The sequence below is a fragment of the Diospyros lotus genome, chromosome 8 (assembly GCF_014633365.1).
Source record: "Diospyros lotus cultivar Yz01 chromosome 8, ASM1463336v1, whole genome shotgun sequence".
Classification (NCBI taxonomy): Eukaryota; Viridiplantae; Streptophyta; class Magnoliopsida; order Ericales; family Ebenaceae; genus Diospyros; species Diospyros lotus.
Window position 1 is genome coordinate 21635164 of NC_068345.1, and position 72089 is coordinate 21707252.

The 72089-nt window shown below is 38.3% G+C and overlaps 1 protein-coding gene across 3 annotated transcripts; it reads right to left on the reverse strand.

The window, feature by feature from the left end:
• Nucleotides 1-15062: 15062 nt before the first annotated feature.
• Nucleotides 15063-57590, reverse strand: LOC127808054 (uncharacterized). Of its 3 annotated transcripts, XM_052346385.1 has the most exons (6): nucleotides 57433-57588; nucleotides 57041-57321; nucleotides 56539-56948; nucleotides 55895-56090; nucleotides 16638-16769; nucleotides 15063-15622 (listed from the first exon to the last, which is right to left on the reverse strand). In XM_052346385.1, the coding sequence occupies exons 3-6, from the start codon at nucleotides 56853-56855 to the stop codon at nucleotides 15500-15502; spliced, it is 768 nt and encodes a 255-aa protein (XP_052202345.1). In that variant the 5' UTR covers nucleotides 56856-56948; nucleotides 57041-57321; nucleotides 57433-57588; the 3' UTR covers nucleotides 15063-15499. The 3 variants fall into 3 exon arrangements, with proteins under 3 accessions (XP_052202345.1, XP_052202346.1, XP_052202344.1); XM_052346386.1 differs by having other exon boundaries at nucleotides 55910-56090; nucleotides 57041-57590; XM_052346384.1 differs by having other exon boundaries at nucleotides 57041-57589.
• Between the last annotated feature and the right edge of the window lie 14499 nt (nucleotides 57591-72089).

Here is a 72089-nt window from a genome sequence, read left to right on the forward strand (position 1 = left end):
AAATCAGAACCATTGGGTTCTCTGAACAATGAGGAGTCACAATCTGATAATACCTCACCCACACCTGAAATGAAACCTTTGCCAAGTGAGTTAAAATATGCATTTCTAGGTGATGAGAACACACTCCCCGTAGTCATCTCTTCAAGTTTGACATCCCAACAGGAAATTCAACTGATAAACATTCTGAGAGCTCATAAAAAAGCCTTAGGTTGGACCATCTCAGACTTGCATGGAATTAGTCCTTTGACTTGCACTCATAGGATATTTCTAGAGGAGGATGCTAAACCTGTTAGGCAAATGCAGAGGAGACTCAATCCTAACATGAAAGAGGTGGTTAGGAAAGAAGTGCTAAAGTTGCTGGATGCGGGTATTATATACCCCATCTCTGATTCAAAGTGGGTCAACCCCACTCAAGTGGTCCCAAAAAGGTCTGGAGTCACAGTGGTGAGAAATGAAAAGAATGAGTTGATCCCTACTCGCATCCAAACTGGATGGAGAGTGTGCATTGATTACAGAAAACTCAATGCAATGACTAGAAAAGACCATTTTCCATTGCCATTCTTGGACCAAGTCCTTGAAAGAATAGCTGGACAAGCATTCTATTGTTTCCTTGATGGTTATTCAGGATATAACCAGATTGACATTGCCCTAGAGGACCAGGAAAAGACCACTTTCACATGTCCATTTGGGACATTTGCCTATAGACGTATGTCTTTTGGACTATGCAATGCCCCTGCCACCTTCCAAAGGTGTGTGATGAGTATTTTTAGTGAGATGACAAAACACATTGTGGAGGTTTTTATGGATGATTTCTCTGTTTATGGAGCTAGTTTTGAGGCATGTTTAGAGAATTTAGAGAGAGTTCTAGCTCGTTGTGAAGAAACCCACCTTGTGCTTAACTGGGAAAAATGTCATTTCATGGTCAAACAAGGTATAGTCCTAGGGCATATTGTCTCTGCTAAGGGAATGGAGGTAGACAAATCCAAAGTTGAAGCCATCCAAAAATTACCAGTCCTTAAGAGTGTTAAGGACATCAGGTCTTTCCTTGGGCATGCTGGGTTCTATAGAAGATTCATAGCATCTTTTAGCAGCATAGCCCGGCCTCTGTGTAATTTGCTCTCCCAGGATGTCCCATTTGAGTGGACATCATCTTGTCAAACCTCTTTTGAGAGGTTAAGAAATGCTCTCATCTCAGCCCCCATTATTCAACCACCAGATTGGTCATTGCCCTTTGAACTCATGTGTGATGCAAGTGATTATGCTGTAGGAGAAGTCCTAGGGCAAAGAAAAGATAAAAAACCTTATGTCATCTACTATGCCAGTAAAACCCTCAATGAAGCCCAAAAGAATTACACAACAACTGAGAAGGAACTATTGGCAGTAGTTTTTGCATTAGAGAAGTTCAGATCATATCTGGTGGGGTCATTGGTCATTGTTTTCACTGACCATGCTGCTTTGAAATACTTGCTCACCAAACAAGATGCCAAACCGCGTCTTATTAGGTGGATTTTGTTACTCCAAGAATTCAACATAGAAATCAAAGATAAAAAGGGAGTAGAAAATGTGGTGGCAGACCATTTGTCTAGACTTCCATGCCAAGACCTTAATCTAGACAAGGAACCAATCAAGGACACCTTTCCAGATGAACAACTCTTCCTTATCAATGATACCTCAACCTCTGTTACACCATGGTATGCAGATCTGGCCAACTATCTAGCCACCGGTCTAATTCCAAATCATTGGACCAAGCTAGATAAACAAAAATTCTTTAGGAAGGTTAGGACTTATTTCTAGGATGACCCTTACTTGTTTAAGTATTGTGCTGACCAAATTTTAAGAAGGTGCATCCCCGAGCATGAGCAACAGAGTGTTTTGAATTTTTGTCATACTCTTGCTTGTGGAGGTCATTTCTCCACAAGAAAAACATTGGCCAAGATCTTACAAAGTGGATTCTTTTGGCCTACCATGTTTAGAGATGTGCATCAGTTCTGTAGTTCATGTGATAGATGCCAAAGGCTAGGAAGCCTAACCAAGAGGAATATGATGCCCTTGCAACCCATTCAGGTGTTAGAAATTTTTGATTGTTGGGGAATAGACTTCATGGGACCATTTGTTAATTCAGGTGGACACGAGTACATCTTATTAGCTGTTGACTATGTGTCCAAGTCGGTAGAAGCAATCCCAACAAGAACAAACGATTATCGGGTTGTAATGAAGTTTTTGAAAGAAAATATTTTTAGTAGGTTTGGAATGCCTAGGGCCATCATAAGTGATGGAGGTTCTCATTTCTGCAACAAACCAGTGGCTGAATTAATGAGAAAATATGGAGTAGTCCACAAGGTTGCAACCCCATATCACCCTCAAACCAATGGCCAAGCTGAATTGGCCAATAGGGAGATAAAAAGGATTTTAGAGAAAACAGTCAATTCTAATCGCAAGGATTGGTCCTTGAGGTTGATTGATGCACTTTGGGCTTATAGAACTGCTTACAAGACCATTCTAGGCATGTCTCCCTACAGGTTGGTATATGGCAAACCATGTCATTTGCCAGTTGAAATAGAGCACAAAGCCTACTGGGCCATTAGGAAGATTAATGAGGAATCAACAGAAGTGAGCCTTAATAGGAAATTGCAACTTAATGAACTTGAAGAACTTAGGGATGAGGCATTTGAAAATGCCAAATTGTCTAAGTTGCATATGAAAAAGTTGCATGACCAACACATCAACAGAAAAATTTTTCATGTTGGTCAGCAGGTGCTTCTCTACAACTCAAGGCTTCATTTGTTCCCAAGGAAGTTGAGATCAAAATGGACAGGACCCTATACAATCAAAACCATATCAGAATATGGGGCAATAGAAATTGAAATCAAAGAATCTGGACAATGTTTTAAAGTGAATGGTTAAAGGCTAAAACCATATCTAGGCATAGTTGAGAAAGATCTTGTTGAAGGAAATGAAGAGATGGTGGAGTTGGGTGATCCACCATCAGTGGTTGAGTGACCTTTAGGAACACATTCGTCTGAGAATCTGACGTTAAAAGACCACCTTTCCATTTAGGTTAAATGGATGTTTCTAGATTTGAAAAAAAAAATATATATATATATAATAATAAAAAAAAAGTATATAAAAATTTGTTTCTTTTCTGCATTACTTAAATAGTGTTTCTCTGTGTGCAGTCTAAATAAAAATTTTTGCATATGAGTTCATGCATTGAAGATCGCCAGGTATGCCTATCTTCTATCATTTTATTGCCGACTGAGGACAATGCGCAATTTAAGTTGGGGGGTAAGGTGTACTTAGGCATTTATTGGTGTTTGAATTTAATCTATTGTGCAAATAATTTGTTTGACTCGATAATAATGCTTTGTGTGGTATATATGATTTTATTAAGCACCTAAAAAAAATTTAACTAACCCAAAAATTAAAATAAATAAATAAATAAATAAAAATAAAAATAAAAACTAAAAAATATATATATATTTCAAAAAAAAAACAAAAAAACAAAATATATATATATATATAAAAACTGAATTGAGAGAGACAGAATTGGCGCTGGTGGCGGCCATTTTTCTCGGGCAGTGCAATCACACTGTCCTATAAAGGAAGAGGCGCACTGCCAAATGTTGAAAAATGAGGCACCGAGCATTGAAAAAAAGAGACGCGCCTAACCCTACAATTATGGCGTGCCTCGAGCCAAGTATAGAATAGTGACACCCATTGCTCTATAAGAGACTCCATATCTGTATGAGCCAAACCACACTTCTGCAAGCAAGCTCAGTTTCCTCTCCTTCATGTTGTTCTTCGATCAGGTATTTTCGTTCATTTTGTAAGATTTATAGTTTCTACTTTTCTCTTATTATAGTTGTCTTTTGATTTAAAAAAAAAAATGGAACTTCGACTATCAAAAATCCGCAAGTACTATCCATCTCTCCCAATGAATGATTTGAAACAAATTTATATTGGTAGGTGTGAAAGACTTAGGATATTGATGCGTAATAACATCCCTGAAGATATTCGTTGGCTGATCGAAGCAAAAGTTTGATTAGCTGGCGATACTTCACCTAGTTTTAAGCACTTCCCGAGCTTAGGGAAGAGTAGTTTTACGAAGAAACGAAGAGCTAAAAGAGTGAATGGTTATCACAAGTGTGCTCGTTGGACCTGTAACACTCGATGCAAATCTGTGGGGTTTACGTCCATAAATCGAGAAGATAAAATTAGTTTCATAAAGGATGGACTGAGTAAGGAGTCATTGGATGATATCCGATTGACTCTTGAGACGCATCCATGTGGAATAGTGCAAAGAGAACTTCTTGCTTTATGGACCCAGTTCATAAGTGACCACCAACGCTATAGTCTTGGGAATCTGACTAAAAACGACCATGTTTTCCAATCTATAAGAAAATTGGATGGGAAGCTTATCCTCGCTTCATAGAAAGTGTTTAAGTCGTTTCTGGACGTAAAACCAGAGGAAGATGTGAGCCACAATCACAACTACTTGTACATACGCATGATTTTTGTTTGTATTTATTTCTTGTTGAATTGTTGTATAGCTACTTTTGATTGCCAAACCTCTTTCTAGGGCATACAAAAGAAACAAACATGGAAGGCCAGTTAGTTCGTCGAATCAAAACCATATGTGTACTTTGTGGCTCTCAACTTGGGAGTGATATTTGTTATGCACTTGCAGCAAGCGAACTAGGCCAAAAATTAGGAGAGAAAAAGATTAATTTGGTATATGGAGGGGGAAGTCGTGGGTTGAATGGTTATGTTTCACAAGCTGCACTTTTTGGAAAATCATATGTGGTAGGTGTAATGCCAATCCCTTTGGCTGAACCACGTATTTCTGGGATTACACGCGGTCAACTTGTAGAAACGACTTCTATGTCTGAGCGCATGGCTTGTAAGATTTATCAATCAGACGCTTTCATCGTTTTACCAAGAGGTTTTGGTACATTTGAAGAAATCTTCTGTATAATCTCTTGGGCCAAGAGCAATCTGCATACCAAACCCATTGTACTTTTAAATGTTAACCATTTTTTCGATGGGTTGCTCTCTTTTATTGATCAGGCTGTGGACCAACAGTTCATTTCTCCTTCAGCAAGAAAGATTCTTATTTCTGCATCCACCATCGAGGAGCTGCTAGAGAAATTACATACTTATGTTCCACAGCACGATCCTTATGAGCCTCGGATAGATTGGTCTAAGGCAATCAAAAACAAGCGGCAAAAAGGTTCGATTAATTTAGAATTATCCCTGTAAGGCAAGTCTATGATAAGATGGCTGAGTAAGGAGTACTTTTTGTACTCTTGAGACGCATCTCCTATGACTTGTACAAAATTTATTTTCTTGTGTTCTTAAAAATATATATATATATAAAAAAAAAAACTGTGGAATGTTGTTAAGCGAGTCTATGATAAGATGGCTGAGTAAGGAGTACTTTGTACTCTTGAGACGCATTTTGTTTATCTTATGACTTGTATGAAATTTTTATTTTGGTGTGAAAATATAAATATATATATATATGGTATGCTCATTTGTTTGTTTGAGTTTTAGCAGTTCACAGTAAATCTATGGACTTATGGAGTTACAGGTATTCCTAACAACCCTATTTTATTACTGTAATTCAAGTTGAGGGGAGTAAGGTATGTTTATGAATTATCTGGTCTATGTTTAACTATGAATTTGCAATTGCATGCTTGTAGTTTTGTGTGAATTAAAAAAAAAAAAGAAAAAAAGAAAAAAAAAAAAAGAATGTGTGTGCTTTAAATAATGCTATCCCTAAAGCTTTGAAATTATACACTGATAGCCAGTTGAATTTGCAATATGAATCATGAATACATTAATTTCTTATTTGAAAATGTATATGTATGGAATTAGAATAGATGATTTGAATGCATCGGGTGTTCAATAATTAGAAATTGGTTTATCGGTCATAAAGTCAAAGGCAATGGTAATTAGCTGATTAGCACACTGCATGATCCATCAACAGAAGTAGAGACTATTACCCAAGTGAGTGTTTGAGCCTAATAATCGTTACTTCTGAGTGAAATAACACTTACTCTAAATATGCTTTATTGTTTATCTCATCTTTTCAATAGCTTCAAAACATCAATTTGCTTTGAATGTCTAGTATGATAGCGGATGAATTTGGCTGGTTTCAAACTCTGAATTAGTTGATTGAGTAACATTGTTTTGTAGAAATATGATAGGGGGATCAATTACTTTCAATTTGGGCCTATTAACCTTTTTTTTCTTTCTTTACATTAGCCTAACTTGCTAGCCCATTTGAGCTGTTCTTAGCACAATTTATTTCCTTACCTTCGTCTAAACCTGTAACCATATAAAGTTTGTCCAACCTGGTGTGTTTCTAGGAATTAGTCTATCTCAGTATTTTCATATTAAAAAAAAAAAAGAAAAGGGGAAGTTCTCTTAGTTATTCAACATAAGTGTTTCAAAACAAATGCTGAAGAAAACATTATATCCAGTTTGAGATTAAAAAAAAAAAAAACCTAACACACCATTTGCACACTTACCATTTTCTTTGACAACCCGTATTAACCTCATAGCCCCATTACAACCCAGTTTGGTCCCTCTTGATGCTATAAATCATGTGATCTCAGGATTCGAGTTCGGAGCAAGGAATTCTATTTAAATTCAAAAGTTATTTATCTATGGCATTATTCCAGTCATGAAGCTATGTTAATTTCCCTGTTCTTTCATGAAAATACGTTCTTTGTATTTGGGATGACACCGAGTTTGAACTTGTTATACATTTACTCTTATAACGGTGCACCCCCTTGTGTGTACACCTGAGGAATCGTTTTATTAGAGGGAAAATCCACAATAAGGCTTAAAGTCAAAACTTCGAGGGAGTAAATCTGTGTATTGATCATCCTGATTGCCATTCCTAAGATTGTATGACCTTTAACCATAAATCTAATTTTGAATGTTCGACTTATTTTGAATGTTCAACTCTACGCATTTTGGTTTCGAATTTGAAATTTTTATATTCATGCAAGTATTGCGATTAGATCATGGCTGGTGTATAATCAAATTGCTAAGGGACTAGCAATATTCAAGTTGGGTGGTGTGATAAGGGTCAATATTTCCTATATCCTAATGAATTATATCCCTATTTTGGCTTTATAATTATGCTTAAAATAAATAATTATTTGCAGGATGAAGCAAGGAAGCTGTCTTCTACAATTAATTAGGGGAATAAATCGAAGACGTTGGATTACCATTATTATTGCTCAAAATCATGGGCCAACTATGGAGTCTAGAGGATGTTTCAAGTGCATTTAGCTCAACAATCAAATAGAATCCAACATAAGAAAGGCCCAAGCCCAAGCTCAAGCCCAACACAAGGAAGGCCCAAGCCCAAGCTCAAGCCCAACATAAAGAAGGCCCAAGCCCAAAAATATGAAAAGCCCAAGTCCCACAAATAGGATGACATCATCGCTTACATCATGGGATAGGATAACATCATCGCTTACATCATGGTTGAGATGACATCATCGCTTACATCATGGGTTAGGATGACATCATCGCTTACATCATGGGTTGGAATGACATCATTGCTTACATCATCAATTAGATATTTTGTATTATTAAATTATATAATTAAGTGGTTTCCATTACATCTTTTAGCCTATAAATAGAGCACTTAGGTGCACTTGTAAGGGAGGATTATTCTTGAATGAAATTTTAGTTGTTTTAATTGCTCTTGTTCTCTCTTATTTTCTCTTGCAAATCTTACTTCTTCTCTTTCTTATTTAAATTCTTATGTCATTTACTGTTACTTTATTATCCACCGCCTAAATGGTCGGTTAATTTCTGCCCTTAAATTCTTGCAATTTCAATTATTATCTTTCAATTATATACTGCCTATATGGTCGGTCAAAATAGTCTTTCAATTATTGTCTTTAAATTATATACCGCCTATATGGTCGGTTAAAAAAAGTGTCTTTTAAATACTGTCTTTTAATTCCTGTCATTTAAATTCCTGCCAATTAACTTTTAAATGGAAATGAGTAGCTAATCCTAATCTTGGGTTAAGGCGAGGACAGTGGCCAATGTTCTTGAATCTCAAAGATAAGCCAAACCTCAATGAATGCAAGATTTATCTGAGTTAAACTCGAGTTGAGTGTGTAAATGATTTTGTGAGTTTGGATTGGGTCATCATCCTAACTTAGAACTCTCATGCCATGTATGAGAGTTGCTAGAATTGGAGATGAGATATACCCAAGCTCAGACGATCAAATCATAGTCTGTAGTATAATACAATTTACAGTGACATCTTAACCTAGAACCATCGTATCATGTATGAGGGTTGCTTAGCTGAGACTCATTCGTATCTTGAATTATAACTCTCAAATGATCCTCTGTTTATTTCAGATTAATGTTGCTGTTTAAATTACTATAAGAGATTTATTAGGCAATGGTTCTGAACTCGCCTCAACCCAAGACCTTTTTAATATTCCAAAAAAAAACCTTTTCACAATCAAGAAAACTTAGCTCTCTTTGGATAAATCAACCCGAATGACCCATTCTTTTGTTAAATAAACCTCCCAATGAATCGACCCGAACTTGTCCGAAATTTATATTTGTGCTACAACTACACTCACACACTGGTGAGTTTAATCCTCCTCACCATTTCAACACTGAACATCCAAACTAATTAAGGCTATTTAAATTGTAGGGTGAGGAGTGCAGCCATCTACCTAGTATCAATTCTCTGTACTCAAGATTTTAATCGACTAAGATTTACTTGTTAATTTAGTATCCTTTTTAGTCGTGTAACATAGTTGTTAATCGAGTAATATTCTAAGGCAATATATGTACTCAAAAAATTAATCAACTAAGATTGGTTCTTTAATCGAGTAACATCTTGCTCAGTCAAGTAACATATTTCTAAATCAAGTAATTATCATTGAATACAAATATACTCAAGGAATTAATTGACTAAGAGTTATTATTTAATAAGGTAACATCTTATTTTAGTTGAGTAATTCAATTCCTTAATTGAGTAATAATTCGTGGACATAATGGTACTTAAAGTTTTAATTAACTAAGAGAATTTTTTAATCAAGTAAAGAAGTTCTTTAGTCGAGTATCATAAATCATATAATCAAGTAATATATTGAAGCAACAAGGTAGTTAAAAAGTTAATCAACTAAGAAATGTCTAAAGAAAATTGTTAGCATAAGAGTGAGGTGAATTAAGCAAACCTAAAAATTAAGAATTTAAACTTGCAAAAAGTAAAGAATTGAAAGAATACATTACACAGCTTTTATAGTGGTTCAATCCCACTACCTACGTCCACTACTTTGGTTCCTCACTAATATTTTTTCAACCAACTTACTATGTAGTTGTTAATGGGATCAACTATAACCTCTTTTACACAGCTTTTCAAAGGATCAACTAAAACCTTTACAAATGACTTTTCTGGGATCAAGTACAACCACAAATAACTAACAAGAAGCTAAGGTTTAAAACACTTAAGGTGTGTTTGATTGCATTACCTAGAATTTAATTCTAGGTAATATTGCCTAGAAAACAAAAACCATCTCACCCCCTTAGAAAATGAATTATATGGAAAGAAGCTTTAAATAGTTGTACCATACATATTTTTCCATGAAAAAATTAAGAGTGTTTGATTGTTTTCCATAGAAAATGTATAATAATTACATATTTTCCATAGAAAATGTGTGCAATCAAACACACTCTTAAAGAAGCTTACAATGAGGCTCACAAAAATGAAAAGGCTTTCTAAAATTCAGAGATTGAAAGGATAAGAAATTAACACTCACTCTCTATTTTTACACTAAGTAGAAGATGTATACAGTGAATTCTCTTTTGAACTCAAGAATGGCTTAGAGAATGTTCAAGTTGGCTTGTATGAGTGTCTAATTGTATTCTCGTCCATCTCTTGGCTATTATTGAGCGATAGAAAGGACCGGAACAATTTACCCCAATTGGATTACACGAACTTCCCAAAGGGTCACCCATCTTTGAGCTTCCCCAGCTTAAACACGCTTAACCCGGGAGTTCTTTGCCTATATTCATCCCAAAAAGGATCCGGCTGGTATTGTTTCATTCCTTACTTATCCTCGATATATACCTACCCTTCTCTGGGCTCTTGGATATTACAGTTAGATAACGTAAGATTTCAAGGATATATTTTTTTTTCCAACATAAACTCAACATAAATTGTTCCTCGACAATCCCGTTACACCTTCTCAGCATACCAAAGTAAGAATCAATAAGTTAAGATAGGTAAATCATCATAAATGCGAAAACTAGATTATAACCTCAAATGGTACATAACCGAACTCATCTTATTCATAACATGAAAAGTCGTACTTATCGTTTAACATGACATCATCAAAATACACATCATAATTGAAAGACAGGCTACAAACTATCTACTAATCGCCGTCAATCCTTGGCAATTCCTTTCCCCTTAAGGCCACTGCCTTCACTTGGTACGTTTGAATATTCTAGGGACAAATTCCAAATAAGATGTTGAATCATCTAACTAAGAGTTTAAAAATCTTTTCATGAATGTATGCAATATATGAAACAAAATCGACATAACCCGACAAGCCCCAGCCTAAGAGAATCCCACACAGCGCTTAACCCAACCTTGGGGAAAGAGCAATCTCTCTAAGGACAACATCACCACACTAACACATTGGCAGAGCACAGTCCTAACTTAAGAGGGGCAAAGTCAACGCATCTCCCCGACACCTCGAGAACAATCATTACCACTCCTAGCCCAGGAAGGTCAACATCAACGCAAGAACCCGGCTCACCACAATCACGTCAGGGATTACGTTCCCACTCAAAAGTATTCCGAAAACATTACCCATTCCCAACCCATATCCCACATGGACAACCAGTCGCCCTAATATAACTTCCATGGCCAGACAGCTCGACACAAAACCCTAGACGGCCATCCCGGCATGCACACCTGCACGAGATACCCTTATACGTTATTCCGACGGCACCCTTGGGGAATTACGATTACAATATCCGAACAACATCCCAGGCTGACATCCCATATGAACAACACAAACACATGACAATGCCACATACCACAACTTGATGCATCATATAAAATAATATTTCATGTACAAAATTTATAGCACAAAATTCAATGCACATGCATAAAATATTTTGGGACGAACCTCCCACATGAACACAACCATAACAGATTCAACCATTCACATGCAACAAAACCCTTTTGCATGAAATCAAATCAAGTTTAGGTAGAATCAAAACAAGTATTTAGGATAGAACTACTCACCTTGAATGAAACTCAAAACACCTCAAATCTTGTGCCTAACCTCAATTTTCATGCAACTCCTCAAGTTTTTTAACCAAACCACCCCCCTTACACGCCCTCACACACTGCCCAAGTGCTCTACGCGTGTGATGCCTCGCGTATGCTTTAAAAGCCCCCTATCCACTAAACCCGAAGCACTCTCATCTAACACGAATTTATCACAACTTTAATGAGAAAACCCTTGGCCATGAACACCCTATTTATAGGCTTTAAAACTTGGCCACCAAGTAAGTCACAATATATTACAATATTTCTTAATTATTTCAAATCTTTTCCAAATTATTCAAGATATTCCAATCATTTCAAATCTTCTCCAATCATTTCAAATTTTCTAAAATATTCTCTAATCATTTCAAATCTTCTAAAATTTTCTACAATCATTCTTATCCTAATCAAATCTTTATTCCAATCAAATCAAATCTTATCAAATCTTATCCTTAAAGTCATCACGGGGCTTCATTTTTATCCTTAAGATTTGATTGAAATCTCCAATCAAATCAAATCAAATCTTTATCCCAATCAAATCTTATCCTTAAAGTTATCATGAGACTTCATTTATATCTTTAAAATTATGCTTCATCTTTATTTCTAAAGTCATCATGAAATTTCATCATTATCTTTAAAGTCATCATGGGGCTTCATCTTATCTCTAAAGTTATTATGGGATTTTATCCTTAATCTCCCAATGCCCCTAGGAAAAAAGGTTTCAAGAATTACACTTTGGCCCAAACTTTTTAGGTAATTGCACTTATGCCCCTGGAGAAATGATTAATTACGCTAATACCCCTGGTTTTTAGGTAAATTGTACTTTTCCCCGAACTTTAATATTTATGATTTCGCCCTTATTTCAGAAACCCCCCTTTTATCTCAAGACTTTCATAATCCTTTAAAATGTCCTCTTTCCTCAAATATTTGAATCTAAGATCAAATTTCTTTTGACATGTAAAATTGTCTCTCGAAATGCTTATCAATACTGTATCGTTTTTCTTTGACACCTAGGGTCTGAGACACTGCCTGCAGTCGATCCGATCACTCAAGACCGTGATAGTGTACCCTATAGCCCTAATCTTTCAAAAATTTCACTTACACCCTACGTGGAATTACATTTATAACTTCAAGAATTTCCTAAGTGTTACAATTTATATGTTTATTTTGATAAATTTTTAAATGAATTTTGTATCTATACTTTATTTTTGTACTTACTTTCACTTTAAATGGAATTAATTAAGACCCGTTAGAAATCCATTTAAAGCTGAGTTAAGTTGATTTTTTTTCTTTTTTTCCTATCAAAAGGGAAAGCAAGGAAATGGACATAGAGGGAGGTGGATGGTGTGGTTGATCACCTGTGTATATACACACTACTCAATGCCCGTGCTATGGATGTAGGGATGGACACAATCAGATTAATCCCAACAAAATTTGTAACTGCACGTTACAATTGAGTGAAATGGACACACATTAATATAATTTCGGTTTAGAAAATAGTAAAATCAATTGAGAGGATCAAGATAGATAGATAGATAGATAGATATAGAAACGATCAGTACGTGTGTGTGGGTCACACACACGAGTCATGAAGAGAACACGAAAAAGCTAGATCTCTGTGGATTTTGATGGTCCTCTTCAAGTGATATGTATAGTGACAGCTAATCTGCTGCTGACGACGAGCATGTATAGTACGTAGTAGGAAGAATCCATCCATGCCATGATGCTATTGAAGTGATGGATGCTATTGCTGGCTGGCTAACTAGCTAGCTGCTCAAGATACATACATTTTCGTAATTGGAATGATGGGTACACAGATCTATACATCTCTGCATATATATATATACATTAATATATCCGAGAGAGAGAGGGCTTAAGTCTTGTGCTTTGTTAATTTTTGCTTCATTCGTAACCTGGCATATGAATTAAGGAGGCACATAGAGGAAGTGTATTTGAAAAATAAAAAAGGGGAAAGAAAGTGAGAAACCTCGACTGATTTCATTCTGAGTGTCCAAAGGTACGGTGGGAAAATGACATCCCCATAGCTGATTGCTCCATCAAAGGAGAAAGAGATATATGCCTTCCCTTTGCTCGTCATTATCATCATCATCAGATCAAACTCATTATTACCTTCATACATACATACATACATACATACATGTATGTAACCCCTAAGGCATGCAGCCACGCACAAACGCTTATTTTAAAGCTGTGGTGGAGGTGAAAAATTCAGTTGATATTATTATGAGACAAACTCATCGATGCCCCCAAGCTTCCCCAATCCCCACCAATGGGGGTGGGGGGCCACCGAATTCCAGCTGGAAGGGATTTAAAAAAGAAACAAAAATCAGAGAAAAAAGAGATCGAATTATTGGGGGCAGTGTTGGTGTGTGTGTGTGTTTGATACAACTCAAACTGGGGAATCCCCATGTATTCTCATCTGATGGGCCTCGAAATTGAAATTGGAATTTGAATGGATTTTGACAGCTCTTCCAGCCTCCACTTTCAACTGCTCACAGAGTCAAAATTGTAGGCTCATCGAACCTTCAATCATTTTATTCCCCTCCAATCACATTTCACTGTTTCTGATTTTTGTTCCTTTTTTTTATTATTTATTTATTCTCAAAGTACATGATCCTAATAACAATAGTTGTTTTCCTTAACGTGAGTTGAGTTGAGTTGAGTTGTACGATAAATAATAAATTAGTTTCTCTTTCTTATCTTAGTTGGGATCAATTACATCAATAATAATTACTTAATTTTATATTCTGTTATTGGTCATTAGACTTTTAAATATTACATGTTAATTATTAATATTTCAAAACTGTTACTGCTTAATTACTAAATTTTAAAATATTACATATTAGTCATTAATATTTCAAAATCATTTCTCACCTGTCACTCGTTAATCACTGAATTTTAAATTAACGAGTGATAATAAGAAATAATTTTAAAATATTAATGATTAACAGATAATATTTTAAAATTCAGTAACTAAATAATAACATATTTAAAATATCAATGACTAATAGATAATATTTTAAAATTTAATGACTAAATAATAATAGAAAATAAAAGTTAAGTAATTATTGATGTATTTAATCCTCTCAAAATGTGTGCAATAGCAAGTAACTTAGCTCTTCTTCTTTTTTTGCTTTTTTGTTTTTTATTGTGGCACTAAGTCGTCCATTTGATATGGTAGTGACACTACTAAATTATAAACATGCCTGTCTTTGCTTTTTGCAAATTAAGAGCAAGAGGATTGGGGTTAAACAATTGGCAAGAACACAAAATTAGGGTTTTGTCTTGATGCATGTAAAGGAAATTAGGGGTCAAATTGGATGGTCAGGCCAACAGTTCAGACGCCCATGTTATGAAAAAATCCAAAAATGAAGTATTATTACTTTTCTAGAGGGACCAACACAGAGAAAGAAATAAAGAAAGAAAAAAAAAAAAAAGAAAGAGTAGATGCTTTAACAACTCATCTTGCATCGACTTTGACGACAGTCACAACATGCAGCTGATAGAAACGTTTGCCGCTTCCACGAAGCGAAGCTTTATTTGTTAAACTTCAGTAATAATAATAATTATAAATCAAACATAATTTTGAAACGAATTCAATCCCAGCATTAGCAATGATCTCAGACAGCAGATGCCACTGGCCTTTTCATAAAAAGGAGACAACAATCACAATCACAATCACAATCACGTGCCTTAATAAACAGCATAAACAAATCTTAAAACCAATTAACTGAATCATTAGGAGCCATCATATCCATCATTTCAGATACATGTATATACATACATATATATATATATATATAAAGCTAATTCAATCACTCCAGTTGTTCTCCAAAGTTTGAAATCACAACATTATTGGACCAGCTGGAGATAATAATAGCGACAACAAATTTATTTTGACTATCATCTTGACAAGTACAGGAATCTTAGAATCAATGTGAAAATCTCAGCATTTCCAAGTAGTAAAGCTGGGGAACTGAAATACCATGCAGATCCACCAACTGAGCATTTATAAAACCCTCTAATTTCACCCACCAAAACTCAATCACTGTACTGAGCAAAAAATAAAATAATTGCCCTAAAGAATGGTGGTACCATTACTTTTGATTCTATGAATTTTAGTTTATGTGATAAAAGAGAACTTTAGATCCTTTGGCTGTAAGTGTTATCAGGAACAGGGAGTTCTGGTCCATATACCACACGACACCGGTCATGAAATGATCCGACAAGTCGAGAGACTACCTCCCTGAAAAACATGGATGCCATCTGTCAAAACAACACGAAGGCAGAATATGTTAAAAGCTTCCATCCATACTGCATTGCAAAGCAGCAAACTCCAGTTCTAAAACTGAAGCTGGAAACATAAGTTGCATTAAGTAACAAACAGGTAAGCATTAAGCTAAAAGACATACGAGGAAATATATGCTTCATTAATTTCTGGATCTAAAGTTGGAATAAAACGATAAATTTCCAGCAAAGAAGAGAAAGATCCGAAGGTAAATTAATTGGATATGTTCAGCATTCTCTCCTAAGCTCTTACCATCATTTTGCAGGCACATGCCACACAACCAAACAATGCAAATCACAGAATAACTTGGTATGTATGTTATTGGAAGTTCACTCATTAAGTAAACCACAAAGGATCTTCCTTTTCTCTTAAAAACTGCAGTCATCTCTTGAATTTGGCTAGTAAAATGGAGGAACCAGATGAACGAATGCAAAAGGGCATAGGGATGGTCATTTTTGTACACCAGGAGGCTGTTTCCACAGAAAAAAAGGCAGTGAAGATAGAATTATGAGAGCAGAATTTAGAATACTGTGAATCAGTAAGAAGAGAGCCACAGCAATTGAACTTTTAGGGAGGTATGATGCAATGGTTTTGGGGTGTCTTAACAGTGGTGCAAACCAAGCTGATACATTGTTATTGCAATTTAGTGATTCCTTCCATTGAAAAAATTCAAGGAACGCCACTTTTCAGCAAGGCTCCAAGAATTGATTTCCCTTCAACTCCATAATTAAGTTGTCATTACAGCTAGATATAGATAGCATCAAAAGTAAAATGAGGACGGATTGAGCTTCTTCACATATACACCATATAATGAATAAAAAAAAAAGGCCCCCAATAACTTGCTTCCTAAGCACACTAGCAACAACCAAATGGGATCATACATGACATGGTTCAAATTTTATAAGCTATCCTCTTCTTAAGCTACATGCGATAAAGTGCAGTTCTGAAGTTCTCGGACTAGATAATACAATCAAATATGCCAAAGATCATTACCTGCCGATAGAGTGGAGACTGGAATTTAAAGTCCACCAAGAAATAAAGGTTGCAAGTCCCTGGATTAGGCCCCGGATTGAATTCCCAAATGTTTATTAGATGATCAAAAAGATTACTTTCAGAAACAGATGTCTGGAATAAAAATAGAAAACAAGATAGATATATCAGGAGCAGTATTAGCAAACTCTAGATGTTAATCTCAAAAAATTATACTAATAAACCAATGCAAATAACAAGCACAACATGAAAAGACCTATTTATCTGTCACATAGATTAAATCAGGACTGTAGGAAATGGAGACTTGATAGACCCCAAAACAAAAGCACAAAAGTTGCATGAACAAGAAGAAGAATTAATTTAATGTATTGAACATTCATGTAACAACCTTGTATACTGAGATACAGGCTTGGTACGTTGTTGTATTGAACATATACAGGCTCTGACAAAGGTGCACAACAATCGCATTTTGCAAAATAACTACTAAAGAAGGTTGTCTCCCCATTCCAAGTTTTCCTGGAATATCAGCTTAGTGAAAACATCAGAAAAAGGTACGCTTCTTCCCAGAACTTAATACCTATTCAAATATTGGATATTGATATCTAACTGGCTCTTTTATGCTTCATAACAACAGTATGGCATTCTAATTAAACATATCAGTTATAGATTTTAGAATATAGGCAATGGAATCTAGAAATTATTTAAAATCACACATTAGGAAGCCTGGGAATACTTTCAAATTCCTTTTTTTTTAATAGAGAAACCTACAAAGAGGTGGTGAAACCAATACAAGAGGAAAAATAAAAGGGAAAAAACCCACCCTTGAGCAACATAAATGCGTCCCAATTGCGAAAGGCTCCCTACTTTGGAAGGGCCAAGGAAGGCCATACTTAATACAGCCTGCCTTTTTTTTTTTTTCCCCTTTCTCTCTCTCTTGGAGGAAGGCTGTAGTAAGTATGACCTTCAAGTCACAAAGGAGAAACCTTACCTCTACTACTAAAGCTCACCCTAACACAGGCTCAACACCTAAAGAAAAAAGAAAAGAATCGGAGAAGAAACAAGAATCTCCATATACAAGGGGAAAAAAAGCCAGGGAGTGAGAATTGTTCTTCACACAATAACTAAGACTTTCTACACCAACAAAAGTTCCATAATTCCTTTCGCAGCAAGTATGCCATATGGAACAAAAAGGAAGCCACATCCAAAAAAAATATATGCCCATGCAACATAAGTGCAGATCAGAATTTATCCTATAAATTAAAACTTAAAAGAATGTCATTAAGATCATTTCTTGACATAACTAGCAATTATCTATTTCTCATATCTCTATCCATTGAGGTTATCTCGAATCAATTGTTTAAAACAAATAAAAATTACTGAAGATATTACCAAAGCAAGATGGTTAAAATCAGTGTTCTAAAAGGCGTTAGGCACTAGTCGGGCGCCAGGCTGGGGCCTAGCACCTAGGGCGCCTAGGTGGAACCTAGGCGGAGCCTAGGAAAACTGCTATTTTTTTTTTTGTTTTTTAAACTTTGTGATGTAATTTGATATTATTTTCAATTAAATCAAAGTTGAAAAGCATTAATAATGCAACATAAACCAATAATACAACGATAATGGAATGACAAGTGAAATATAGAATTAAGCATGAGCAAACAAATTGTTATAGCCAAATATCAATAGTGGATAAACAACATTTTAATTTAGTCATACAATCAATACTATAAGCAAGTGGATTTCTTGGAAATATTATAGAATATATATAATTAATAATAAAAACTAAATATAAATCTAATAATTATATATAAATAGAAAATAAAAATAAAATAAAATAAAATAAAACAAAAATCAGAAACCGAAACGCAGCAAATGCCCCAATAACCACACACAGAGAGAGAGAGAGAGAGGTTACGACGAAGTGAAGCTTGTCGCGGCAGAGATGGAGCTCGACGGCGAGGACCTGGGGGGGGCGCCAGCGACGACGACGCTGAGGCAACGAGGACGCGACGAATAAGAGGCGGTGACGATGAAGCTTGGCAGCGAGTATGGAGCTAGACGCAGCGACAGCGGTGAGCTACTGGCAGGCGATGAAGCTTGGCGGCGTTGAGGTGAGAAGAGAGTGAGGGGGAGACACTGAGAGGTTCGATTTAATGATTTAGCAAAAAAAACCTTAAAAATGACTGATATTTAAAGCCAACGAATTGGGAGCCTAGGCGCCCAAGCCGGCCGATTACTCGGCCCGACGCCTAGGAGGCTCGACTAGGGCAATTTCGGGGCGGCCAACGGCCGCTTAGGCCAATTTTTAGAACACTGGTTAAAATGGATAAGCATTTCCAATGTTTTATGCAACCATAAAATCCCTTTAAAGCTAAAAGTAAAGTCTTATTGGACAGGTATAAAATCACCTTTCTTATTGTTAGTTTTATAGTGTTGTACATAGTTATTTGCTTTCTTAAGTTGTAGAGCTGTATATATATACCTAACACATGAATAAAATATTCTACAGTTTCATCTTTTCCTCAAAACATGGTATAAGAGCCACTAATGCTACAAAACCCTAAGCCTAATCCTTAGTCAATCACTGTTACCACCATCCACTACCGGTCCCTAACTCTAATCCTTATTTATTATTTAGTTGCCGCCACTGCCACTGCCGCTGCTGCTGCCATCCACTACCAATCACACATCTTTCTACACCCAGTCATGCACAACACTTCTCTCTCTCCGCTGCCATCAGTCCCTGTTAGAAAACAAGAAGATTCCTTCCTAATATTGTTTGTATCGTGTATTATGCTGACTGATTGTCTTTTCTGATTGTATTTTATTGTATTTTACAGTTGTAAGTGTTTCCTTTCATGTACATATTTCCTAAGCTAGTTTAAGAAACAATCTAATTAGGAATCTTCCTAATTAGATTTAGGGAACTGCCTAATTAGGAATCTTCCTAATTGGATGTTTATTCTTTTTTTCAACATTGTATCAGAGCCTTAGGTTCTATCCTTGAAATAAGGTCTACCTCAGTCGATTGTAGCCGAAACCTTCTTTGATCCAATCTTCTTTCATAAACTTGAGTCATGACCGAGACCATAGAATCTGATAGCACCATAGAATCTGATAGCACCGATGATGTCCCTTCCTCAGGCAATTCCAGTAGTTGTGTGATTACCGGTGTTGAATTACAAAATATCCAAGCAACCTACCAGTTAAATGGAAAACATTACCTCAAGTGGCCCCAACTAATTAGGATGTCCTAGAAAGGCAAGAGAAAGTTGAGCCACTTGCTTGGAACCAAGCCTAAGGAGAGTGATCCTGCATACGCTTCTTGGGATGAGGAGGACTCACTGGTAATGTCTTGGCTCTAGATCTCAATGATTCCAAAAATCAGTAACATGGTGATGTTTCTTACCATAGCTAAGGAGATTCAAGAAGTTGTGAAGATTGTTGGAGGAAGCTAATGTCACAGCTGGTCCATGACAATGGTCGACCTTCTAATTCTGATTGAATTAGAAGGCTTAAGAACAGAACAAGAACAGAGGGATAGAAGGAGACGAAGACATTAGAGAAAGAGAGAAGAGAGAGTTTGTGAAAGAGAGAGATTTTGAATTCAATTCATTGATACCTCTCCAAGATAGCCTTAGAGAGAATATATACTTAGCCGTGGCAAGATAGGTCCGCTGTAGCAGATCCTACTCCCTCATTCGTTGCAACCAACCTTTTTGTCTTTTCCTAGCCACTACACGTGGGACCTAGAGGCTAACTAATTCCCAACAGAAAATGACAGCAAGAAAGCTAACAATTACAGCAGAAAAAGAAATAACCAAAAGTTACAACAATAGGAAATTAAAGATAGGTAAATGGGATTCCTCTCGTGGCAGCTAAGGAGTCTCAGTTAGCAGTCTCATGCAGATAAGGAGTCCAAATAGAAAAGATAAATTTTAAAGTTATCCTAATTATTGTTGGATTAGATCTGTAAAATAGATAACAACGGGTTGTATTCTACTTCTATAAAATAGGAAAATTGTTAGGAGAAAAATCAGGAGTTTTTATAGCAGATTTTTTAGGAGAAGTTTTAGGATTTTTGTGTGTATATATTTTCCCTAATTCTTCTACCTAGTTTCTTCATGGTATCAGAGCTAAGTTTTTGTGCCACCCAATAGCTAGAGTTCTATATCAAAAAGGACTCTTAGGCTCACGCAATGGCTGAGATTCCAACAGCAAACGAGACCTCAACCACCAATTCTCTTCTGATTCCAATTACTCCTCTTGATAGTCATTCACTTCAGATTACTCTACACAAGCTAAATGAACCAATTTTCGAGAGTGGTCACAATCAATCATGCTGGTAGTTCGAGGGAAAGGTAAAACAGGCTATCTAACTGGAGATATTGCAAAACCGAGCAACGAGTCAGCAACTTATGGAATATGGGAAGCTAAGAAAGCTATGGTTATCGCTTGGCTGGTAAACTCTATGGAACCCAAGATTGGAAGAACTTATTCTACGAAACAACTAGTAAGATTTGGAAGGCTATCGAGGAGATTTACTCAAATCTTGAAAACACAGCCCAAAGTTTTCAAGTCCACACTATCATGTCCTCGAGTACTCTATAGTGATAGCAAATCACCTATTAGCATTGTAAACAACCATGTGCAGCACGAACGAATGAAGCATGTCAGAATCAACAGGCATTTCGTCAAGCAAGAGATGGAAGAAAGAGACAAAAGACTCACTTATGTCTCTACAGAAGATTAAGAAGCAGATATCCTAACTAAAGCCATGCAAAAATAAGGTTTTGAAGCTCTTAGAGGCAAGTTGGGAATGATTGACGTCTATTCCTTAGCTTGAGAGAGAGTGTTGGAGGAAACTAAGGAGTCTCGGTTAGCAGTCTCGTGGAGATAAGGAGTCAGATAAATCTTGAAGTTATCCTAATTATTGTTGGATTAGATCTGTAAAATAGATAACAAAGGGTTATATTCTACGCCTATGAAATAGGAGAATTGTTAGGAGAAAAATCAAGAGTTTTTGTAGCAGATTTTTTAGGAGAAGTTTTAGGATTTTTGTGTATATATATTGTCCAGATCAATGAAATTAGTGTGTAATGTTTTCCCTAATTCTTCTAGCTAGTTTCTTCAAACATCACCTATTCTAAGGTAAATGATGTTGCTCAAATCTATGAAATTAAGACTAAGGTAGCAGCCGCTAAACAAGAGACTCAGTCTATAACCGAGTACGCAAACTTACTACAAATCTTGTGGCAAGAATTAGATCACTATCAGTGTATCCAAATGAAGTGAAGTGAAGCCATCCAAAAGAGGTTTGTGGAGAGGGAGAGAACCTGTAGGACTCAATGTAGAGTATGATGCAATTAGGGTCCAAATCCTTGGCAAGAGGTGATTTGCCTTCTTTAAATGAGGCAATATCAATAGTGCGTGCAGAGGAAGGCAAAAGGGGGGTAATGTTGGAGACAAATCCTATGGAGAGTTCAGACCTGTTAATTTTGAAAGGCCTTGGCCAGAAGAGATTAGCAAGAGAAGAGAGGAAGGCTTCAGACTCAGCTAAAACCACAAACAAGGATAATCTGTGGTCCACGAACTGCAAGAAGCTCAAACACACTATTAACAAATGCTGGAAGCTTCATGGTAAACCAGGTAAAGAAGGACAACCAAAAGGACAGGCCTATGCAATCAATAGCCAATAGAGTACAGAAGGAAAAGCTCCAGATCAGGCTGATTCAATGGAGCTAAATAAGGAGCAAATAGAGAAATCAAGGAGTTTGCTAGGAACTCTTGAAAAGGGGCTAGGGGCAGGTACTTCTAACTTGGCATTCACAGGTATTACTTCCACTTTATTTAATTTACATGCTTCAGATTTAGCCTTAGAAAATACTTGGATCCTTGACTTCAGGGCTACAGACAATATGACCCCTTCCTCTACCAAATTTTTGTCCTACAAACCATGCCCTAATACAAGGAAAATTGTGTTGGCCAATAGATCCTTAACAACCGAAGCTGGTTAAGGGGATATACTCATTAACAGCCATCTAACCCTAAGAGATGTCCTACATGTCCCTAAACTTTTCACTAATCTAGTTTCCATTCAAAAATTAACCCATGATGCTAACTATCTTGCCATCTTCTATCCTTCCTTTTATGAATTTCAAAAAAATGACTCGAGGAAGATGATTGGGCATGCTAGGGTAAAGGATGGTCTCTATCACCTTGAAGATCTTAGTGGATAGATTGAAAAAAGACAGTTGTTCCCTATATCACTTTTAGTTAAACCTAATAAGGATGTACTTTGACTTCATCATTTTTGTCTAGAACACCCATCTTTTAAAGTTCCTCAGTTTATGTTTCCCTCTTTGTTCAAGAGATTAGATGCTAGGGACTTCCAATGTGATGTGAGTGAACTTACCAAACATAAAAGGGTTTCATTCCTTCCATAGTTATCAAAGGCGCGCCTAGGCGCGCGCCTAGGCGCGAGGCGCCTTAAGGCGCCAGTTTGGCGCCTCGCCTTGGCCAAGGCGAGGCGGTTTTGGCGAGGCTCTCGCCTTGCGCGCCTAGGCGCTGGGGCGTGAGGCGCGCCTAGGCGTGCCTCATGAAACTGAGGTTTTCTACTTAAATCTTGCAGCCCAATCGCGCTTGCCTCTCCTCCCGACTGCATCCAGCCGCGCTTGCCTCTCCTCTCCAGCTCGCTGCTCGCTCCTCACTCCTCCCGACTATAGCATCTACCGTGCTTGCCTCTCCTCCCAACTCGCTGCTCGCTGGCCCTCGCTGCTCGCTCGCCCTCCCTGCTCACTCGCCCTCGCCCGATCTTCCATTCTTCCTCTTCCTCTCTAGCCCTAGCCGCGCGGCTGCGCCTGCCTCCTCTCTTCCTCTTCTCTCCAGCTCGCCCTCGCCCGATCTTCTTCTTCCTCTCCTCTCCAGCTGCGACCCCCTCCTCTCTTTCTCTCCAGCCCCAGCCCGATCCTCCTCTTCCTCTCTGCCGCGCCTGCCTCCTCTCTTCCTCTCCTCTCCAGCTCGCTGCTTGCTCGATCTTCCTCTCCAGTCTCCAGCCGCACCCTTTCTTCTATTCTCCTCTACTGAGTCTGCCCACGCCACGGTCTTCTCCTCTCTTCCTCGCCTCTTCTCATATGCTCTTGAGCTCTTCAAGTTGAAGCTGCTAAGGCCCTAAAGCTGCCGCCGCTGCTGCCCACATCTTCTCCTATATTCATAATTTCATATTGTAAGTTCTTTAGTTGTATTTTATTTGTTTATTTCTTGCATTTTTGCTTAATTTATTTTGCTGGCAGCTGGTTGCTGAAATTTGCTTTTAAGTCTTTATAATTTATTTCTATAATTAGGAGAATTTTGATGAAATTGGAACTGTGTTGCAACAGCCCAATAAATGTCGTCAACCACTTCCAAAACGGACCCGGCATGGAATTATTTTAAAGCTGATCCTAATGATAGAAATACCACCACATGTAAATTTTGTCGTAAAGTAACAAAAGGTGGTATATTTCGGGCGAAACAACATCTTGTGGGCGGTTTTAGGAATACTAAAGCTTGTCCAAAATGTCCTCCATCAGTAAAAGAAGAGATTGGAGAGTACATGCAAAAGATGAAAAATAACAGGGATGAGCTAAATATAGCATCGTTAGATGATGATATTCAATTTGGTGAAGGGTATGATGATGATGATGATGAGCCGCTGCCTCAAAGTAGAAAAAGACCCAATGTATCTACCGGAAGTGGAAGCAGTACTGGTAGTATTGGTAGTGTTAAAGGGCCAACACAAAAGGGTCCACTTGATGTTTTTTTTAAAGACCCAGAAGTTAATGTGTTGAAAAGCAAGGGCAAAGGAAAGCAAACAAGGTTGGGTGAGCATGATTTTGCAAAAAAAAAGTTAAGAGCTCGAGTTTGTAGAAGCTTTGCACGATGGATGTATGATGCAGGCATTCCATTCAATGCAGTGACATATGACAGTTTTAAAGTATTTATAGAAGTAGTTGGTCAGTATGGTCCGGGTGTGAAGCCGCCTAGTTACCATGAAGTCAGGGTTCCTCTTCTCAAACAAGAGGTGGAAGTCACTCGTGAAATGATGAAAGATCATGAAGAGGCGTGGGCCAAATATGGATGTTCCATTTTGTCAGATGGCTGGAAAGACAAGAGGGAAAGGACATTGATTAACTTTTTAGTCAATTCTCCTAAAGGAAGTATGTTCTTGGAGTCTGTTGATGGTTCTAGCTATTCAAAGACTGGGAAAAAGATGTTTCAATTATTAAGTAAATGTGTGGAAAAGATTGGAGTAAGAAATGTGGTGCAAGTGGTCACCGATAGTGCTTCAAACAATGTTTTAGCAGGTATGAAATTTATTTTTGTAATTTGTATTATGTTTATAAATAGAACAATTTGAATATTCATTAGATATTTATTATTTACTAATATCTTGTTAATTTCACTCTAAATAATAACAGGAAGATTTTTGGAGGCAAAATATCCTACGTTGTTTTGGACACCATGTGCAGCGCACTGTTTGGATTTAATGTTGGAAGATATTTTCAAGTTGCCTAATATGAAGAAGACATTTGAGAGAGCTGTTATGGTGAATAGCTATATCTATACTCGTTCGGGTCTAGTAAACATGCTTAGAAGGTTTACTGACAAGAAAGAGTTGTTGAGGCCTGCAAAAACACGGTTTGCAACTGCCTTTATCACTTTGGGTAGGATGCATAGTCTGAAAAGCAACCTTAGAAGGATGTTTACCTCCGAGGAGTGGATGACAAGCAAGTGGGTAAAAGAAGCGGGGGCTAAAAAGGTTGTAGAAGTGATTTTGATGCCTTCATTTTGGAACAATGTTGTATTTGCTTTAAAGGTGGCTGGTCCATTGGTGCGTGTATTGCGCTTAGTGGATGGTGAGAAGAAACCTACTATGGGATACATATATGAGGCCATGGATAGGGCCAAAGAAGCGATTGCTAACTCTTTTAATGGGGATGAAAAGAAGTATGCACCCATTTTTCAGATTATTGATAATCGATGGGATGTTCAGCTTCATCGCCCCTTGCACGCAGCTGGTTGGTACTTGAACCCAGAATATTTCTACAAGGCTGAACATATAGATCCAGAGATCATGAATGGCTTATATGAATGCATTAGAAAGTTAAATCCAGATATAAAGGTTCAAGACCAAATTGATGCTGAGCTTTCGATGTATAACAATGCAGATGGGTTCTTTGGAAACTATATGGCTATTAGAAAGAGAGCTGAGAAATCACCAGGTACATATATATATTACATTATATATATAATCATTCTAGATAATAGATAATAACTAACCCATGAATTTTATTGGACAGCTGAATAGTGGGCTTCATATGGAATGTCAACACCCACATTGCAAAAATTTGCAATTAAAATTCTTAGCTTGACTTGTAGTTCATCTGGGTGTGAACGTAATTGAAGTGTGTTTGAAAATGTAAGTGCATTGTACATATACACTTACAATTTTTATTAGTAGTTGGTTTATTTCATGTAACTTATTCTTAGTATGTTTTTGCATAAATTGTTGCAGCTTCATACTAAACGGAGAAACAAGCTTGATCAACTTCGTTTAAACGACTTGGTGTTTGTGAAATACAATAGAGCATTGAGGCGTCGATATCAAATGCGTGATACCATTGACCCTATCATATTGACTGACATTGATGAAAGCAATGAATGGTTGACTGGAAAACTTGATGAGGAGAATGATAAAGATGATGAAACTGTTTTTCCAGATGACATTGGGGATGGGTTGACATGGAGTAATGTTGCTGCGGCTGCAGGAGTTGGAGAGCCTAGTTATCAATTTAGAACTAAACAAACTCGATCACAAATGGGATCAACTTCGGCTTCGACTTCAAAGCGGCGAGTAACTCAAGAGATTGAAGAGGAGGAAAGTGAGGCAGGGATCGAAGATGATGAAGACTTGGAAGAGGGAGAAGAATTGAGAGATGAAGAAGAAGATGAAGGGGTGATTGAAGGGGATGATGAAGATATTGACCTTGATGTTGATGATCTCCTTGATGATGATTGATTAAAAAACTTTTTTATATTGATTGTGGACTTGTAATGTTTATGTGTTTGTTTAGAACTTTGCATTATAATTGGTACTTGGTAAAGTTTAAGACTTTAAGTTTGAACTTTGATGATGTTTCTAGTTTAGAATTTGCATGATGAATGAATTAACTTTGATGTTGTTAGTTTATAGAATTTGAAGATAATGAATCATGAATGATATGAATGTGTTATTATTGATAATTTGATAGTTGTTTATGATTTTACAAGATTTTGAGTTTTTTTCCTAAAAGGTGCGCCTCGCTTCGCAAAGGCGCGCCTTGCCTCGTGCGCCTCGCGCCTCAGGCTCCAGGACCTTTTGCGCCTCGCTGCGCCTCGCGCCTTTCAGAACTATGATTCCTTCTTAATAATAATAGAAGTTCACTTCCTTTTGATCTAATTCATAGAGACATTTGAGGTCCCTCTCCAGTTCCTAATCTATTAGGAGCTAGGTGGTTTGTGTTGTTTGTTGATGACTATACACGTGTGGTTTGACTTTATCTTTAAAAGACTAAATCAAAAGTGTGCACCATATTTCCCAATTTTTGCATCATGATTAAAACTCAGTTTGGAGCTAAAATTAAAAGGGTCAAGACAAATAATACTAAAGATTTTTTTAATCAAACTTTATCCAATTTTCTTCCAATATAAGGGTATGATCCATGAATCTTCTTGTGTCTACATCCCTCAGCAAAATGGGGTAGCTAAGAGGAAAAAATGGCATTGCTAGTTGTTTCAAAGGCTTTGCTTTTTCACAATAATGTTCCAAAACATTATTAGAGAGAAGCTGCCTTGACAGTAATTTATCTCATTAACAGACCACCCTCTAGAAGTCTTGGCTCCAACAATCCTATGAAATTTATCTTTATGTCATGGCTTATGTCATTAGGAATAGCTTATGTCATGACCCATTAAGCTTTAGTATATAGAGGTGTACAATCTATTGTTGAGTGAGGAATTTATTTCCTTCAACTACGGTTTCTCTCTCTCAAGTTCTTTGATTCAACATGGTATTACAACCTACACTAAGCAAACCATAGTTGCAGCTCCCGCTGCCACCCATTGCCGTCATTCCGACCAACGTCGTTCTTCCGTCTTCTCATTAACAACCGACAAGCCATTCAAGCCTCATCACACATGGACCGACAGCATCTCGTCGTTTCTTCTCCGATCTGTTAGATCTCAACTGACAACCAACTCCGATCTGTCAAATCCCGTAGCCACCGTAGCCGGTATCCAACGCTGACTTCTCAAAATCACAACCGTGTCTCAAATCTCATTCATCTACCGTCGGTTTCTCAAAATGACCATCGACACCAGCCTTCATCGATCTCCTCTGTCGACAGATTTGCAATCACCAACCGACCGTTGCCTTCCTCGTGCTTGGCCACCATCGTTCCAACTTCCTTGTCGGTTGTTTGTCCTTTTCCTGCCCGTGCTTCCTCATCAGCCATTTGCCTCTTCGTCTCCTTGTCTCGCCAGATCTACCTCTCCGTCACTCTCTGGCTACATCTCTCTGTCGCCGACTCCTCCATAACCACTGCCAGCCTTTGTGAGTGGCTTCTCCAACTACCGCAGTTCAGATTCGGCCTTCAATCCTTCAGATCCAACCATCATTTCTCAAATCCAACCTTCTTCCTAACTAGCCCAGATCTCACTCCAACCTTGGTATCTCAAATCTAGTTTCAGATCTCATCATCTACTTGCAACCCCTCGCCGTTGATCTATCCCTCCAACGCCGTAGTTGGCCCGTTCTTTCCGTCGTCAGGCTGCCTCTTCTCTATTAGCGTCCTCTCATTAGTCAATCAACAGCCTCTCTTCAACGTCGGAGCATCACCATTGTCGGCACGACCTCAGATCTCGCGCCTGTTTCACCTTCCAACGCGACTCTCAGATCTCATTGCCTCTTCTTCGGATTTTGTGCATCGCACAGATCTCGCATCGCCACTGCATCACCAATCTATCATCGTCGCCGCCATCGTTGCCTCCTTCCTTGCAGCCGTCTTCTACAGCAACACCCCCACACCCCCTCAAATAAACTACATTTGTAACAAGCTTGACACATATGATATATATGTTCTAGCTTGAGGGAGAGGGTGAGATTTATCTTTATGCCATAGCTTATGTCATGGCTTATGTCATGACCCATTAAGTATTAGTATAAATAGGTGTACAATCTATTGTTTGAGTGAGGAATTTATTTCCTCCAACTAGGGTTTTTCTCTCTCAAGTTCTCTAATTCAACGAGACCCATTCAGTTTCTTTCTAAAACTTTTCCAAACTTCATGCCATCTGATGGACTTGGTCCTAAAGTATTTAGTTGTGTGAGTTTTGTTCATAATCACTCACCTAATAGAAGTAAATTGGATCCTAGAGCCCACAAATGCATCTTTGTTGGGTATTCTTCCACTCAAAAGGGTTATAAATGTTTTCATCCTCCATCCAAACATTTTTTTGTCTCAATTAATGTAAGTTTTGTGGAGGAAAGTCCATATTTTAGTAATTCTTATCCTCAAGGGGACACTGAATTCTTGGAAGAAAAGAATAGGGAACTGTTTCTTCCTATTCTTCCTTCTTCTTCCTCTAATCATTCTTTATCTTATCCAAAGGATATCCCACAGGATTCTGTAAATGTGGTACACAGGAAAAATCTCCAACCTTCTTCTAGTCTACTAAAGGTGTATTCAAGGAGAAAGATCTCAGTTCCTAAACCTATGCCTGCTAAATCATCTTAACCAAGCCCAAAATCCTGTAGTCCCAATTCTGAACCTACTTCATCACCTATTCAGCCAATACTACCCCTTAATCCAACCATATCAAAGCCTAACTCGATTGCCTATGCTCAGCCTGAACTTGAATTTAATGACCTAGACATTCCTATTGCCCTCAAGAAGGGAAACCAGACCTACACTAAACATCCTCTCCATCTGTTCATGACCTACTCCCACGTATCTCCTGCCCATAAAACCTTCTTAACCAACCAGAATACCATTCCTATCCCAAAGACCTTGTCTGAAGCATTAAGTAATGAAAATTGGAAGGATGACATGATGGTTGAGATGGCAGCCCTTAAGAAGAACCAAACTTGGGAGTTGGTTAAGTTGCCAAAGGGGAAGCAACCCGTAGGGTGTAAATGGGTGTTTACAATAAAATACAAGTCTAATGGGTTTTTAGAAAGGTACAAGGCTAAGTTGGAGGCTAAGGGGTATACCCAAACCTATGGGGTAAATTACCTTGAAACTTTTGCCCCTGTAGCAAAAAAGAATACTGTCAAGGTGTTGTTGTCCTTGATAGTTAATTATGACTGGCCATTACATCAATTTGATGTAAAGAATGCTTTTCTACATGGGGAGTTAGAAGGAGAGATTTATATGGAAGTTTCCCCTAGATTTGAGCTATAAACCAAAGAGGAGAATGTTGTATGCAGATTGAAAAAGGCCCTCTATAGGTTGAAACAATCACCAAGAGCCTGATTTGGAAGGTTTACCAAGGTTATGCTTCGGTTAGGTTACAAGTGAAGTCAAGGTGACCACACTTTATTTATTCATCATTCAGTTTCAAGAAGGATGACAGCACTGTTAGTGTATGTTGATAATATTATTGTTACCGGTGATGACAAATAAGGAATGGAACAATTAAAGGGGTGTTTGACAAGAGAATTTGAGATCAAGAAGTTAGGAAAATTGAAATACTTTATGGGCATAGAAGTAGCTCGGTCTAAGAAATGAATATTTATTTCTCAACACCAATATGTGATAGACCTTTTGACTGAAACCGGTATGCTTGGAAGCAGGGCACTTGATACACCTATTAAACCAAACCACAGAATTGGTGTGGATTCTGAAGCAAGAACAGTGGAAAAGGGATCATATCAACGGCTAGTAGGGAGACTTATTTATTTGTCTCATACTCGGCCAGACATTGCTCATGCAATGAGTGTGGCCAACCAATTTATGCATGAACCTAAGGAAAGTCATCTAAAGGTTGTATACAAGATTCTTCACTATCTTAAAGGCAATCCAGGTAAGGGTATTCTATTTAAAAAGAGAGGAGAATTATCATTGGAAGCATACACAGATGTTGATTATACAGGGTCCTTTGTGGAGAAGAAGTCCCCTTCAGGTTATTTCACGTTCTTAGGTGGAAATCTTGTCACTTGGAGACGCAAAAAACAAAATGTGGTGACTAGGTCTAGTGCTGAAGCTGAATTCAGATTTATGGCCCTAGGTAATTGTGAACTATATGGTTGAAATTATTCTAACAGACTTGAAAATCTAGTGGTTAGCTCTCTATTGTGGCAAGAAGTCAACCATAAGCATAGCCCATAACCCGATTCAACATAATAGGACAAAGCATGTTGAGATAAATAGGCACTTCATTAAGGAGAAACTTGAGAGCGGACTGACCTATACTCCCTTTGTTCCTACAGGAGGGCAGTTGACGGATGTATTGACTAAAGGCTTACCAGGTCATGTATATCACAAGATATTGAGCAAGATGAGAATGCATGATATACACTTACCATCTTGAGAGGAAGTGTTAGAAAACGAGTAGATTCCTTCCTAATATTGTTTGTATCGCGTATTATGCTGACTGATTGTCTTTTCTGATTTGATTGTATTTTACAGCTATAAGTGTTTTCTCTTTTGCACATATTTCCTAAGCTAGTTTAGGAAACTATCTAATTAGGAATCTTCCTAATTAGATTTAGGAAATTGCCTATAAGAATGATAGGCATGTATATATGCTGAAGTTTTTTCTCAGAATGAATAAGATTGGATGTTTATTCTTCCTTTCAACAGTCCCAACCATCCACCACCATCGCCAACTAGATTACACTTCTCTCTTTGTCACACCTCTCTCTCTACTATCACTGCCATCAATCAAAACCATCCACCACTGGCAAGCAAATTGCACCTCTTTGTCGTCGTCATTGCCATCAATCACAACACCCATCCAATGACTGGATCTACAATGGTGACACATCTGGTGACCCCTTTTCTCTATCATCTAGCAACCCAACGAGGAGATCTATGAACTTCAGATCTGCAACCTATGACCTTCTCTTTCATCCCTTCTTCTCCGTTTGTGACCTTCAGATTTCCCTTTGCCTCAATTAATTGTGGTCTTAGGCCAATTCTCCTTTAGATTTGGTTTGGGTTTGTTATTGTTGTTGCTTCAGCTTTGATTCGCAATTCAGTTTGTGAGATATGGCATCATCCAATCTTGGTGTGTCAAATCTCGGATTGGTGAGTGTCTTCTCTTGTGAATATACCTGTAACTGTGCCATCCTTTTCTGGTATTCCTACCATAACAACTAAAAAATTGAATGGTGAAAATTATCCATCATGGTTAGACTCTATTGCATGTGGTTTCAAGGACACCATGTGAGTGACAATTTAACCATGAAGCTCTCTGACATTGTTGAATCTAATAGGATTGCATGAGATCACATGAAAGCACAGTTGGTTACATTGTTGTGGCATTAGATAGATGTTAATTTGATTCCTTTATTTTGTGTATATGAGAACTGTTTTGACATTTTGTCCGTTTGTGACCTTCAGATTTCCCTTTGCCTCAATTAATTGTGGTCTTAGGCCAATTCTCCTTTAGATTTGGTTTGGGTTTGTTATTGTTGTTGCTTCAACTTTGATTCGCAATTCAGTTTGTGAGATATGGCATCATCCAATCTTGGTGTGTCAAATCTCGGATTGGTGAGTGTCTTCTCTTGTGAATATACCTGTAACTGTGCCATCCTTTTCTGGTATTCCTACCATAACAACTAAAAAATTGAATGGTGAAAATTATCCATCATGGTTAGACTCTATTGCATGTGGTTTCAAGGACACCATGTGAGTGACAATTTAACCATGAAGCTCTCTGACATTGTTGAATCTAATAGGATTGCATGAGATCACATGAAAGCACAGTTGGTTACATTGTTGTGGCATTAGATAGATGTTAATTTGATTCCTTTATTTTGTGTATATGAGAACTGTTTTGACATTTTGTCTCATGCTTGACAGTTGTATACTAATGATATTATGGACCTATACAATAACATTAGTAATTTGTTTTACATTCATAAGGGAGATTCAGATGTGGCTTCTTGGGTCATATTCAGTCTGTTATGACAAATTTTAATGTAATGCTCCTTGTTACAACCGATCTTATGAAGCAAAACAAACAAAGAGAAAAACTATTTATGGTGCTTACCCTAATAGGTCTTGGCACTAATATGGAAGGAGTTTGTACCCAAATTTTGAGTAGTCTAGTTATACTGACCATGGAATAAGTGTTTGCTCGAATCCTACATAACACACTAACATTTTCTAATGTGTTGGTTGGATAGCGAATTATACTTGCCTCTCAAACTCATGCATTCTCTTTCGAGATTCGATCTAATGGTGGTCGTGATAGGGGTGTTGGGCATGGCCAAGGTGGTAAGCGACCCTATTATAACTATTCTTGCCGCCCTAGTCATTATAAGCATACTTGTTATGCACTCCATGGTCGGCCTCTTGCGATCAATGTTGTAGATCCTAAGGGTGCAGACATTCAGTCAGTGGTACCTCATACTTCTCATAATGAGAGACCAACTCCTACAAGTACAATCTCTATTGAGGTTTAGTAAGAGTATCATTAGTTGCAGGTGGCTTGGCAAGCATCTTTTCTTGTAGCTTATCTTGCCCAGGCATCTTTTTCTTCTGCTCTATCATGTACTAGTAATCGTCATATTTGCCTTACGCATGCTCCATTTAGTCCTTGGATTCTTGATTCTACCACTTCAAAGCATATTTCTAGTAATTAATATTTATTTTCTCATTTTGATTCATCTGCCTTCCTTCCTCCTATCACTGTGGTAGATGGTTCTAAAACCATTCCCACAAGTATCAATAGGGCTAATCCACTTCCATCCATTTCTCTTAATTCTATTTTACATGTTCGTAGTTCTATTCACCATCTTACTCGATCTTTGAATTGTCGTGTTATCTTTGATTTTGATTGCGTTCCTGTGCAGGACCAAGGTATGAGACGGATGATTGATACTGGACGTTAGTTTGAGGGCCTTTACCATGTTGCTTGGCTATCCTCTATAGCATCTGCTTGTTCTACTACGAGGGCCTCTCCTCTCCAAATTCATTCCCGACTTCTTCATCCTCACTTATCCACTCTTAGCGAGCAGTTCCTTTATTATCCTCATTAACCATTCTAGAATGTGAGTCTTGTCAGTTAGAAAGACACGTCCATACTTACTATTCATGCCATCTTAATAAACAAGCTAATGCTCCCTTTGATCTCTTACACTTCAACAATTGGGGTCCTAATAGAGTCAAGTCTAAACAAAGTTTATCCTATTTTGTTACATTCATTGATGATCATTCTCGTTGTACTTAGCTTTACTTGATGAAATATCGTACTAAATTGCAATCTTTTTTTCCCTTTTTTTTATAATTAAATTTCTACTCAATTTAATTGTCCAATTTGGATTCTTCGAAGTGATAATACTAAAGAATATTGTTCTACTGCAATTCAGCCTTTTCTCTCATTTGGGGTATTATTTTTCATCAGTTCCCTTGCTCTTATACCCCGCAGCAAAGTGAGGTGACAAAATGTAAAAACCATTATCATATTAAGCCTACTTGGACGCTCCTTCACATGCATGCTCTCGTTTCCTTTCGAGATGTGACTATTCTCACCTCTAGTTATTTGATCAACCATATCCCATCCTCTATTTTAAATTGGGTCATTCCCCATACTTTACTTTTTCTCTTGCTTCGTGTCTTCGGGATAACTTGTTTTGTCCATCTTCTTTCCCCTAGTTGTGAAAAATTGTCTCCTTACTCGATTAAATGTGCTTCTAGGCTACTCTCATCTTCAAAAGGGTTACAAGTGTTACTCACCTGAACTTAAAAGATACTTGCTCTCTTCTGATGTCACCTTCTTCAAGTCTACCCCATTTTTCTCTTCACCGGATGTCTCTTCCTCCGCTCTTTACGAGGTTCTTCTTGTCCCATCTTTTCCTTCTATGGTCCCAATCCATGTTCTCCTTTCTCCTATTCCTACTCCTTTTCATACATTAGCATTGTTTTAAGCAATCGTCAATGTCTCCAGTAGTAGCTCCACCACCACCTATTATACATGATGATGCTCCTCCAAATGGTTCCATTTTTTAGTCTCCTTTCAATTTTGTCCATGCTCGTGTTTGTCGTAATAACGTTCCACCTAAAATCCTCATCCCATTTATACTTTTGTAGCCATCATTTGTCACTTGTTTATTTTGTTTTTGTATCTATTATTAGGACCGATGTAGAGGCTCTATCTCACCCTAGGTGACGCAATGCTATGGAGAAGGGAAAATCTGCCTTACTAGCTAACGCAACATGGGATCTTGTTCATCTCCCTCCGAGAAAGTCTAATGTTGGTTGTCAATGGATATTTTATTTTCCTATTAGGGTTGGTCCAAGTAGCATTGTTGATTACTTGAAACCCCAGTTTGTTGCAAAGGGCTATACCAAGATTTTTGGACTCGATTATGGTGATACATTATCTTTCATAGCTAAGATTGCTTTTATTCGTGTCTTTCTTACTATGACAGCTATTCAGCAATGAGCTCTTTATCAAATGAATGTCAAGAATACTTCTCTTCACAACAACCTTCACGAGGTGTACAAGGGGCAGCCACCTAGGTTTGTTACACAAGGGAGTCTAGATTGGTAATGGCTAAGATTGTTTTTGTTCGTGTCTTTCTTACTATGACAACTATTCAGCAATGACCTCTTTATCAAATGAATGTCAAGAATATTTTTCTTCATGGCGACCTTCACGAGGTGTACAAGGGGGAGCCACCTAGATTTGTTACTCAAGGGAGTCTAGATTGGTATGTCGCTTGAAAAATCCTTATATTATTTGTAGTAGTCTCCCCAATTTTGGTCTGGTCACTTCAGTTCTATCATCCAATCCTTTAGTATGACAAGAAATGAAGAAGATCATTCTATGTTTTATCATTATTCTACTATTGGAGAAATATTAGGTGTATGTAGATGATATCGTTACTATAGGTGACGATGAGGTTGGTATTGAGAGGTTGAAGACTCATTTGCACTCTTCTTTCCAAAGCAAGGATTTGGCCAAGTTGAAGTATTTCCTCAGCATTAATGTAGCTCAATCTATACATGGTGCATGCATCTCTCAACGGAAATATGTCTTGGATATTTTGGAGGAGACTGGTGTGCTTGATTCTCAACCTATAGATAATCCTATGAACCCTAATATTAAGCTTGAACCAAGACAGGGGGAGCCATCGAAGGATCCTTGGTGATATAGGAGACTGGTTGGGAAGCTTAATTATCTCACCATTACAAAACCCTACATCTCTTTTGTTATTAATGTAGTGAGTTAGTTCTTAGGCACCCCTTGTGATAGCCATTAGCATGCTTTAGTGCATATCTTGAGGTATATTAAGAGTGCTCCGGGTAGAGCCTTGTTCTTAGAGAGCAAATGACACAAACAAGTTGTTGGATAGATGGATGCAGATTTAGTTGGTTGTCCTACAAATAGACGCTCTACCTTGGACTATTGTATCTTGGTTGGAGGTAATTTAGTATATTGGAAGAGTAAGAAACAAAATGTTGTGGCTAGATCTAGCACAAAAGTAGAGCATCAGGCCATGGCTTTAGCCACATGTGAGTGAATTTGGCTCAATCAACTTCTTAAAGAGTTGAGATTTGGAGATTTGCGGCCTATGCAGCTTATTTGTGATATTTCGGAAGGCTTTCATATTGCCTCTAATCTAGTTTTTTATGAGCAAACTAAATACAAAGAGATAGATTGTCATTTTGTGAAACAAAAATGGATTTTTGGAGAGATTAGTATCTCATTTGTTGGTTCTAATGACCAACTAACCAATCTCCTCAAGCATTACAAGGTCCACAACCTGACTACATTTGTACCAAACTAGGCACATATGATGTATATGTGCCTTCTTGAGGGGGAGGGTTAGCTTTATAGTGTTATACATAGTTATTTGCTTTCCTGACTTGTATCTTGTATTGTGTGTGTGTGTGTGTATACCTAACACATGAATAAAATATTCTACACTTTCTCTTTTCCTCAAAACAGTCATATAGCTCAAAATAATAAGATAGTTATGTACCAACATAAGCAAAATATTAGAATAACCATAGTTGTCATAAGTGCAATGTGCACCAAGGCACAAAGAGTTCTTAAAGCTGAGTGTCATGGCTTAATCTTTAAGCACTTGCGTGACACTTAGTTTCCTAATTCCCTTACTAAAGAAGCTTCAGTTCAGCCCAATTCTCTTAAAATGTAATGTTATATCAAAAGAACAAAGAAGATAATGACAAAGGAAACACCCAACACTTTTTGGAAAGGGCTCTTGCACTGCACTCTAGAAATGTTACTTTTCTTGGATGCCCTTACAAATGGGACCCTCCCCATGTATAGGCACACATATAGATAAATGTGTGGCTTGGATTGTATCACATGTCAAAGATCCAATAGGGCATCTTGGTAGATACAGAACCTCCTAGAGAGGTGTAGGTGTAGAAGTATCTACAATATCCCACACTTCTCTAAAATCTTCTAGAGAACCCTAGAATAGCCTAGAGACTTCTAGAATAACCTATATACTCCAGAATCATCTAGAATATTCTAGATATTCTAGAAACTACCACATTCTTCTAGACTGCCCTCAAGAAGTGACCTCCATTATAAGTAGCCATGACTGATGCCTATCTATGTGACTACTAACACGTGGCACAGGTGTAGCCTCATAGAATGAGGCACACATTTATTTAGAATGTGTTAAAAATACTTGTACACAGTTATTCTCAATATATAATCATAAAAAGGTAAAGGCAAACTCATAAAATCCTGAACAATGAATAGCAACCACTATAATAACAACTAATATTATTTCAACAACATACTAAAGGTCTAGAACATCAAAAAGAAGCATTGTTTTAAATGTCAACACAAGCAAGTAAATTCAAGGAATGAAGAGCAAATAAAATTTGCAAACATCACAAATTACAAGTAATTTTTAAATTATAGTAACTTCTAATATGTTAAAAATTACACAATATACTCATTTCTCAATCCTCATCATCAAATTGAAGTTCAATCCTAAACATAATAAAATAAAACAAAAATTAGTTTTTAGTGGCCTAAAAACTTAGTTTCATATAGTTGTACTTAAAGAAAAAACAACACAGTATAACCCTAAAAACAAGAGCTTAACTGAAAAAAAGAGGTTATAGAACAAGAGATTAGAAGAAGTAGAAAAGAAAGAAATTTAATTGCGAAACAGAAATATAGAACAAGAGATTTGGAAGGGGGAATAGCTGAAGCTATCAACAGTAAATGCAGTGAATATTAATGTCACCATCCTACATTTTTAGTCTAGGATTTCGGGTGACAAACAGGAAGAAGAAAAAGAAAGGGAGAGAGAAAGGAGAGAACTTGAGGGAGAAAGCCGAGAGAATAAAAGAGGGAAGCAGAGAATTGTAGGGAGAAAATGAGATAATAACTTCCACAATTTACTTGATAATTTCAGTAATCTGGCATAGCTTAATATATAAAGGCTATCCAGGTTCTTTTTAGAGCAGTTACCACTAATCCACTACTTCCCCACTACCCCATAACAGTAAATTAACTATAAAAAATTCAACTGTAAAAATAACAACTCCTAATTCTCTGTTTCCCAACAATTAATCACATAACTGATGCAGCGAGAGGTAAATTTAGGGTTTAGGAAAAACTAAAAGTTGAGATAGAGTAAAACAAAGTGTCTTAAAAGATTTATAAACAAGGAATCTGCTTCTACATCAATTTCCCCAGGTTGAATAGAAACTTGGCTCCAATGAGAAAACTTGGATGCATTGATCATAAATGATAGGCTAAATTTTCTGCAACTCTTATATTCCCAACATGTTAGCAAGCAATTCCTTAATGCATGGATTAGCTTATCAGACTCAGCCCTATCAAATGTCCACCCAAGGCCTGACTCATTGTGAGGATCAAAAGGCTGCACAGTATCTCATATTCACCCACAGCAAGAACAACTGGAAATTGCACAGTGCTGGTTTAGTCCACAAGGCTCAAATTTTTTAAGCCATCAATAGAAGATTAGAACCAACAGTTATCCGGTGAGTAGTCCCCTCACTGAGAATCCAACCCATCCTCAATGTTGGAAAGTGATTTAAATTAAGTAGTTTAAATTAATGAGTTGGAAACCCAATAGGCTTGGTAATCCAAAACATAAATTAAGACATTAGTTAACTAGAGAAGTCATGTTTCAGTTAAGAACTCCAAAAGACATTCAGAAATTAAGAAGGTGCCATCCACAATATTGAAACATTCATAATCAAAATATAAAAAGACTACTATTAATATTGTGTATCTGCTTATGAGGTTGAGAGGTTCTTGGTTCCTCTCAGTTAGTGCATAGCCATGAGGGAACGGGATCAAATCCAAGCTATGTTGAATCCTGGAGGTGGAGTCGCTGGATCCCATGCACAGTGGGAGGCTCCAACTATCTTCAAGAAGTGTCGTTGCACCTCTTAGCAAGAGATTTGACATTTAGTTCAGTTCTGGTATTTTCTTACCTACTGCAGTTTTATTTCTGTTTGATTGGTTTTCCAACACTAAAATTTGTTCATGATGTTGAGCCTCGAATTTCCTGAGCATCTGTTTCAGATCCCAGTACATCAGCCAAGGAACTGCCCCTGCTATAGATCAACACCTTGTTGGTGATCCAGGCTCCCAATGAAACCAATTAATGGGAAGTCAGGTAGACCAAGTTCCTTCTGCAATGTTATCTTGCAATTGGAAAAATTTAGGCATTTCAGCCATTATATCCAATAAAGCTACACTTTTCAACTCAACAAAAAGTATTCAACAGCTCTTTGTTGCATCTCAGAGTCAATAACTCTTATATTTTTTAAAATTTGCCCAATTTTGGTTATGCAGTTCTGGGACTTTTTGGTAAAGTGATTATCTCAGATTTGTGTCCCTGGATGTCTTGATGATGCAGGAGCAGATTTTTTTGTTTGTTAGTGATTTTATTCTGTTTTTGTTTGTTTAATTGTGCTTAGTATTTTAGTTATTAGGTTTTGAAAACTTTTACTATATTAGCTTTAATAAGTAGTCAAGTGACTAGCATGTGACTTTAAAATAGATGATGGATGGCTAAGATTAGAAGGATTCCTTTGTTATCAAAGATTAGGATTTATTATAGCTGTAACCTAGTATAAATAGCTTTTTAACAGACTTTGTAGGCAGCTGATTTACTCAAATTCAACTTTTGAGGTTTTCTTAAGCCCTTTTAGTATCTTCATTCCAGATTTGACCAAACAATTTTTTTGCCTAATTTTGCACTAGTTTGTGCTGATTCTTCCTCCCAAACTGCATCGCTTGAACATCTGTAACCATCAACATTGTGGTCATAGTCTCCTCAGTCATCACATGTATGAAAGTTCTTGTGACATTGGAAAGGTCAAAAAGTACAAGCAGCATTCAAATAAGCCATTAGGAGTTTTAAAAGCTGTCTTCATTCATCCCCACCACTGAGCTGGATTTGATAACTGCTTTTCAAGTCAAATAGTCAACTTAGAGAACACAATGACCAAACAAGTTGGTCCCACATTTCATCTAGCTTGGCTGTCCACACACATTCTCCATGACCGAAACTTCTTTCAAGCACGTAATGCAACTTGGCGGTGCAATGCAGCCCCATGCTATGGTGGCATGCAATGTTCCATATCACTATCAAATACATAGGGACGAGCCAATAAAATATGACAAGCACCCACTGGTAAAATATCACACCATACCTCATCCTTATCAACATCAACCATGTTAAATTGAACCAAACATCTCAAAGTGAAAGTTACCTGATTATCCTTCCATATCCATGAGATCTTTTAAGGTTGGGGATGTCACTGCTTCCTTTGACACAATATTCCCATAGTACCATAACAAACAATAACCCACTGTACGACAAGACTTTCTCCTTAGATAATAAGTCAATTTCTTCCTCATCATCAACATATTCACCATAACGAGGTTCTCCAAAGTCGCCTTCATGCTCAGTTTCAGCTTCTAGTAAATAACTTGATGTTGAGGACAAGTATAAGAGGCATGGATCAGCTCATAACAATTGAAACATCAAATGGCAGATCATTTTGGGTTGTTTCCAGCACCCATTGAAGCTCCACACGTGACTTCCCTCCCCTTTTTGTTGCAACTTGAATCTCCAACAACTCTAGAGGTTGCCCTTCCAAAGCTACTGCTTGTTTGATCCTTTCTTAAAGCTGTCTGGTCACCTTTCACAGCCTTGGACAGCAGCTGGAACTGTGGGACTAGACGCAATAGTCTTTCAAGTCATTATAGAAAGCCTAGCATCATAACAAACTATACTCTTTTCAGACATTAAAGCATATTGCCAAGCATCTTCAAGGTTAACAAGTGTCAACGACAGGGCAGCCAATCTTATCCTTATTCTCGGACAAGATCAGACTAGCAGTGATTGGGATTGATTGGCAATGATTGATATTGGTTTCCTAAAGCCAAGGATGTATCTTCTAGAAGATAGATTGCTGTATATTTCTATGATTTGTTGTATCCTAAGTTTCCAAAATCAGATTTGGAAACTTTCTTATTTTGTTTCTTAGAACCTTCCTAATTTGGGAGGAAGTCATGTATATATTTTACCTAACCCTTCAAAGGGAAATAAGATTGATAGCCATTTTTCACGTCTTTCCTGACACGGTATCAGAGCCATAAGATTATAGGCGTCATTTTTTATTATTGTGGCCTTCATCAATCTTCTTTTCAAGACAATATGTCTCATACTCAAAACCCCATACCAGACTCGGTCAATTCCAGCAACACAACAGAAATTCCATTTGTTGGAATCAATAGTGGAGGATCTGGGGGAGAGTTACAAAACCTTCAAGCAACTTACCAGTTAAATGGTAAGAACTACTTGAAGTGGTCCCAATTAATCCGTACATTCCTAAAGGGAAAAGGGAAGTTGAGCCACTTGTTGGGAAAGGGTCCTAAGGAGGGAGATCTAACGTTTGCAGCATGGGATGAGAAGGATTTCTTGGTGATGTCCCGGTTATAGAACTCCAAGGTTCTAGATATCAGTGATACGGTGATGTTCTTGACAACAACCAAGGACATTTGGGAGGCAATCAAGCTTACCTACTCCAAGATTCATGATGCAGCACAGATCTATGAGATAAAGGACCAAAGTGACAGCCATCAAGCAAGGTACAAGGACCATTAGAGAGTATGCAAATCTGTTATATACCCTATGACAAGAATTGGATCATTACCAATGCTTGAAGATGAAGTGTAGTGAGGATGCTAATTTGCATAAAAGATTTGTGGAGAAGGAGCGAACGTATGACTTCCTAGCCAGCCTCAATATAGACTTTAATGCGGTAAGGGTACAAATCCTCGGTAAGGAGGATTTGCCTTCCTTGAATGAGGTTCTTTCCATAGTACGTGTAGAATAGGGTTAGAAGGAGAGTTATGTTAGAAACTTTCCCGGTGGAAAGCTCTGCCTTGGTATCCATGAAGGCTCAAAATCAGAGCAAAGGTCCTAGAGAAGAGAAGAAAGCCATGGACAGAGACTCTCTACGGTGTTCCTACTGCAAAAAGCCTAGGCACACCATAGAGAAATACTGGAAGCTTCATGGAAGGCCACCCAAAGGAGGACCATCAAGAAGCCAAGGGCAAGGTCAAATGTATATGGCGAACACCATCAAATCCCTGAATAGAAGGATTCAAAACAAGGAGAAGCACTAGAGCTAAACAAGGCTAAGATCAAAAGATTGAGGAATTTTTTAGGATCCCTCAACAAGAGGGCTAAGAAAGGTACCTGCTCTCTTGCTCTCACAGGTACTTCTTTCCCTTCTTTTTCCTTATATGCTTCAAAAACAGTTCACCAAAACTATTGGATCCTAGACTCTAGAGCGTCAAATCACATGACTCTTTTTCCCAATTGTTCATTACCTATAGCCCTTGTTTTAACTCTAAAAAGATTACAACGGTAGATGGCTCTTTGACCACTATCGCTAGCCAAGGAGATGTTCTCCTTAATGAACACCTCAGCCTAAAAAATATTCTTCATGTTCCTAAATTATTTACCAACCTCATCTCTATTCAAAAACTCATTGTGGACATTAATTGCAGTGTTATTTTTTATTCAAATCTATGTGAGATACAGGAACAAGGCAAGAAGAGGATGATTGAGCTTGCTAGGGTCAAGACTAGACTCTACCACCTTGAGAAGCAGGGTGAGTAGGACAAGAAAGGAGAAAATTCCTCTTATGTCATGCCTGGCTTAGTCTACCAAAGATCAATTGTGGCTATACCATTATCGACTTGGCCATCCTTCCTTTCTAACTCTTAGGGTGATGTTTCCAGATTTATTTGAAGGTTTAGGTATCAAAAATTTTCATTGTGTTGTATGTGAGTTTGCTAAACACAAGAAGGTGTCTTTTCCTCCATCTAATAAAAATGTTGCTCTACCTTTCTCTCTAATCCACAGTGATGTTTGGGGTCCATCAACTGTTCCCAATATTTCAGGGGCACGATGATTTATTATCTTTGTGGATGATTGCACAAGGGTGGTATGGTTATATCTGTTGAAACAAAATATGAGGTAGGCAAAGTGTTTCCTATATTCTACAATATGGTCAAGAACCAACTTGGGATAGAAATAAAAAAGTTTAGGTCTGATAATGCCAAGGATTTTTTCAATCAAACCCTATCTATTTTCTTCAAACAAAAAGGCATTATGCACGAATCTTCCTACACTTACACTTCTCAACAAAATGGAGTGATCGAGAGAAAGAATGGCCATCTCCTAGCTGTTATAAGAACTCTTCTATTCCACCATAATGTTCCTAAACATTATTAGGGAGAAGCAACTCTAACAGCTACCTTCCTAATCAACAGACTACCCTCGCAATCTCTTGAGACCTATGCCCAATTCAATTGTTAATCAAACACTTTCCCAATGTTCATGTGTATAGCCACTAGAAACCCAAGTCATTCAAGTGTGCATCCTATGTTCATGTCCCAACTGCTAACAGAGGAAAATTAGATCCTCGGACCCTAAAGTGCATATTCATTGGATATTCCCCTACTCAAAAAGGCTATCAGTGCTATCATCCACCCTCCAAGAAATTCTTTGTGTCAACCGATGTAACCTTTGCAGAGACTAATCCTTACTTTAGCCATTCCAATTCTCAGGAACAAAACCTATCTATGGTTAAAGATTAGCCCCATATTCTTACTGATCCTGATTTATCATCCTTCACAATTCCCTCAACTACTTTGAAGGTAATGCGGTCACCAATCAAGACTCGGCATAAGGCCGACCCAATCAAACCGGAACAGTATCACCAAAATAGTAGTGCCATAATGTTATTTTAATACTTCTTAAGTTTTAGAATTCTACTTGATTTAGGATTCTACTTTATATTTCTACTTGATTTAGGATTTTACTTCATGTTTCTACTTGATTTAGGATTCTAGTTCATGTTTGATTAGGGTTTTATTTTTATTAGAATTCTAGTTAACTTTTATTTATGATTTATTTCTATTAGAATTCTAGTTGGATTTTGTTTTCCAAATATTAGATGGATTTGGATTAGCCAAATACTATAAATATGCCTAGAATCTAGAGTTTGTAATCAAATTTTAATCAATCAAATTTCAGCAACCTATTTGAGTTTTCTTAGCAAAACAGTCTTATTTTTGCGTCTTCTTAAAAGCCAAGCTTCGGCCATTGAAGTTTGTTCTTTCAAGGGTTTATTTTGGTGTATTTTCTTCACACTCGCACTACACGCTACGTCAGGTGGTATCAAAGCGGTTAATCAACCAATCAGATGGCCAATCTTGAAGGTAACGGTAGCAATCAGCCTCATGACGGTGATCAGGGGTTGTCCGCAGTTTGGAGAGCAATCGAAGAACAACGGGAAGTAACTCGTACTATCCAGCGACGATTGGAGCAACATAACAACCAATTGAGCACCTTACTACGAGTTGATGATGACAGGAACCTGAATAATGGGGTGAATCAAGCCGGAGCGGGAAGACCACCCATTAATCATGTCCTTGTTAATCCTAGAAGACCAGTGATTGAAGATAGCGATGAAAATGATGATTTTGATCGAGCAATAGCTAACCCTGGTGGTAGAGGGGTTAGGAGGAATGCGCATTAGCACAACCACTGGAGCAACGATGAGTATAAACTAAAAGTTGATATTCCTACCTTCAGTGGAGATCTTGATATTGAGGGGTTCTTGGATTGGATCACTGAGGTTGACCGTTTTTTTGAATACATGGAGATCTCAGATGAATGACAAGTAAAGTTAGTGGCTTACAGGTTGAAGGGCGGTGCATCTGTTTGGTGGGAACGATTAAGAGAAACGAGATTGAGAGAAGGCCGACAGCCGGTTTAGACATAGAGACGAATGAAGCAACTGTTAAGAGGTAGGTTTTTGCCCCCTGACTATGAACAATATATATTTGAAGCTTATCAAAGATGTGCACAGGAAATGAAGAGTGTGAATGAATATACCTCTGACTTTCTGCGATTGGTGGAGAGAAACCAAGACAATCTACAAGTAGCTCGTTACTTGAATGGATTGAAGCCCGCTATTTGTGATAAAATTGGGGTCCAGATGGTTCTGAGTGTGCAAGAAGCAAGGAACTTAGCTTTAAAGGCTGAGTTAATGTTGAGTGAGAGATCTCGTAATGACAACTATCGTCGGTATAGTGGGAATGAAAATAAACAACCAGCTTTTGATAAAGGCAAGTTGGTTCAAGGAGTGCAACCCTCCAATCCACCACATACAGTCAACCCTAATAAGGCTACAACGGGGGGAAACATTCGAGGTACTACTTCTAATCTTCCAAAATCCCCTAATCCTTATGCAAAGCCTATTCTTTTAAAATGTTTCAAGTGCAATGAGGTTGGGCATCGATCTAGTGATTGTCCAAAGAGGAAAACAGTTAACAATGTAGAAAAGGAAGAGAAAGATGTTGCTTAAGAGGAAGTATATTGCGAGCCTGATGGGGAGGATGACGAAGAAGATTATGGACATGGGCAATATACCTGTGTAGTGAGAAAGTTAATGCTATCTCAAAAGAATGAAGATACTACTCAACGGCATAAGCTTTTTCGCACGAGGTGTACAGTGAAAGGAAAAATCTTTGAGTTGATTATTGATAGTGGAAGTCAGGAGAACATCATAGGAAGAGACGTGGTAGCAAAGATGCAGTTAACTCTTGAAAAACATCCAAGCCCTTACATGATTGGATGGATCAAAGAAGTTGGTGGCATACATGTGGATGAACGTTGCAGGGTGCCTTTCTCTATTGGTAAGTACTCCGACGAAGTCTATTGTGATATTGTTGATATGGATGCTTGCCATATTTTATTTGGGAGGCCTTGGCAATTTGATGTGGATACTACGCACTCGGGTAGGAAGAACACATATCAGCTTGAGAAAGAAGGTGTGCGTTATACTTTGTTACCCATAGTGGAAAAGAATCAAACCAAAGCTTCTAAAGTGGAGCCTGATTTCGAAGATTATGTTGTCCCAGCAACCTCAACGTTTGCGAACTCAGGTCTGATTTATGCTGCTAACATGACAGAAACTCCAAGATTATTGACTCATACTGGGGTATTTTCCAGTCCCGATGGCTCAAGCATTGCTTCGCAACCCAAGGATGGTGGTGTTTCTTCTGATCGACTTGCAACTGTAAAGGAGATGGAGGTCATGGTAGCAAATCCTTCTACAGTTTATTCAAGCTCTGGCATGGTTGAATCGAAGGCAATAAGATCTACCAGATTAGAGAAGCGCTCAAGATGGAAGGTTCAACGTCTTCAATCTAACAGTAATAATACAATGAAGGCGAAGGGCAACAAACATGGTGATGGTTGGACCCATGCCAACGAAGATAAGGCTGAGAGGGGAAGGAATGTCTTTGCTTATGTTCCCTTAGCAGAAAAGTTCAAGCAATTCAAGAAGATGTCAAACAAAAGTTGCACAAATAAGAAGTACAAGGCGACAACTGACAAGCATAGGAAGCACAAGATATTTGAGGTTGGAGATGAAGTCATAATATTCTTGAAGAAGGAACGGATTCTAGCAGGAAAGCAGAACAAGTTCAAGCCAAAGAAGTATGGTCCTTACAAGATTCCAAAGAAGACCAATGACAATGCTTATGTTGTGGATTTGCCTAATCATGTGGGTATTTCTAAACATTCAAAGTGGCTAATCTCTCTTCGTACTTATCGGATGTGGATTTGTCCAAACAGAATCAAAATTCGAGGCCGAATTTTTTCTCAAGTGAAGGTGAATGATGCGGTCACCAATCAAGACTCGGCCTAAAGCTGACCCAACCAAACCGAAACAGTATCACCAAAATAGTAGTGCCATAATGTTATTTTAATACTTCTTAAGTTTTAGAATTCTACTTGATTTAGAATTCTACTTTATATTTCTACTTAATTTAGGATTCTACTTCATGTTTCTACTTGATTTAAGATTCTAGTTCATGTTTGATTAGGGTTTTATTTTTATTAGGATTCTAGTTAACTTTTATTTATGATTTATTTCTATTAGAATTCTAGTTGGATTTTGTTTTCCCAATATTAGATGGATTTGGATTAGCCAAATACTATAAATATGCCGAGAATCTAGAGTTTGTAATCAAGTTTTAATCAATCAAATTTCAGCAACCTATTTGGGTTTTCTTAGCAAAACAGTCTTATTTTTGCGTCTTCTTGAAAGCCAAACTTCGGCCATTGAAGTTTGTTTTTTCAAGGGTTTATTTTGGTGTGTTTTCTTCACACTCGCGCTACACACTGCGTCAGAAGGACTCACTGGATATGACATCAAAGGAATCTTCGCCAGAGAGTCCTCAACCACTATAGGTGTATTCAAGAAGGAAAAGGCCAGACCTTGCTCCTATGCAAGCCTCAGCATCCAAGGCAAGCCCTAACCCTGCTCCAAGAAACACTAACAGTTTAGAAATCCTACTGATGAATCACCCAGTAACTCTTTTGATTCTTCTTTGTCACGACCCAAGCGTGGCAATGGCGTGATTTCCAACCCGGTTAGGATTGGAATAGGTGCTACTCAAACGGAGCAGTCGCAGAAACGATTTTGAGAAGGAGGAAGAGAGAAAAGAGAGAGAGAGAGAAGAACGATAGGAAGAAGTAGAATTTAGTGACTTCTCATTTCATACCATCCATAGCCAGATAACTGACTATATGTAGGCTGCCCAAGGGCAGATTCCCAGCCCGGCCGTTGCAACAAATAGCCAGCTAGCCACATGCATAGAATATTCTATTTGTCCACTCTACTAATAAAAAAATACTGAAATAAAAGTTACAGCAATATAGCTAATGCAAGAAAATTAAATCGGCAGTAAAATATATGGCATTAGAGCCGGTGACGCGTGGCAATTCCCTTCCCCCCCCCCCCCCCCCCCCAGGTTAGCCCTTTCTTGTCCTCAAGGAAGGCTGAGGAGGCTGGAGGATCTGGGAAACTACTGCAACAACTGTAGTAGGTATTCCCATGTGTTCTCTTCCTCTCCTGCGCCCTGCCATTTAACCAACACTTGTATGATAGGTGCCCCCTGCCTGTAAATGACTCGGCGATCCAATATCACCTCTGGCTCAACTATTCTCCTGGCTTCTCTAGGTAGTTGTGGCAGCATAGGACTCACCAACTTTGATCCGGCTAACTTCTTCAATAGCGAAACATGGAAGACAAGGTGGATGTGAGACTCCTCTAAGAGTTTCAGTCGACAAGCCACTCGGCCAACCTTGGCAATTATAGGGAATGGCCCGAAATACTTTAGGCTAAGCTTCGATACAGGCCCGAACGAAATGGATTTAAGATGAGGATATCGTAGCCTTAGGAAGACTTCCTCACCCACTTCGAACTCTCGGTCACTCTTTCTGCAGTCAAATATTTGTTTCATCCTATTTTGAGCGGATGCCAACTGCCTTTTTATCTGCTGCAATACCCTTTTCCTTTGCTACAAATAATCTTCCACTTTAGCCACTGTTGAGTAATTTCCCACAGCCAGTATTAAGGGAGGTAGGTACCCAAAAAGAGCCTCGAATTGTGACATTTTGAATGATGAATGGTGGTTAGAATTGTACCACCATTGTGCCATTGGCAACCACTTATGCCACTCTTTAGGGTGCAGAAAACTCATGCATCTTAGATAAGATTCCAAGCTTTGATTCACCCTCTTGGTTGGGCCATCCATTTAAGGGTGATAAGCTGCGGACATGTTCAACCTCGTTCCCAAGGCCTTCATGAGCTCTTGCCATAGAATACTAGTAAACACCTTGTCTCGGTCGAAAATAATAGTCTTTGGGACCCCATGAACCTTAACCACCTAATCCAAGAAGACCCGAACCACATCTTGGGCTGTAAAAGGATGTGTTAGCCCTATGAAGTATGCAAACTTTGTGAGCTTGTCAACCGCTACCAAGATGCTATCCCTTCCCTCGGACTTCAACGGCCCTTCAATGAAATCCATAGAGATGCTTTCCCAAGCGTGGTCCGGAATCGATAAGGGCTATAGAAGGCTAGGATAAGCTACCGTCTCACTCTTGCACCGCTTGCACACCTCACAGGCCATGACAAATTTCTTCACCTCTGCTTTAAGACCCTGCCAATAAAACAATTGTTTTACCCTTAAGTAAGTGTTCTGCACTCCAGAATGCCCCCCTAAGGCCGACTCATGAAGGGATCGCAGTATCCTCTCCTTGAGGACATCATCATCCCCAACCACTATCCTTCCATGGTATCTCAGCACACTCCTCCACCTAAGCTATATCCATCCCCCTCCTTGTTGCCTGTAGCAACTCTTTCCGGTATCTGTTTAATACTTGCATTCCCTTCATAGCTGTCAATAATTTCCTTGCACCACTCAGGGACTACTGTAGTTATAAGGGCCACTTCCCCAACCTCATGACACCTGGACAAAGCATCGGCAGCCACATTTTCTTTCCCTTTTCGGTACTGGATCACATAGTCTAACCCCATAAGCTTGGACATCCCCTTCTTTTGTAGCTGAGTGTGCAATTTATGTTGTAATAAAAACTTTAAGCTTTCATGGTCGGTTTTAATTATAAACCTCCCTCCTTCAAAATAATACCGCCATTTATCAACGGCCATTAACACAACCAGGAACTCCTTCTCATATATGCTTAACCCCACATGCCTTGGTCCTAGTGCACGGATAAGAAAGGCCAGCGGTCTCCCTTCTTGCATCAACACTGCCCCAATGCCGGTTGCACAAGCATCTGTCTCCAATACAAAAGGTTTGTCAAAATCAGGTAACCCCAAAGTGGGTACTCTACTTACCGCCTCCTTTACCCTTTCAAAGGCCATGTCAACTTCTTCACCCCACTTAAACCCTTCCTTCTTCAAGAGTCCAGTTAATGGCTTGCTAATGACCCCATATCCTTTGACAAATCTGCGGTAGTAACCTGTAAAGCCCAAGAATCCCCTTAAAGCTCGGACTGATTTGGGTTTTAGCCAATTCAACATTGCCTCAATCTTGCTTTGGTCGGTGCTAACTCCATTTTCTGATATCACATGCCCTAAGTACTCCACTTGGCTTTGATTAAAAGCACATTTAGACTTCTTGATATAGAGCTGATTGGATTTAAGGATCTCAAAGGTGGTTTTAAGGTGTTTTAGGTGAGTTTCGAAAGAAGGGCTATAGATATGTATGTCATCGAAGAAAACTAATATAAACTTTCTTAGGTAAGGCTCAAAGATTCGGTTCATTAGTGATTGAAAAGTAACAGGGGCATTAGTGAGCCCAAATGGCATCACTAAAAACTCGAAATGCCCATGATGGGTTCTAAAGGTTGTTTTAGGAGTGTCTTCGGGTTTCATCCTAATTTGATGATAACCCGAGCATCACTAAAAACTCGAAATGCCCATGATGGGTTCTAAAGGTTGTTTTAGGGGTGTCTTCGGGTTTCATCCAAATTTGATGATAACCCGAAGATCAAGTTTAGAAAAGAATTTGACTTGATTTAGTTCATCCAAGAGATCTTCCACCAAAGGTATAGGGAATTTGTCTTTGATAGTTATGGCGTTAAGTTGGCGGTAATCCACACAAACGCGCCATGAACCATCCTTTTTCCTCACCAATAAAACCGGAGAAGCAAAGGGGCTATGGCTGGGTTTAATAATGGACTGTTGCAACATTTCCCTAACCATAGTTTCTATAACAGATTTCTGAATGGGTGGGTATCCATAGGATCTCACATTAACAGGCTCCGAGTTGGGTTTAAGATGAATAACATGGTCAAACTCTTGGTTAGGGGGGTAGTCCTTTTGGTTCTTGGAATAGATCATTAAACTCAATCAGCAATTTATCAAGTAAGGCAGTGTTTTGTACCTGTTCTGCAGGGGTGTTCGGAGTCTTGATGCTGAAATAGGCCTCTCTTGGCTTAGCACTGCCCGAAGCCTCCTCCATTGACACAATTGAAAACAATTACGTTAACCGCCCCCACTTGTTCTTAAATACCTTTTGGAGCCTTTTTCCAGTTATCATCTTGCATACCCCTGCTTCCCTTCCTCCAAACAGAGTCAGTCTTCTCCCCCCTTTCTCAAAGGAGACTTCCATCCTATTAAAATCAAAGCTAATAGGACTAACTTCTTTCATCCAATCTACACCCAAAACGACATCACAACCCCCTAAGCCCAGCAGTCTCAAGTCTGCCTCGAATGGTTCTCCCTGCATCTCCCAGCAAAATCCTTGGCATGTTAACTTGCTTATTACCCTGTTTGCGTTGGCCACGGTTACACTCAGTGGTAGTGTACTGGCCAACTTGCACTTAAGCTTCCCCGCCATTCCTTCATCAAGGAAGCTGTGAGTGTTTCCACTATCAATCAAGATCATTAGGTTGCAGTCCTTCACCTTCCCTTCAACCTTAATTATCTTATTGTTAGGGACTCCCTTGAGTGCATGTATAGAGATCTCTCCATCGTGCTCCCCTTCACACTCTTCTTCAGCAGTTCTTCACCTTCGTGCACCCCTTCCTCATCGCCTTCTAACAGTAAAATTTGTCTCTTACATTGGTGTCCAAGGAAATACTTGTCCCCACACCTATAGCACAACCCCGACAGTCTCCTTTGATCTCCTAATCGGCCACCATAGGATGGGAAGCCTCCTCCAGCCACATTCCTTGTCCTAGCATTCTCTTTGGCTGCCTCCCTAGTGGGGTTCCTACTCCCCAGAGGAAACGACCCCAATCCCATGCTCTTATGTTGCTGCTTCTGCTTCTTAACTAGAGCTTCAACCACCATCTCCTGTAGCCGCACGCTTTCTGATGCCTGCTCGACCGTTCTGGGCTTCAATACTTTTACCATAGGTCTCAATTGATCATTCAACCCGCTTAAATAACTAGACACAAAATAAGCTTCAAACAGGTGAGGATTATGGTGGATCATAAGTGACTTAAGCTCCTCAAACCGTTTTTGGTAGGATTCGACACTCCCAACCTACTTCAGCTTATTACTCTTCAACCACGTCCACCATGCTTCTTTCCCCGAAGCTTTCATTCAATTTTTCTGCAAATTCTTCCCATTCCCACACATCCTTGATACCATGCATCCACCAACTCGTTAAAGTAGGCCAACGCCAAAGTTATCCTCTGCCTCTCAGGTATATTATACCATTCAAACACTCTCTCACACCTCCTGACCCACCATCGGGGATTGGCTCCCTCGAAGGTTGGTATCTCCATTTGAGGCATAGGAAATCCAGGTGGTTGGTGATTAACTTGGTCATCTCTCCTTCTCCTCACGGATCCTTCCATTTCCTCTTCTGGTTCAATCTCATTTTCCCGGTGGTCGCTTCCTTGGTTCATTATATGGTCCCCTAGAATGGGTTCAGTTCTTCCCCTGGGAGGAAAGTCAGGTGAGAGCCTTACTGCATGCTGCCCGATGAACATCAAAATAAATCGTTGCATCTGGGCTCCCAACTCCTCCCGCACTCTCGCAATGGAACCATCCAGCCTGCGTTCCATTCCTTCCATAGAGCTCTCGACCTTGCGGTCCAACGCTACAATTGCTTCGTGCTCCCTCGTAGCTCCCAACTCCAACTAATCGACTCGGTTGTGGAAATCGACCAATGACGAGCTGACTTGCTGCAGCTGCGTCTCCAATCCCTTCATCCTGGTCCCGTCCGCCATTGGTTCAATGTTCTCGGCCAAGAATCGGAGCTCTGATACCAAGTTGTCACGACCCAAGCATGGCAATGGCGTGATTTCCAACCCGGTTAGGATTGGAATAGGTGCTGCTCAAACGGAGCAGTCGCAGAAACGATTTTGAGAGGAAAGAAGAGAGAAAAGAGAGAGAGAGAGAAAAGAACGATAGGAAGAAGTAGAATTCAGTGACTTCTCATTTCATACCATCCATAGCCAGATAACTGACTATATGTAGGCTGCCCAAGGGCAAATTCCCAGTCCAACCGTTGCAACAAACAGCTAGGTGGCCACATGCATAGAATATTCTATTTGTCCACTCTACTAATAAAGAAATATTGAAATAAAAGTTACAGCAATATAGCTAATGCAAGAAAATTAAATTGGCAGTAAAATATATGGCATTAGAGCTGGTGATGCGTGACATTCTTTAATACCTGATGATGGGCCTGTTGAACCTACTAAACCTATACCAGAAACAGAAACCTCTAAGTGTGATCTTGATTGGCCTATTGCACTTAGAAAGGGTACTAGAGCATGCACCAAACATCCCTTACACTTGTTCCTATCCTATTCTAAGCTATCATTCCCACACAAAGACTTTCTTACCAATCTTCATACCATTCCTATCTCCAAAACTTTTTTCTGAGGCAAAAGGGAATAAGAATTGGAAGAATGCTATGGAGGTTGAGATGGCAGCCCTAGAAAAAAACCAAACGTGGGAGCTTGTGCAGTTGCCTGAAGGGAAACATCCAGTAGCCTGCAAATGGGTTATACGGTGAAATACAAGTCTAATGGATCATTGGATAGATACAAAGTCAGGTTGGTAGCTAAGGGATATACACAAATATATGGGGTAGACTACCTAGATACCTTTGCACCAGTTGCAAATTTAAACACAATCAGGGTCCTCCTATCTTTAGCAGTTAATCTAGGCTAACCACTACAACAATTGGATGTTAAAAATGCATTTTTGAATAGGGAACTAGAAGTGGAGGTTTACATGGAAGTGCCACTAGGATATGGCCCAACAACTAAGGAAAAGGTAGTACGAATACTGAAAAAGGCCCTATTTTTTCCTCAAAAATTCTAAAATAAATATCTTCTCAAGGTTTTTCTTATATTTTTCTCCACCATAAATCATAATTTATTTTTCTCGAAAAAATAAAAAAAAAATCAAGAAATTACCAGGTCCTCACGCACTGGCGCGTGGCCTGCGCGTGGCCTGCGCATGTGAAGTCACGTGTGTGACGCACGCACATCTTCTTCTCCGATGAGCTTCTCGCCGGCCGATAACCAGAATCCATCCCCGATCACACCATCAGGTAGCCCTCTTCAAGTCGATCACGAAGGTACCCTTGGGTGCCCGAAAAACCCACCGGAAAGCCTCCAAATCGAGCAAAACCAAACCGGGTCAGGCCACCGCGTCACTTTTTCGATCAAGCTCGAAACACTTTCAAACCTCGATGAAACTTCACGAAATTCTCCAGAAATGATCCTCAGCGCATGGGGAACAAAAGCCCCTTATCCTTCTCCCTCAATTTTCCCTCAAACTCTCAGATCCTCGAGTTTAATTTTTGGAGAAATCGATCACCCCAAACCCTTTATTTATACTTGTTTTCCAGCCAACCCGAGCCATGCCTTGTCAAATCCAACCTCTTAATGACTTGACACGACTCTAGATCACCTCAAATCACTATGATTTGCTCGAACACGCCCTTCCCCAATTTTCTGATAGTCTCGGCCATACCCCATCAAATCATAGCCATACCTCATCCAAACAACCATGCTTCATCCCGATCGACCCACCATGCTGTCGGACCCATGCTCATGCCTTCAGACGACCCTAATGACGTCGGCCGAAGGCTGGCCAGCGATGGCAACGGCTTGGTCGGATGGCCATGGCTGCCTTTTAAGCTTTTTGCACTTTGACCCCCCTTAATTTTCTAAATCTCTTTCTGGCCTTTCCATGTGGCCCATTGAGTTCCCAAAAATTCCAAAATGACCCTTAGATTTTCTTCTTTCACATTAAACTCTCCGAGACCCGTTTTACCACTTTTTGGCCAAGATTCAAAAATTACACCTAGACCCGAAATTATGCAAAATTATATTTTGACCATGAATCTCCTTGTTTTTCCCCAAAATCACCTTAGGGTTGTTCCTTATACAAAACTTAACTCTTCTCAAGGTTCCGTTGCCTTTTCGAAAGTCTCTTACGATGATTTAGTTTTTTGGCTGCATTGAAGCTATACCGAAAACAGTCTTTGATCCAATTTCTTTCGATGTCATAAATTCTACCTCGAGACGCTCATTAATATCGTATTTTTTTTCTTTAGACATCTAAGTTCCAGGATACTCTCTGCAATCGATTCGATGAGTTATTTTTACTATCATACCAAATTTTGGTATTTTAATCTCACTTAAATTACGTGACAACCTTATGTCGAAACGGGGTATTACATTAGTGCTAAGACATGAAATTTGAAGAGTGGCTATTGACACTCCTAGTCATAAGGGTTTTTAAATATAAAACTACAAGTTTATTTTTCATATCTTAGACATGTATGTTCCCCTTTACTTTTCCAATTCATCACATCTCATTCGTGATGTTGCTTCTATGTTCATATCCATTGATGCACTCATGCCTCTTATCATTTTGTCGAATCCATGCTTCATAGGATATAGCATTAACAAAGTGTTGGTTTTTTCATTTCCTATTGGTTCTAGTGGGTATGGCCCTAGAGGTGCCTAGCTAGACTAAGTGATAAGCATAAAGGGGATCCTTTAGCATTATCAGCCTTTGGCTTGACAACTACACAAAATGAAAGATAGAATACTTCTAAAATCAAGTTGGAGAAAACTGAATTATAACAATTACCTTAATGCAATTCACCTTGTTTAATTCCACATGAGAAACATAGCTTTCAACAAGAAATTTGAAACCAATCTGCAGCTCAGCATCAAGTGATCCATCTGGGTAGCGTCTAACAATCTCTGACCGTTGGCACCAGGGGAGAAAATCCTCATACAAATCAACAGCAGCAACCACAGCAAATAATTGCTCTGGAGAGTACCTATAATCAGAACTTACAACTTATGAACCGTATAAAATTCCATAGGACACAGGTGACACTAGAATGGAACATAAGAGAACATATTGAAGATTCCTGCAATCCCCTTCAAAAGATAATATCTGTTCCTGAAATATTCATCCATGTGAAGAAGACCAATAATGCTTGATTCAAACATTGAAAAACAAAATACCATCACTAACTATTGAAAAAGGAGAAGAAGATGAAACTAGCAATGAAATAGGGATCAGCATAGTTGTTAAAAAGGCATGAAAATTGTTTTATTAGGAGATGCTATAATAAACATAAGTTTGTTGTCATTCCGAACACAAATATAAATTGATCTCCATTTTAATAGCACCTATTACTCAAAACACGGACCCATATAGTATCTAAAAAATGAAGACATAATCAATTTAAAGAGAAAAAGGCAAAATCAGATTGAACGTACCCCAAAACCTGCCTCTCCTCGTAGACCTTGGATAAAACGCAGCCGTGTTCCCCATCTCCACAACCAAGAAAACCCCTCCTTTGAGCAGCAGCACCCCCAAAAGCATTCCCATACAACGAATTCAGATCCTTACGAGCACCAATGCCCTCATCAACCTGCATTTTCCCAGTACCAATAATGCCGCTAGAGCACCGAATCTGATCAAAACTTCCCAACTCTTCAAAGTCCCTGGAGTATCTCATCAACCGCCTACCACCACCACTTCTCCTAGAAATTAACCGCCCAAAAGCCTTCGACGTGGAGACCAAAGACCGCATTGTAGACAAAGCACTTGCGTCTCTGTATTTTACGAATTGGAAGCGCTAAAGTACCAAGAGATCCTTCGCAGAGGGTGAAAGCCAGCGCATGCCCTGAATTTCAAACAATGCCGCGAAACACGACGTAAAATGGGAGCCCAGACGAATCGAACAGTGAATGATTGATTGTTTGACGAATCACGTACCTCGAATTGGGAGGGCTTTGTATGACTTAAATTGGTTGAATATACTATCGATTTCGATTCCGATTCGAAAACAGAGAATTGGACCCCGACTGGTTTTGTAATAATGGAACCCCCGACCCGACCCGACTGGTTTTGCTCCCCACCAAACCCGATATCATCAAACCCTCGTCAGACCCTTGTTCGTCTCGGAAATTCGGAATTCTCTCCGAGATAAAGCACTGTATTCAAAAGAGAAAGCTTTTCGCAGAATCGGCTGAACGGCCAACAAGAATCGAATCGAACTGTACAGCAAGCGAAGAAGAAAAAGAGGAATAGAAAGAGAGAGAGGGCCTGAAGGCTTAGAAAGTTTGAAGAAATGGCAGAGAATGTTGAAGGGCCGATAAATCCATCACCTATTCCGTCCGGCAGCCAGACCGTTTGGGCCGACGTTTCGCCTCTGCTTGAAGCCGCCTGCAAAGGTCTCTCTCCCCTCTCCGTGTGTCTCTCTCTCGTGATATCACAACAGGCGCTGTTTGTTTCCCGAGAAAACGGAGGAAAATAGAACGGAGCCCATGTGGAAATTTAGGCTAAATTTATTTATAATTTAGGTATTTTCCTCTCTTGATAAACGCACATTTTATAATACAAAAATTAGTTTTGAGGTGTTAAACTGCTCGCCAACAGAGACTACGACTCGTGTCGAGCTTGACTCTCACGATCCAAAATTAAAAAATATAAGAGTTTAGAAGATTAAATAACTTGTATCTATAAGAACATTTCAGATTCACATTGTTCTCACAAAGACCAAATATATGGTTAAAATTGAAAGTTTTTTTACATCTAACTTAAAGAGGGAAAAAAAAAAGAACTTCTTTTTTTCGTTATACAACAATCTACTTTAAAAATCATAGGATTCTTTTTTTTATTTATGAAAACTATTTACAAAAAAAATTAAATAAAATAATTTTAATCTTATCAACTAAGATAATGTTTGTTAACCCAAGATATAAGCTTAGTAAAATATGAAAAGTATTTCAAACAAAAGTATTTTTTTATTATATTTATTAAATTTATCTAATAACCTTTAAAAAAGTAGTCACATGAATTCTCATCTGAAATTCTTTAAATAAATTTATCTTGAATTTTACAGATAAAAAAAGACATATATGTCCCCAATATATTCTAAAAAATTTAATAAACAATTTGATAAAATCTTCAAATTCTTCCCAACTTTATTTTAATCATTCCATGTAATGACTTGAAAGTCCAATAAAGACTATTACCAACCTGTTAGGGCCCATCTCCGGAAGTCCCGGTAACATAGAAATTCAAAAGAAAAGTCCTCGCAAGATAAAAACAGAGTAAAACTCAACCCAAATCATGCATACCATCAATATCAAATGGCAATGAAACCACTTTCTTTTCCATACAGAACAAAATAAGCATTATCATTTACATTCCATTAGGTTGCTTCAAATGGAGTACAACAAGCCCAAATAACAAAGATAGCTACAGCATGGCATAAACCAACAAATACCCTAAGACATTTTATTCAAGTGAGCTCTATACACATCTAACCCAACAGAACACACCTTGCTAGGACCCCTCTCATCCTTCACTTTACCTGTACTTGGAATGATGCAAAGAGAAAAAATAAGCCGTAAGACCTAGCAAATATAATACAACGAAATGAAACATGAGATACATCATAATGGAGACTTAATAAGCAATAACATATAGTAAATGGTAAAGTCGTAACACGAAGTAGCACAGATGGAGCCATAATAGGAAACAACATAATCCATACCAATAGCAACCCTTAATATGTTATGGGTAGAGCACAATCTGAAACCTTCCTACCATTTAGTCTCCTAGACCCAATAATGAACAAGGCACAACAGTTAATGTGTAGAAACAACACAAATCTCATATCATGTGGCCACCCCCTTTTAGCCCATGAATCCAATCTATTCTACGATGCTAGCACACATCAACGGTACCACATACCAAATATTCAATGGCCTTATCGTAATAGTGCCCTCAGCCCACTCTCAACTCTGCGGCACTAGCATACGCCTATGATACTACACGCCAAGTATGCAGTATCCTCAGTGATGTTCTACCCTTGTGTTTAGTTTTGATGATGAAAAACAATATCGTGTTCATCCCCAAGTCATGAGTCAAGTTTATGGTTTTCAACAAAAATCAATTTCAAATACTTTGTTAAAATGAAAATCAAATGATTTATATTCTTATACATGGAGATGTGAATAAACATGTATTATGATAAAATCTCCTAAAATATTTTTCGAATTAGCTTTGAAGTCGTTGGTCAACATAGAGCTAAAATTGTTCTAAGGCAAAAGACCAACTAGAAATTCAAATGAAAGGTTTTCAATATAAGTTTTTCATATTTTGAAACATGCATGAAAGGTTTTGGCTTGAAACTTAATCGTATGAAAAATCCTTTAGTTCATGCATCATGTCTTGAAACTCATTTTGATATCGTTTTAATATTTTTCTAAGTCTGGAAAACTAGCACCTTATAAGGAGACATATATGAAAATGTTTTCTTTTTAGAAAACTAACTCCCGGTAATTCAATAACTAACATTCATCAGTGATAAAATGATTTTTAACGAATTTTTCAAGAAATGAAAAGTGTATATCTTGGAGGTGGTAAAATCGCAAAATCCTAAGTTCCTACTAAAATCCAAATTCTACTTTTTTATTCTTATGGATTTTGATTTTTTAGATATTTTTATTGAATCCAAATGGGGGGTACTTTCTTATTTACATTTATGTATTAAAGTAAATGGAAGGTAAAATATAAATGTAAATATGTGGTGATGTTTTGTATTAATCAAGTGTGCTTCTCATGTTATTTGTTAAGTTTTCAGATTTTCCAAGAAGATAGTCGACTATGCTGTTTAGTGCTGTCGACTATGCATAAGGATAGTTGACTATGCTTGTTCAGTCTGTCGACTATTTTTGCATCTGTCGACTATGTTTGTTCATGAATTTCAAAATTTTTTTTGTAAATTTTGATCTGTCGACTATGTAAAAGGATCTGTCGACTATGGGATTTTTTGTGTTATAAGATAGTCGACTATGCTTTTCTGTCTGTCGACTATGGCTAGTTTTATTTGATAAAATAGTCAACTAACCTATTTGATCTGTCGACTATGTGTTTCACAAAAACTTACAACGGCTAGTTTTTCAATCTCCAACGGCTAGTTTCTCATTCTCCAACGGTCACAAACGGCTTCATTTCTCTTCAATCTTATGGGAAGCTTATATATACATATCAAGGAGATCAAGAGAAGACCAATGGACGGGAATGAATTAATTTGAGCTTACTGTTACTCGTTTGTATTTACAGTGATCGTGCTTCAATTTTTTCTCTCTTCAAGGCTTTGATTTTAACTTGTATTAATTCATTCAAGCCTTGTTTTTATTGTGAGAGAACTTGTAACTAAGAGTGTCCACTCTTAGCATCTCGTTTACATTTGTATCACTCTTATTTTCCTAGCTTTGTGCTAGAAAACTTGCTCGTTAAAGCAAGTGGCTGTAATTCCTAGCTAGGTACTAGAGGGCTTGCTTATATAAGCAAGAGGTTGTAATTCCTAGTCTTGGACTAGAGGACCTACTTGGTTTAAGTAGGGGTTTTAGTGGATGGTTTGAAAAATCCTTAGTAAGGAGCTAAGGTAGTGGATTAGGCTTGGTTAAGCCGAACCACTATAAATCCTTGTATTTTCTTATGCTTGTGTTCTTTGATATATTTATCTTTCCAAGCATTTCATTATTCCTCCTCGGTTCTCATATTTATCTTTGTTCATTTGTCATTTTTATTGTTTACGCTTTAAAACTCTAAAACCTCAATCTGTATCAAAAAGTTTTTATTTTAAGTTCTATCAATTAAATTTTTAAAATAACCAATTCACCCCCCCCTCTTGGTGTGTGCCATAGCACCTACCCGTTCTAACACTCAGCCCGCTCTACAGTCCCCCGCTACCTAGCACCCACCTATAATAGTGGTGCCCTTAATTAACACCTACTATGATGACGCCAAGTATGTAGTGGCCTTATCATAGCAACACTCTCAGTCCCCACATAACTCACTCCAGTCAAACTAGCACACACCTATGACACCACACGTCAAGTGTGCAGTGACCTCATCGTTACGGTGCTCTAGTCTGGAAGGGAAGTTAATCAATATAATCACAACTCCTATTCTCCAAAAATCATGATCACCCCACACATGCGCATGAATTCATATGGTACCTCTTATCTCTTCCCAGAACTATAATTACACCCATGGTATATATTTACACATCCACTTCCATAATCCACAAGAAACTCTTGAGGTAAGTATTTAAACATCATTAGGACATATCCATACCTATTATCTCCCAAATCATAGCGCCATACAACCCAATCTCTAGCTTATCCACCAACCCATGCATGCACATCTAAAACCCAAAACTTCCTAATTAAGACACACAAGTGTAATGCTCACCCAATCACCAATTTCATATATGACCAAATACTAGATCATTATCATGCTCAAACATGCCTATCATGAATCCCCAACTCACATAACACCTTACCAATGAATGCAAAATTATTTTCATCAAGACATGTTTTGGGACCACGAATAAATCACTCAAAACTTAGCCAAGTAATTTGAGTCCTATGCCAAATCAAATCTTATCGAGTCTAGTTTACAACGCATCAAATAGAACTCGAATTGAAAATTTTTACTAAAAGTTATACCCAAAACAGTATAGCATGTGCAGAAAGCCAAAGGCCAAAAATGGTCGACCTCCTTTCAAAAACAGTTGATAGGTGCTGCAAATGGTCTACAGTTTTCTCCAAAACTATTGATCAAAAGCCGAATAGAACCCCTCTCGAGACATACCAAATGCAAGACAAATGGAAGAAAGCACCAGTTTTTAGGAAAACTGACATTACTTCAGTTTTTGGGGTATAAACTTTTATGGTTATATCCGACTTGCAATCATCTTGTTGTTTTAGAAACTAGTGATCCTGAGCTTCAATTTAGCAATATTGTTCGTAGTATTTGGCTAAGTTATGAGCTCAAAATAGGTCATTGAATTCGCCACTTGTAATCTGGAATTTTTGGAATTCAGTTTATCTGATTCCCTTTTATGTTGGTTGTGCTTCCTATGTTGATATTATGGTTTTTGCCTACACTATCATGTTTAATCTTGGTGTTCTTCCTATATTCTTCATGAAACTCGTTAAAGGCTTTCATAGGGTTTTGGTTCACCCCATTTTTCCTAAGGAATGGTGCTTTCTTGATTAGTTCTATACAAGACTATGGTTATGTAACGACCCGTTAGTGAGTTCGAGTGATATATATATATATATGGAATGAGATATTTATTTAATGAGTAATAATTTGGTGAAATATATGTGATATTTGTAGGTAATTGATTGATGTAAAAAAATTTAATATTTGTTATGTTTTTATTACCTCCTAATCCATTTGATCAACTTAAAATCTCCAGAATTGCTTGTTGCAGCCCAAAAGAAGGAAAAGAGATGAAAGAATGACTCATACTCTCCAAAAGCATGATTGAAAGAGGAATAAAAAGTCAAGAAATAAAGGTGTCCTAATGAAAGTCAAAGCCATTCGAATAAGTCTTCAAAGGTATTCAAATATGGAGCAAAACAGAAGAGAGCTGCTCAAACATTCGAATAAATCATTCAGACATTCGAATATGCAAGATATCGGGTATGTATTTAGATGAGCTTGGCCTAATTCGAATAAGAAGTAACTAAAATCAAGATCTCCAGATAAGATTGTGCATATTCGAATGAAATCCAAGTCATTCGAATGAGCCGAGCATGAGAAGAAATTCGGATGAGCACATCGTTTGGAAGCAGTGAAGACATATTCGAATGAAATCCAAGTCATTCGAATGAGCCGAGCATGAGGAGAAATTCGGATGAGCACATCGTTTGGAAGCAGTGAAGACATATTCGAATGAAATCCAAGTCATTCGAATGAAGTTGAAGAAGAAAGGAAATCTATTCGAATGAAGGCTGAGTAATTCGAATAAGAAGCAACCCAAGGAACTCCATATTCGAATACTCTCCAGGTCATCCGAATGCAATGAAGAAGTCAAGAGAAAAATTAGAAATTCATTCGAATAAAAGTACTGTTGCATTCGAATGACCGAGAAAATCGCCGTGTAAGGAACAGTAAAGCATGAAATTCATTCGAATGAGCCGATCAGCCAAAAGAAACTCAACAAGCATTAGAATGTCTCTGCTAGTCATTCGAATGAGCAGCCGAACAAAAATTCTGACATGCGCAAATACACGCGGTGGCTCTAAGGTAAATTCAACCAACTTTTTTGAACAACTTTTCAACAAATGGTCCCCCACTTCCATGCGCCATAAGCTTAAAAAGGGACCAACATTCTTTGGAATCAGAGGTTGGCGAGTGCAGAAGATACTAAGAAAAACAATACAAGAAAGAAGAAGATCATTTTGAAAGAAGAGATTTTTCCTTTCCTTTTGTCTGTTTCTCCTATTTTTGTTCTTGTCTGTATTTCTTTCTTTGCGAATAGCACTCCAGTTACACTAGTTGTTCTTGCTAATTCTGAGCTCTGTATTACAAGTCCATTTTAATTTCTGCTTCAAAGTTGTAGTTCGTTTCAGTAATCAATACAGTAGTAGTTTACCAAGTTCTTATCTGTTGTCTCAATTTATTTTCTTTACGAATCTCGTATTCATCTGGAGAGATTAGTTTTAGTCGTGCACTTCCTATGAAGATGTGTGGCTAATTCAATTCTTGGGTTAAGGCAAAGATGGTGCCCAAAGCCACTGATGAATCAATATAACAGAACTCCATATGTCAAAGTAACAAAAGCAAAAGCAGTTTGGGAAATATTATTAACGAAAACCTCAGGCTTGGATTGGTTCGTACGCCTAACTTAGAGTCTCCATGCCATGTATGGAGGCTGCTTGAACTGGAAACGTTCTCATACCCAAGCCCCGAGCAATTATTTTGTCAAAACATTATTTATACACTGATTTATGATAGCTTCTTACCATAGAGTCTCCATGTCATGTATGGAGGTTGCTTGAACAAAGAGTTATCATCATCTCAGTAGTACATTTAATGGTTGAAAACCCAAGCTATTTGAGCTGCTAGTTACATCACAGAAAGCTATATGGTGAATCAGTTGGGTTTGGCACCAGATTTGTCTCGACCCAAGATCTCTCCATTTCCAGATTACAGTTATATCACATTTAGTTTGATCTCATTTCATTATTCCGTTAATCAAAAGAACTGGTGTGGTTATCTCATTCCATGAGTAATCTCCCTGTGAGTCAACCCGGTCTTGCCCGGAAAAATTACATATAAATTTTCTGCTACAATCACACTCGTGCACTGGCGAGTCTAAACGCCTCATCCTATCTGTGAACATAATTAGTTGCTAAATCAGCTGAATTAGTGAAAGAAAAATACAAAAAGTGACAAATGCAGGGTGAGTGATGAAGCAAATTTTGGCGCCGTTGCCGGGGAGATTAAGGTAAGCCAAATAATCATCCCTAGTCCTTTTTCTTTTTACTTCTGTTCTTTAATTTCTCTTCTCTGTCTGTTTGGTCTGGTGTATGAGACTTAGATCCGGTAGAGTGGTTGAATAAGTGTTACATTCAGAAAGTACTCCATCTGATTTTGAGTTTTCATTGCCACACTCATTTATGGCTCAACCAAACAACATGTCTGAACATGGGAGTGACCATAGCGATCCTGATCCTGTTGATCAGGAATTGATTAGACCTCTTAGAGAGTACCTTCACCCTCCAAGGCAGACAACACCCTCGTGTATCATCCTTCCCATAAATCACCATAGGTTCAATTTCAAACCTGGCACAATCCAATTGTTGCCCACATTTCATGGTATGGATTCTGAAAATCCATACACTCATATGAAGGAATTCGAGGAAGTATGTAGCACTTGCATGGATCATACAGTAAATGAGGATGTTGTAAGGTTAAAACTTTTCCCATTCTCACTAAAAGATAAGGCAAAAATGTGGTTAGGCACTCTCCTACCTAGATCTATAGGAACTTGGAGAGAAATGCAAGCAACTTTTCTGAAAAAATATTTTCCTGCCAACAGAACCGCTACTCTTCAAAGACAAATCATGAACTTCACTTGTAAATCAAGTGAAAATTTTGCCCAAGCGTGGGAAAGATTCAAAGATCTTCTCCACACTTGTCCGCACCATGCCTTTGAGCAATGGCGAGTGGTCAGTTTCTTTTATGACTCACTCACGCCCCAATTAAAAATGTTGGTTTCTACAATGTGTAATGGAGAATTCTATGAGAAAACTCCAGAAGAAGCGTTTCACTTCTTTGACACATTGGCTGAAAATACAAGAAATTGGGAAGCTGGCCCAACATCTTCATTTGATCTAAGGGAAAATCCACAACCGAGAGGTAGATACCAGTTGAGTGAGAATGATGATCTAAATGCAAGACTAACTGCCTTAACAAAAAAAGTTGAAAATATGGAGCCTAAAAAGGTACAATCTGTTAAACAAGTGGAAGTGAAATGTGCTGTGTGTGAAACAATGGATTATGCAACTGAAGAATGCCCTACTCTACCTGCTTTCAAGGAGGTATTGTATGGGCAGACTAACAACAATAATTCACACAATTTTGAGGGAAGACAGAATCAAAATCAAAGTGGAACCTATTACGGGAACAATCAAAACTACAACTCATACCATCCCAATAATAGGAATCACCCCAATTTTTCATGGAGACATGATGCTGGAAGTCATTCTCAAAACTCCTTCCCTACACATCAACAATCCTTCCAACAGAATCAAGGTTCTTCATCCAATACCTACCAACCTCCTCATAGGAGATCTTTTGAAGACACCTTGCATCAGTTCATTCAAAATCAAACGGGCATCAACAATCAGGTTGCCCAGCTTACAAAGAATCAAGAACAAACAAATAGAGCCGTGGAGGATATGAGAAGCCAAATAACAAAGTTGACCCAAACACTAAGTGTGAGAGAACTTGGAAGATTCCCTTCACAAACCAACCCTAACCCAGTTAGGCAAACAAATCAGGTGGAATCTTCTAGTGGTGAAAGTAATGCACATGAACAAGTCCAATCTGTAACTATCCTAAGAAGTGGAAAGGTGATTGAAAAACCAAATGATCTTAGGATAAGCCAAACTGTTGTTGAGAAAGAGAAAGTAGAAGGACAGGAGCCAACCTTAGAAAAAAATGAAAACAATGAAGAAAAAAACAAGCAAAAACAAAAAGAAGATGGAAAAGGTAAGAACATTGAAAGAGAAAGTCAATATCATCCTAAACCTCCTTTTCCTCAAAGACTGAGTGTTACAAAAAAAGAACAACAAAATGCTGACATATATGAGGTGTTTAATCAAGTAAGGATCAATATTCCACTCTTGGATGCGATCAAACAAACACCCTCATATGCGAAATTTCTAAAAGATCTTTGCACTGTAAAGAGAAGAGTGAACGTGAATGGAAAAGCATTTCTAACTGAACAAGTGAGCTCCATTTTGCAATTTAAGACTCCTCCCAAATACAAGGACCCAGGCTATCCAACCATCTCATGCATAATAGGAAGCCAGAAGGTTGACCAGGCACTCTTAGATTTAGGAGCAAGTGTCAACCTATTGCCTTATAGTGTCTATCAACAGTTGGGTTTGGGAGAACTTAAGCCTACCAGAGTCACTCTGCAGCTGGCAGACAGATCAGTCAAAGTTCCTAGGGGTATTGTGGAAGATGTCTTAGTTCAGGTGGATAAATTCTACTTCCCAGTAGACTTCATAGTTCTAGACACTCAACCCCATCATGGTCCACAACCACCAGTTCCAGTCATCTTGGGAAGACCATTCCTAGCAACTTCCAATGCAATCATTAACTGTAGGAATGGAGTTTTGAAACTGTCATTTGGAAACATGACTGTGGAGATGAACATTTTCAGAATTTCCAAACAACAGAACACTGAAAGTGAGATAGAAGAGGTAGATTTGATTCAAACTCTGTCTGAAGAGTATTTTGAGAAAGAATTTGTCACTCAAACTGTGAAAGGAGATAATCGTTTGGAAGATATCAAAAAGAAAACTGAGATGCCTTTGACTCAATGGATTCCTAAGCTAGAACTTGTAGAACCTTTGCATAAACCATCAACCTCTGTGAGTCATCCACTCATTCCTGAAAAGAAGCCACTGCCGAATGAGTTGAAGTATGCTTTTCTAGGAGAAGGAGAGACATACCCAGTAGTCATTTCTTCCAGCCTAAGTACCCAACAAGAACTGCAGTTGATGAAAGTACTGAGAGCACACAAGAAGGCTTTAGGATGGACCATATCAGACTTACATGGAATTAGCCCTCTAATTTGCACCCATAGGATCTTCTTAGAAGAAAATTCAAAACCAGTGAGGCAAATGCAGAGAAGGCTAAATCCCAATATGAAAGAAGTGGTTCGAAAAGAGGTGCTCAAATTGCTGGATGCAGGTATTATTTATCCAATATCGGATTCAAAATGGGTTAGTCCAACTCAGGTCGTTCCTAAACGGTCCGGAGTTACTGTGGTGAAAAATGAGAAGAATGAGTTAGTCCCAATCCGCCTCCAAATAGGTTGGCGTGTGTGCATAGACTATAGAAAACTCAACTCCATGACTAGAAAGGACCATTTTCCCCTCCCGTTTCTAGATCAAACACTTGAAAGGATAGCAGGTCAAGCATTCTACTGCTTTTTGGATGGATATTCAGGATATAATCAGATTGATGTAGCACTAGAAGATCAAGAGAAAACAACCTTCACCTGCCCTTTTGGGACATTTGCATATAAACGTATGCCATTTGGGTTGTGTAATGCTCCTGCCACCTTTCAAAGGTGTATGATGAGTATCTTCAGTGAAATGGCTGAACATATTGTGGAGGTGTTTATGGATGACTTCTCTGTTTATGGAAGTAGTTTTGACTTGTGTTTAAAGAATCTGGAGAAGGTTTTGATTCGTTGTGAGGAGACTCATCTTGTGCTCAATTGGGAAAAATGCCACTTTATGGTTAACCAAGGCATTGTCCTAGGACACATAGTCTCATCTAGGGGTCTAGAAGTAGACAAGGCCAAAGTTGAAGCCATTCAGAAGCTTCCAGCCCCTAGAAATGTCAAGGACATTAGATCTTTTCTTGGTCACGCTGGCTTTTACAGGAGATTTATTGCCTCATTTAGCACAATAGCAAGACCTTTGTGTTGTCTGTTGTCTCAGGACGTTCCATTCGAGTGGACCCCAAATTGTCAAAGTGCCTTTGAGAAGCTGAAACATGCACTTATCACTGCACCCATCATACAACCTCCTGATTGGACTTTACCTTTTGAACTAATGTGTGATGCGAGTGATTATGCCATAGGGGTTGTGTTAGGACAAAGCAAAGAGAAGAAGCCCCATGTCATTTACTATGCTAGCAGAACCTTAAATGAAGCCCAGAGAAATTACACTACCACAGAAAAAGAATTGTTGGCTGTGGTGTTTGCATTGGATAAATTTAGGTCATACCTGATAGGTTCAAAGGTGATTGTGTACACAGATCACGCTGCTTTGAAATACCTGCTCACTAAGAAAAACACCAAGCCACGCCTCATTAGGTGGATTCTGCTCCTCCAAGAGTTCCACATAGAAATTAAGGATAAAAAGGGAGTAGAAAATGTTGTAGCTGACCATCTGTCTAGAATCCCAGGTCAGGATCTTACTGAGGGTTCCATTCCTGATAACTTTCCTGATGAACATCTTCTTCATGTGAGTACATTGACTTCTGCCCCTTGGTACGCTGACATAGCTAATTATTTAGCTGTAGGTACAATTCCCAGTCATTGGACTAAGCCAGATAGACAAAAGTTTTTCAGGAAGGTCAGAACATTTTTCTGGGATGAACCATATCTGTTTAAATATTGTGCTGATCAAATTGTGAGAAGATGCATTCCAGAACATGAGCAACATAGTATTATGAACTTCTGTCACACCCTTGCTTGTGGAGGTCATTTCTCTACCCGGAAAACCATAGCAAAAATCCTACAAAGTGGATTTTACTGGCCTACCATGTTTAGGGATGTACACCAGTTTTGCTTGTCATGTGATAGATGCCAGAGGTTAGGAAGTCTGACAAAAAAGAGTATGATGCCTTTGCAGCCCATTCTGGTTCTTGAAATTTTCGATTTTTGGGGAATAGATTTTATGGCCCCTTTTGTTAACTCGCTTGGTCATGAATACATCCTTCTTGCTGTAGACTATGTTTCCAAGTGGGTTGAGGCAATTTCAACAAGGACAAATGATCACAGGATAGTGGTAAAATTTTTCAAAGAAAACATTTTCAGTAGGTTTGGAATGCCTCGTGCCATCATCAGTGATGGGGGTTCTCATTTCTGTAACAAGCCAGTGGCAGAACTAATGAAAAAATATGGGGTAGTTCATAAAGTCTCAACCCCATACCACCCTCAGACAAATGGCCAGGCAGAATTGGCAAATAGGGAGATCAAGCGCATTTTAGAAAAAACTGTCAATTCCAACCGAAAGGATTGGTCTTTGAGGTTGATTGATGCTCTTTGGGCCTATAGGACTGCACATAAAACCATATTGGGCATGTCTCCCTATCGACTGGTTTATGGAAAACCATGTCATCTGCCAGTAGAGGTTGAGCACAAAGCTTACTGGGCCATCAGGAAGATGAATGAAAGTTTAGAAGAGGTGGAACTCAACAGAAAGTTGCAACTGAATGAGCTTGAGGAACTTAGAAACGAGGCATTTGAGAATGCCAAGTTTTCTAAGATGCACATGAAGAAATTACATGACCAGCATATTAATAGGAAAATTCTTTGTATAGGTCAACATGTGTTACTTTACGATTCAAGGCTCTATCTGTTTCCTGGAAAACTCAAGTCAAGGTGGACAGGGCCCTTCAAAATTCGTTCCATCTCAGCTCATGGTGTATGTGATATTGAAAATCTTCAATCTGGTCAAATTCTCAAAGTGAATGGACAACGCCTGAAACCATACTATGAATTTTTGAATAAACAGGAAGAGAGCATGGATCTTACAGATCCACCCATTGGGTAGTGGTCAGTAATAAAAATATATATATATATATAATAATTTAATTAGTATTCTGCTTTCATAAACTGTTATCACCCTTTATTTTGATTTAAAGTACTGAAGCAAGCTCACGGATCCACCCATGCAATGAAGGCTACCAGCAACATCCAAGTAAGTAATTGGACCTTTGTGTTCAAAGTCATTTCTGAAGATCTCCAGGTATTCCTTATATCCTCGTTTTTAAGAATTGTTCAAAGCAAGTTGGGTGGGATAAAGGTATGCCTGAACTGTTGTGTTGATCCTTGCTCATTTAATGACATTCTGTGTGGGTTTGAATTTTGTGTTTAGGTGTTTGGAAATGTAAAAAAAAAAAAAAAAAATTTCTTTGCAGTTATTCGAATTCTGTATCCGGATGGAGCTTAGTCATTCGAATGAGTTGTAAACCATTCGAATGACCGGTGAGCTATTAAAAGAAAGCAAGAAAGCATTCGAATAGCCTCTGTTGTATTCGAATATGTTCAAAATTCATTCGAATAAAAGTACTGTTGCATTCGAATGACCGGCCAAATTCCTTCACAAATGAAATTACTGTTTAAAATTCATTCGAATGAATTTCTCCATACTCAAAATTCATTCGAATGAATCTGCTATTTCTTAAAAAAATTGAAGCCAGCATTCGAATATCCTCAAGTTCATTCGAATAACCTACCCTTCATTCGAATCCATTTCTAACATCCGAACGTAGTTTCAATTAGTTAATTTGCGTAAAAAAAAAATAAAAATAAAAAATAAAAAATAAAAAATAAAAAAAAATAAATAAATAAAAAAATAAAAAAATGTGTGTTCAGAGTCATTCGAATGAAGATTTTCGCATTCGAATGACCGTTCTATTCAATGCCCTCTTTTAGAGTGTGTTGCTAGATTCATTCGAATGACACTCATAGTCATTCGAATGAATAAGAAATCCATTCGAATGAAAGTACTGTTGCATTCGAATGAGTGGCTCAAATCCTTCGATAAGCCAAGTTACTGTTTAAAATTCATTCGAATGAATTTTTCCACATTCGAATGAGGTGTCTGGCCCTTTAAAAGCTTTCAGCGAACATTCGCATTCTCTCTCTCTCATTCGAATCCTCTTCTACCCATTGTTCTAAGACCCGAGCTATCATTCGAATTGCTTAACCTCCATTTGAATCTTCCTCTATCATTCGTATAACCCCAGTATCATTCGAATGATGCTCCTGTTAACCGCATAACCGTCCCTGAAATCCGAATCGACGCCCCCCCTTTTAAAGATCGAAACCCCTCCTTAAGCGGTGCGATTATTCATTCATCCACCCGAACCCTTCCTATATATCTTGTTACCTTGTTCTAACCACCCTCATTCATCATCCATTTCATCCACCCGAAGATCAATCCGGTTTCGTACAAGGAAGAACAGTCCGCTAGCATTCGAATAGGGGGCCGCTTCATTCGAATATTCTGGGAAGAGCACAGTCGAGAGGTAAGAGTTGTTCCCATTGTTTAAATCCGAATTTAATTGATTGGATGAAGGAGTTGTTGTGAAGAGGGGGTGAAGGAGTTCAGTGTGTCAAAGAGAGGATTGGTAGGGAAGTTGAAAGAAGAAGAAAAGAGAGGAACCAGTTTGTGCCTACCAACTGTTCGATAAAATCCCCGAACCAACTCCCTAGACCAAACACTCCTCAAATCAACATGTCTCCAAAGCAAAAACGCCCCAAGGTCGTAGGAGAAAGCTCTAGGGCCTCGAAGAGGCAGAAAGGAAAAGAACCCGCTACCATCCCAACCATTGATTTGAACCCTCCCTATTCCAATATCAGGTTCATTAGCCCCGCGGCTGAAAAGAACTATGTTGAGGGGTATGCTAAGAGGCCAGTACTTTGTGAGAGGGGAATTATGCTTGAACGATTTGAAGAACCACCATG

Excerpts from the sequence above, each read along its gene's own strand:
- LOC127808054 (XM_052346384.1), bottom strand. The coding sequence starts at position 56,855 with ATGCGGTCTTTGGTCTCCACGTCGAAGGCTTTTGGGCGGTTAATTTCT. Across the intron at positions 16,770-55,894 it reads ACAAGGTGAATTGCATTAAG|ACATCTGTTTCTGAAAGTAA; the intron begins GTAATTGTTATA and ends TTTTTATTCCAG. Across the intron at positions 15,623-16,637 it reads AGTCTCCACTCTATCGGCAG|ATGGCATCCATGTTTTTCAG; the intron begins GTAATGATCTTT and ends TTGTTTTGACAG.